Source organism: Ammospiza nelsoni, chromosome 2 (genome assembly GCF_027579445.1).
Source record: "Ammospiza nelsoni isolate bAmmNel1 chromosome 2, bAmmNel1.pri, whole genome shotgun sequence".
Taxonomy (NCBI): Eukaryota; Metazoa; Chordata; class Aves; order Passeriformes; family Passerellidae; genus Ammospiza; species Ammospiza nelsoni.
In genome coordinates this window covers 73,736,085-73,808,173 of record NC_080634.1, presented here as the reverse complement: position 1 = coordinate 73,808,173, position 72,089 = coordinate 73,736,085, and the positions used below count along the sequence as shown (strand labels likewise).

Genomic DNA, 72,089 nt, shown 5'->3' with positions numbered 1-72,089 from the left:
TTTGAAACTTCCTGTGTTAGTCCACACACAGAAAAGATATTTCAAATGTAGCTTACTAGTTAACGGTATCATAATGATTCCATTCTAACTACCTACATTTTTCTATTCCTTATTTGAAAATAAAACTAAAAGAGAAGAAAATTAAATATAATTTTCTTGTTCATATTGACACATAAAATTTTGTTTGCCATAAAGTTTCAGTTCTATAAATGGTGCTTATTTTTCTTCTATTTGCTTTGTTTACTGCAGTAACATTAAATAATATCCTCTCAGCAGCAAGTAGTAGTAGCTATGTAAACTTCCCTATTATTACCCCACACTGTCTAAAATATAATTTATTTCTTTCTTTCCTACCTACAAAATTCCTCCTAGAAAATATGGTAGATTGGTTTGTATGTTCAGTTACATAATTTTATAAACTAATATAAATATAAGATGTTGCATTGAAAACATTTTCAATAAACTACTTAGTTTTGTCTTTATTTAGCAAGAGGTCATGGATATAGAAGCTGATATTAAAATTTTATTTTACAAAAAACCCCCAGATCATGTAATCTAGCACCCATTTTATAAAATGTCCTTATCTTTTTTTTTTTTTTTTTTTTAATTTGAAGCAAAAAGGCATAATGCAAATAAACTTGCTACTAGTGGAAAAAAAATTCTGTAGCATGTAATACATTTTAAGAACTTCTCAAGAAGTTAATTCATTGTAAAGGGCAGCATATTCATACCTTGAATCAGAGTTCTTCTGTAATTCTAACTGAAGGTTATCATAAAGAAATTGAAATTTTCCCATACAGGCACATTTTGTTTATTTTCCTATAATTTCATTTCAATGCTTTTTTTTTTCTCTTTCCTCAGCACTGATAGAAGATAAGATGCAGACAACTGCTAGTCAGAGGCATAAATAAAAGTCAGGAGAGGCCAAAGATAACTTCCATAAGACTAACTTGATTTATTCCATACAGACATTTTTCCATATGTCTTATTCTATGTTTGCTCTTTTCCTGTACTTGCTTTCCATATGGCAATCCCTCCTCCCAAAACCTGTTCCCCTCTTTCAGTAACATCTGAGGTTTTTGAAGAATGAATGAAAATGTGTGTCTACTGTTAAGATATTTGTGATTACGAATTTGTGAAGACTGGAAGTGGTGATGAAACTGCCTATTTCACTGCATAAATAATAGTAAAAGAGATAAGTTTACTCTCATTCAGGTTATGCAGCATATTACAGTCTTCATTCAAAACATTCAAGACAAACATGTAGATTGAATAAAGAAAATTCATTTATGGTAGCCAATGAACCACTGATAGATGGAGACAGATATAAAACATCCAGAAATGCATACTTGAATTTATCACTAAAGAATGGTTGTCTTCTATCAGGTTGTAAAATGGTAATCATGCTTTTTTAAACATTAAGGCCTTTACTTACTGCTTCACTTTCTGAAATTCCTATTAGATTACTACTACAACTTCCTTGAATTGCATTCTCTGGTTTTGATTCAGTCTATGATTCAAAGAGTGCAAATCTTTTGTGTGGCATCTTTAATGTTATATCAATAATCTCAGACATTTTACATCATCCCATGTGCACCTACTATGTTTTTATGCACCAACTATGTTTTTGTCTTATTTTATGATTATAATGTTCATGCCATTTTTCCTTCTTCTGCTTCTAGGTCTTTTTTTCTAGCATATAATGTATTTTTTTTTTGTTTTAATTTGTCATTATTATTTCTTTATTCCACCAGATTTTTAGAGTGTTGTAGGCCAAAGTTGTGTCATCAGACTTCTGCTATACCTTACAAGCTAGCATTTATTTCTTATGAGAGAAAATAAAAGTTTATATTGAGTATCACATTATAGCAGTTTCTTATATACTGTCCATTCTAGCCTTGAACATTGCTAGGAATCAGGCATCCACACTTCTCTGGGCAACCCATTTTGAGGTGTACCTCACCACCCTCCTCTTAAAGAATTTCTTTTTCATATCTGTCTAAGCCTACCCTCTTTCAATTTTTGAGCCATCACCCCTGGTCCTGTCACTACATGTCTTTGTGAAAAGCCCCTCTCCAGCTCTCTTTGAGACACTCTTTATGTACTGGAAGGTGTTGTAAGGTCTCCCTGAAGGTCTCACTTCCCCAGGCTGAACAGCCCCATCTCTCTCAGCCTGTCTGCATAGCAGCGAGCCCATCTGGTGGAGGATGCAGCAGGACCGTCTATGAGGTCTCTTCTAATCCAAAGCATCCCACAGTTCTCTGAATATTGGCCTTGCTAACGAGTATTCTGTTCTCTGCTTTCCCTCTTGGTCTGGCAGTGTTCTCAGGTGTCATATGTGTTGTTTCTACTCAAGTGCTAATTCTGTCTCTCAAGTCTTTTTTACTGATTTCCTGTCTTTTTATGCATCTCAAGTACCTCTTTCTTTCACCAATAGTTCACTGTTTCTCAGAATGGCAGTCACAGTTCAACCACTTCGCTTCTAACCAAATAGAAACAGGTTTGAGAAAACATGCTTTAAGATATTAACACCCCCCATAAGATAAAACAAAAAAAATAACATTTTAAGGTTTTTAAGATGCCACTTTGTTTTTTGGTCTACTTGGTTCATCTCCTGCCTGAGAAAAGACAATTGATCAAATAGCCCAATTCTTCTTTTTTCTCTTTATTTCTATGGAAATGCTATCTTTTGAAAATAATCTACTTTGTGAGCAACAAAAGTTGTCAATTGAGAGTGATCCCAACAAGTTATTTCCACACTGCTAACAACTCTGACAGTAATGACTTCTTTATATTTACCAGTCACTGTGTGGCCAAAGCAACTTAAAGCTCTGAAAGACCTGGCAAAAAGAACAAAGTAAAAAAGACTGAGAAGTGATTAGAAAACAGTTAACTAAAAGCTAGTTGTGATACAAATGTGCTAACTTGGGACTGGAAAAATAATCTGGGATGTTTTTGAGGCTTAAAGGCAACAGCATTCATTCCACCCACACAGTGTGTTTATATACCTATTATATTTGATTGAAATAAAAAGCCACTTGGAGATGAAAATCCATCCCACATATTTCAGATGGAATGAGTTACCTTGAAAGAACAAATCATGCTTATCTTTTCCATTTAGTACAAGGTAACTTAGACAAATGGCTTAGATTATGTCCTTACCTCTCAATGACTAAAGTTTAGGTAAGATGAATTCTGTATGACTTCTATGATGTGAGCAACATTCCGGAGAACACTGAAGTATCCCAGGAAATTACTTTTTGCCATGAATATAAACAATTTTAAATCAAGAGCAGCAGGCACAAAGGTATATTTAATTTGTTATAAAATCTGACAATTCCCTTTCTCTGTCTGGCTTGAACAATATTTTTCCTTAAAGTTTCTATTTTTTAACAAATAGTTCACCTTAAAATTAATTATTTAATTAATTGCATTTTTTTTTAATGTTGTAATGATTGGCCTCACAGGAACTCCATTAAAATGCTGCATTGAATTCCAAGACATATGGCATTAGAAATCATTTGTTGAACACTCTTTCCAGAATTTCTTATGGTGATATTTAACTTCCAGCATCTTAAGACAAACAAAAAAACAAGCCTAATTGAAATGAATTGTGAACACAGAATAAACCAACACACACACACACACACACACACACACACATACAGAAAGAAAACATTTTTTCCTCTGGTTTGTGAGCCTGTGGTGAACTGAATGTACTTTGGGAATGCAGCTGGAACTATAATACTACTCTTTAAAGTAGCAACACTGTAACATGAAAATTATCTCTAAAAGCATACAAATGCAGCAGCTGTGACAAGGGAAGAGGCATTAAAACTAACAAGGAAAACAGGTTTAAAATACCTTGAGGTTTAATAATGTATGAATGGCCACAGCAATCACTTTCTTCTAGAAAGAAATAAACTAAAGTAATGAAGCAGCTGCACATATTACAGCTATTGTTTATAGTATCAGAAAAGATACCTTATCTTTATCTTTGGGATCAAATAGAGGTCTTTCTTATACCAGCTGACTACACCAAATTCTGGTTCTGACCTTTAATAAGTCATATCATGTATGTTGAGAAAAATCGTTATCTGAGTGACTTGTTAATTAATTAAATTTTTTTTTCCAGGTATAAAACATTCTGTGTCATATAGAATCAATCACATTGTTCTTGTTCAATAATTGCAATATAGTCTTCCTGTTACAAAATGAGTAATATTACTCAATTTCTAGCCCTCTTTAATTATTCAGACATTAATAATAAATTATGTTATACATTAATCTTGAGGTAATATGCAGGAAAAATTGACTGACACTGATATATTAGAATATCATCAATATTTTAATTTTAAATAGAATTATATTTCAAATGGCATTCATCACTTGAAACACAAGAATAATTCTGAAATTAGTTTAAATTAAATTGGATCCATGCTAATTTTCACATATAAAGTACACTTCCAAGTAATCAGCTTTGTTTTTATTCGCTACCTTCTTCTCTACATCTAAAATATTAAGAATTGCACATGTGGTGAAATTTGAAGTTAGTCTATTGGGTCACTCCAACAGGTTGAAGTTCCCCACAAGGACAAAGGCAGGCGTACCTCAAGCTACGCCTCTCTGTGTAGAGAGGGTCTCATTCACTGCGTGTTCCTGGTCAGGCAGCCTGTAGCAGACCCCCACAATGGCCTCACTTGCCCTGAGCTCCCTTTTACCCTGACCCATAAATTCTCCTCATCTATCCCCAGACAAAGCTCCATGCTGGTCATTGACATCGCTCCTTGACTCCCCTACTGTGTCCTTCCTTGAGAGCCAGCATTCTTCCATTCCCACACTCCAGTCATAGGAGTCACCCTACCATGTTTCTGTGGTGCCAGTGAGATCATAGCCCTGCAGGCACATGCATGTCTCCAATGTCTCTTATTTATTCCTGTGCTATGCACTGGGGATAGACGCATTTAATTTGGGCCCCAGATGGAGCTGATTTTCTGACCAAGAAGAAGGAATTCCTTTATGCTGCTTTCCAGGTGTTCTCCTGCTGACCTGCAATCCTTCCCCTTGCTCTGGGCTTGTGGTAGCACTGGGACATTGACACATACATGCATTTTTCTGAGGTGTTTCAGATGAACAAAAGCAAGAAAGGAACAATTCTAGCTTCACAAGATGAAAAGCTGACATTCTACAGCTTTGAACTCCAAGAACTGAAAGAAGTGAAATGGGGAAATTTTACTCAGCAGCAGAACATTCTGATGAAGACTACTATTTTAATTTATAACAGTCAAATAATTTTGATGTAAAAGTATCTTTGATGAGGAAATCAGAATATCTGTATTTAGTCTAAAAATATGTCTCTTTTCTTCTATAAGCCATATTATCAGACCTTGCTTCAGGGCTCATCAGCACATTCTTTAGGGAATAGAATTTGCTTGGCTATGTGTAAGGTGGAAAAAAAGAGCTGTGAAAGAAAGCCAAAAGCAGAGAATAAAGAAGACAGGAAAAAAGTGTTTCCTTTTATAATGTATTCACTTGTCACGATCTTCTTTATTAGAAGTTGAAGAATGACATGTAAGCATAAACACTACCTCTCCCATCTTGTCGTCTTTATTAGTTCCGTTTTTGGAGACTTCCTCTGTTGCAGTGGATTGTTGTAGGATTTTGGTCACTTTATTGAAATATAATTTGTTTTCTGTGATTTATGCTATTTTTTCTAAAGCTTTCTAAAGACAAGAAAAACAATTTTAGATGCCAGAGTTGTTTTGTCACATTTTAGCTAAGAAGAAAAAATCGGGTTTATGATAATCCTTAGTCTAAAGCTAATAAAAATTTTCCCTGAAAATGTAATCTCAAAGACATAGTGAGTTGCATTAACTGGCTAAATAAATGGTTTAAAAGTTCAGGATAAATACTTGCATGCAATTTAAAGGCCTTTTCTGTGCTTAAAAGGCTAGAGAAAAATGGGGGTTATTGTATTGTCAGAGGAGCATAATATGTTTTAAGAAATAGGACTCTAATCTAAATAACTTTGTACCTTTTTAAATAATGTAGCAGTTGTATTTCAATTATACAGTTGGGTAAAGATCCTTCAGGATCTTATTTTGTCAAAAGACATCTTTTACTACCATAAATAGATTATTGCCTCCTAATTTATAAATATTGAACTTTTCTGCCACATAAGTGACGGAAGAAATTTAGCAAAACCTTGTTGAACAGAATTGGAATAAAATAAAAATTTTCTTCTTTGGAGAAAAGGTTTTCTCTCTGTTTGAGACTGGAGACAAAATTAAAATTTGCAAAATTCATCAGCTTCTGAGACATTTTCTCTTTGGCAGAGGCCAAGTAGGCATCTCTATTTACCTGCATACTCATCCATAACTCTTATAATTTGCATTAAATTATCTTAATTCTACTGATCTAAAATTTTAAACTCTAGTAGAGATGAAAAACCTGGAACAAAGCTGCAAATACACTCTAAATGAAAGGAGGTACATTGTGGGGAAAATTGCCATGTGCTATTAAGAATACCTTTGTTACTGTTGGGGTCTCCAGATAATATTTCTACCCTTGGGTTTGGTCTTAGTTTCACCTTTGTTCCTCTTAGCTGGTTGTGAGATATTGTCCCTACATCAATTGGCCAATCTGTCTCTGCCCAAACCTCAACCGGACTGGGAAACTGAACCAGGCAAATGGAAAAAATAACCCCAAAACAAAACAAGAAAAACCCAACAACCCACCTCCATCCCCCCAAAAAGCCCAAAAAAGAAAACAAACAAAACCAACCAACCAACCAAACAAAAAAAAAACAACCAAACCCCAAACAAACAAACAACCCTCCCAAAAAGATACACCCAAAACCCCTCCACAAAAAAAAAAAAAAAAAAAAAGCCCCAAACCTTAAAAAACAATCACAGTTTCCTGCTCTAGTTTGGTATGTGTCTGCATAAACAATTTCTGCTGAAATAGTGGAAGATACTTGAGAAGAGCAAGAACAAGCAGCCAGAGAAAACGAAACACTGTGGTGTCCAAAAGCAGTGTTACCATCAAAGAATTTCAAGTGGAGTTGTGCCATCAAAACAGACATTGCTGCATTCTCTTTTACCTTTTCCTTATCTTGTTATCCCACTTTCTAATTGTGCCACAAACCCTGAGAAAATTAACAACTTAATGCTACGCTCTTGGTTAACACATTTTATGTTCCAAACCTGATAGTCTTCCTGTTTAAATGATTACATTTACAGCATAATTTAAACTTCAAACACTTCTAATCTGTAATCAGCTTGAATTGCTGCTTCTGTTTCAGATCTGGGGAAGAACTTTTGTGTTGCCAGCTGGTCTATTTCTTCCACCTATATCCATTTAATAAAATTGGAATTTATTTCTATTTATGAAAGAAAATGTCTCTTTCCAGAATTTCTGTGCTAAGAGGCAGCTGAGAAGTTTCTAAAGTGTTTCTTGTTTTGCAAATTGATCAATTCAAGAGAAAGAAAAAATCTAGATAACTTTTAGATCCTAATAACAGTGAAGTATCAAGGAAACAAAAAGTATGCAAGCTGTCATATCCTCTGCAGCCACAATTGAAACAAAGTTATCATAAAGTTGTGACTGATTTCAGTTTGAACTTCAAATATATTTTGTATGTGTACTTATATATACACATTCAAAAATATGTGTACATATAACAGTGATTTTGACTGTATTAGTTCATACACACAGTCTTTCCAAGAATACTTTTTCTTCCAAAAAAAAAAAAGTCACTGTCATGTATGGCAAGTCCATCCTGTAAGACTTCTGTTGCTAAAAAATTTATTTTAGCATGATGACTGAAAAATTAAATTGTAATGGTTAATATTTTTAGACATCATAACCTATCTGACACTAAATATACTGCTTGATGAAATTTATCTTTTCAACTTGATATCAAGTCTTGAGCCTGCCACACTAATGATTTCTGCACTTCTGGATTGCATGTGTGTGTGTATGTGTGCGTGTGTGGCCTCAACAGCTTTCAATTTTAGTTTTGTTTAGAATCATGGAAGTGTTAGAGTTGAAAAGGACCTTAAAGAACATCTAGTTGCAATTCCCTTACTGTGAACAGGGATAGATTTTTTTTTAAATCACATTGCTCAGAGCTCCATTCAACATCCAGCCTCGCCTTGAGCACTTCCAGGGATGAGGCATGCACAATTTCTCTGGACAGCCTGTTCCAGTACCTCGCCACCCTCACAGTAAAGAATTTATTCCTAATCTCTAATCTAAACCTACTCTCAGTTAGAAGCTATTCCCCTTGTTCTGTCACTACATGTCTTTGTAAATACTATTTCTTCATCTTTTTTGCAGGCTCCCTTCAGGTACTGGAAGGCCAGACTGAGGTCACCCTTAAGATGTCTCTTTTCCAGACTGAACAATCCCAATTCTCTCTGCCTCTCTTCATAGGAGAGGCGTTCTATCACTGACTCCTACAACAGAGGGGTTCAGGGTTTGATCTAAAGTTACAAATACATCTTCTATTTTCTTCTACATTGTCATTCATTAACAGTGAGGAGCAGTCACACATCTAGGAAAGTCTTGAAATGATCTTCATGGAGTCCATGGAAAATTGGTGTTATTCTGTGAATCATTGTTCTCCACAGCTATGACAAGTCTACTCCAAATAAAATAGATTGATGTTCAATAACCTTAAATTTGTCTTTAGCTCTATTTTAATTTTTTACTTTCTGGATTAATGTCTATTGCTTTCCTTTTTCTCTTTTGTGGTATTGAAACATTGAATGGGAGGAAAGTTTATCTGAAATAGTGACTAGAAAAGTTATTGTCATTCTAGCAAAGTGATTTTAGAAAAGCCCTACATAAAACTGCCTCAGGAACTTTGTTTATTAAATAGTATCTGGCAGAAAAATGCACAGTACAGTTCTCAGACTCGTTCAAGTTTCAAGTCTATTTGATAGAACAGATATGGACAAGAAGTGATAAATGCACACATTCTAATATATTTAAAGAAATATGTTTATAGATATAAGTACTCCATCAAATTTCTGGATTTTCTACTCACCACAAAACATTCTCAAGCAGATGATCTAATCTCAACAAACAGCATAATTTATCAGAGTAATACAAGACAGTAAACAAGAAGCCCTAAGAGTAACATATTATTATGTTTTCTATTTGAAAATACCTTCAAAATTAAACTGAACACTGAGAACTAGTCTAATTAAGTAAAATTCACCCAAAATTACATAATTATTTCAATGTATTGTTACCCTAAATTTTTGGTTTTTTCCAGTTTATAGTTCACATTATGTGACCACTTTTCAGAAAGTTTATAGAGAATGCCACATATTTTACATGTTACATGTTAACACAGAACATTTCCTTGAGTTAGATGTTTTCCTTACAGTCTTGAAACAACTTTTCTTGTATAAATATTTGGGCATATTTTTTGTCTTTAAATCATGTGGATAGTATAGTGTTAGTGAATACATTACAGTTTAGACTCCTAAAAATTATTACTTAAATTACATGTAGACTCTGTCATGCTTAATTAATGATAAGGATAGATGAAACAACACCCTGGGAACACTGTTTCACAATCAACAGTACATTAACTTACTGAAAAGTCATTTTCTAAATGAGGAGTTATTAAAAATTCTTCTTTACAAGTTTGTATCCATCAAAATATAAAATATTTTCCTTATATATACACTGGGTTTATCAAAAAACATTGAAAGTAAAATGTCTACCATTTGCAAAATGATTGAAAGGAAAACATTTAACAACTCTGGAAAGGAGTGTAACATTGTCAATTTTAAACCAGGGAATTCAGACATTTCAGTGCTATACTCTCAGTCACTGTAGAAAGGTCGTCCCAGATGGTGCAGTTAACACTCATGGCAAACGGGAAGGGAGGCAGAAATCAGGTCTGAAGAGAAGAGAGACAGCAGCTCATCAGTAAGTGTGAGTGGGGTAAAAAAATATATTAAAAATTATTGTGCTATTAAGTTATACAAAACAGAACAATCCCCTGGTAGACTGCTTTCTTCTTTGAGTCACAGGAGATGTGTTCATTCAAATGTGGTTTTACACAAGGGCTAGAAAGAAGAGAAATGCAGGAACATTACTACAAATTGGCAATGAGTGGATATATTGGCTGCATAGGACATCACAAGGTAATGGCCAGGGAGAAAATATAACAGCTGTGTTTTGCTTCAAATGGAGGGGGACTGAAATGTAAATATATAAATATTACTACTTTTCTGTTAAAGTCTGATGTGAATTATACAGGTGCCCTAGAGCCTTGGAACCATCTGGGCACTTGACAGGCTATGGGCAGAAACAGTACTCCTGCCAAGAAAAATAACTGAAAGCAATCTGTGTTTTACCAGCCCAAAAAACCAGCATGGCTTATTTTCCAAGTGCAGTCCTCAGTTCATTATAACATTCTGTTTCTTAACAATATTATCTGACTCCATGCAAAGCAACCAATTAAAGAAGCTAGTTAGGATCCCTGATGTGTACATCAGCTGCAGGCTGTAATTTGTCCTAGAAATCAGATAGAAATTGATGTAAACTGATATGAACACAACTGCATCTTTTCCACTGGTTATCCTTTTTGGAAACCCTCTCCCTGGTCTCAAGAGATCAGGTGTGGCATTGTCAAAATTTTTAATACACTTATTCTAAACCATTTTTATTTTCAGGAATGGAGTATGTGCCTTGAGGCTGTCAGCTTAATTCTTGCCTGGCACAAACTGCCATAGCTACACCAATGTAGAGTTTGCTTTTTATAGATAATTACATTTCTGTTATGATTCTTCTGTCATTTCATTTCTGCTATGGTGAAGATCAAGTACCTCTTTCCAAAGGACATGTCCTTCTCCATAAGCAAAGAGCTCAAGATTTTTGGACAATATAATTAATTATATTAATATTAATTACATTTAAACAATCCTGGCTGCATCTCAATTCTTATGAATATTCGGGAAAATTAGTTCCTGACTAATTTTGACTAAAAATATTTTTAAATATAAATCTTACCAATATTTCAGAAAAACATATCTATTGTTACTGGGAGGAGAGAGGCAGCCCATTGAAAAGACAATAAGCGGACATCTTTTAGAATTATAGGTAATTTTACAATTTATAGTGGAATTTTTTTTTTCCTGGAGACTATTTAAATAAGAAATCTGAAACTTGTAAATTTAGTAGTAATTATGTATATTTTTGGGGTCATCTATGACTATTTCTAACATTTCTCTGCAAGCTTTTGTCATGCTTCAATAGAAGTTTGGGTCTAAAGATGATAAAGTATCTCTGTATTATGTAATAAAGTTCCTACAGTCCTGCTAAATTAAGTCAAAATGAATTGTTCCAGTTCATTCTGTAGATCAAGCCCAAGGCTCAGTTTACTCATGTTTCTAAAAATTAGATGCCATTTATAACAATGCCATTCTTTTTATCTTGTCGAAGTTCTACTTTTTACATCCACTACACTGTGCTGGATATTTTGCTTCTAAATGTTAGCGCTCCAGTCCTTTTCCCTTTTGCACATTTCTTTCCTTTTCACTTGGAAAGAAATGCAAAACAACTAGAGAGAATGAAACAAACTTGTTCTGAGAGCTGGAGGAGCTCAGATATGCAGAAGGGAGAAAGGAAAGTTTTAGAGTCCACGTAAAGGCAGTAAATATGTAGTGAATGCCATGAGCACAGAGTGTGGAGTGTTCTAAACCTTCCTTTTCAAAGGTGCATAATGTCTTTATCTTTTCATATCTGAAAGAGAAAAGGGGAAACTGCACTGGTTTCAGTGCTGGGTGGATGCAGTACATCTCACAATTCTCTCTTTTGCAGCTCATGTTCTAGCCATGGTTAAAGGAAGCCTATTCATCTTTCCAGTAGGCATTTTTCTGTATCACCATTGTGTCTCTAGTTGACATCACTTTTCAAGACTAATCACTGCATTATCTTTCCTCCATCCTACTGGCAGTCTGTCATGCAGTGTTCCTGTAGAAATCTTTTATTAATTTCTTAAGTTTTATTTTTCCCCATTTTTCTTATTACAATGGGTCCATTTTTAATTTTTTTAAATTTCCTGTACTTTATTTATAACATATTTTATTTTAGTTATCATGTTTTCTTATTTCCTATTTTAAGACAGCATGCAGTCAGCAAGACTCCAGTTGCATTTTGGGGGTTTCTATGCATAAGCCAACACTGGATGATGTACGTTATACTAGGAGACAATAGTTTTCTCAGATTTCTGCTCATTATCATCTTCTAACCTCAGTATTTACACATTTTAATTTTTTTTATGCAAGTCACATTTGTTGTCTCTTTAATTTCTGTTTTATAAAAACCAAACCTGTTCTTGCACGTATTAGAATTTTCAGAACACTGTAGACTCATACATTCTACAAATAAGTTACTTGAATGTCCCTTCTTATTAACAGCAAAGAACATTCAGATTTGCTGCAAGTACTCTAACATATCTGAAGCAGCACAACTGATGCAAATTCTTTGATCTGCAGATGAAACTAACTTGCTGAAAACACAATTAAATTACAGTAGGCAGTTGGTCCAAGTCATAACTGGAGGTCTGAAGTTACAATCAACTCTGAGCTCTGTGCAATTGAAATATGGAATAAATCAATGTAGATAAAGAGAATATTACTAAGCAGAAACAACACTTTAAAAAAGAAGAGTTTTAAAGACTTTTAGAAAAAGTGGTGTATTATCATTCTTTTGTGATATCTGTCTGCTGGTCTCCTTACCTCAGTTTTAAAAAAATTAATTCTGGCTTAAAAATTGATGTTTGAAAGGGATGAGAAGCTTTCCAGGGGTTTACTGCTCTACTGCTCTTATCTCTACTGACAATATCTCTATTGGTGTTGCAGTACTATTGCAGGTTCCATCAAAAATCACATCTGAACTAGACATTACGTCAATATACAGGGTGACGCTTTCTCTTAAAGATTTCAGAGCTCCTTTATAAAAAGCTAGTAACTTTCTCAAGCTTAGCAGCCTGACATTCTTATCTTATATTCATTCAGAGCAAATGTCTTATATTATCTGTTCAGTAGCATCTGTCGGAACAGCCTGTTTTTCTTCATCAGCTCTAAAGGAAAGTTAAACTTCCAAGTGAGAGTCTGAACTTAGGTTATATTAACTATCCCATTTGATGAGGTCTTTCTATTGTGAGTAGGACTGAAATGTGATCAAGGATTTTGTATAGCCATGAGAGTGTTTATATTATAGATCATACAAATTTATTAAAAGGTATCTGTGAACATTACCCCACATAAATTTTACACAAAATCAAACTCTGAGCTATAATAAATCACTCTTTCAACCATTTAGCTCCATAATGTATCCTCCATGACAATGCAGTAATTTCATACCAAATCTAAATACAACACCATAATTCATTTTTAGATACCAGGATATTTAGGATAATAATCTGTAATGGGAAAAAAAATATATTTTATTAGATCAATTTACATGGGAAATATTGACAGATTTTCAGATATGCTAGATACTTTTCTTCTAAGTTTTAGCATTACTTCAAAGTCTGAAAACAATCCGGCTTTAATCAAACCAATTTCCAGAGCTGATTATGCCTCAAAAAGACTGGGCTGTGTAAAGGCTGCCCTTCGTTTAATTTACTGAGCCATTAGCTGAAGTGTCATAGATCATTTCATTGCTGTGAGAAAGAAGCAGCATGTGGCAGGAGAAAAGAAACACTAAAACAAAGCAAACTCAGAAAACCCTTATTCATCAATCCAACAATTACTCAGATTGAACAGTCAAGGAGTGACAAAAAATGACTACTCAGGTAAACCTAGATCAACATTATGTTAGCTGCTTAAACAAATGCAGGAAATCATTCAATGCTTTTAATGACTTAAACTTTTACCTGAAATTAGACAGTAGGTGGTGGGGAAGGCAAATGACAGAAGTAGTGATTTCCTATGGGAAACTCTATTGAATGCAGGAACTGCTAGGCTCTGCAGTGTGGGGGTTGGCTTTTTGCTTATTAAGGTCATGGATCTCTATGCTTTTGATGAAATTCCTCTCTGGGAAGGATTTGATGCTTTGCCTCTGTGTGTGTGTGTGTGCAGAGATGGATGGATGGTGCTTTTCAGTGGAATAAAATAAAATAAACTTTAAGATCAGGGAAACTACTAGTTAAATTTTACTTCTTACAACTTCATCTTCCTTTTTTACTTTATTTTTCCCTTTTACATCTAATACAATTTTTATAAATATGCTGTAGTGTTCTTCCATGTCTGGGTACATTATTTTATTGAAATTCACTTTGAAGATATTTTGTACTGCAGAAAGGAGAACTTCATGCTTCTCATGGACTGGTTTCCCACTGCCTGTAGATTTGGAAGGGAAAATGCTAAACTACTAATGAAAAATCTACTTCTAGAGCAGTGTTTTTCAGCTCTTGCATCAAAAACACAACAGCAATGGATCAGGAAAGTTAATTTGGTTTCAAAAATACTTAGATAGCTAATAAAAAAGGAAAACCACAACCTTTATATTTTCATTGCATTTTATTCTTCTAATTCAACTAGTCTTTGCCAGCTCCAAAAATATAAGAAAAAAATAAATAAACATTCACTATATACTCTTGCTTTTATAGTACATGCAATTGGATTGTTGTTTTCTTCAACTAATAGATCATCACCTTGGAAAGGCTGAGAATCATTCACCAAGAAAACCATCAGCGACTCTACTAAGTTGATTTGTGACAGTCTTTTACATAAAATAACTCTGCCCAACAACTGTGGAATTCTGTAACAAATTACTCAATTTTAGCAGTTAAACACAAATTGCTTGAACATCTTTTAATAAAGTTATTTCAAGTTTGGCTATGGAGGTTTAGATGATAAACAATATTAATAATTCTCTTATCTCTCTTTTAAATCTTTAAGAAAAACTGCTGACTGGGGAATGATGTCAGGTTTCGTTATATAAGATTACTTTAAGATTTTTTTGAATCATTTTAACATAGGTCAATATGACTTCTTTGTAACTGCTTGCTTAGAACGCTCCAGGGCTTGTTGGGTGCAAACCTCTAAGAAAAAAAGAGTAAGAGTTCCCTTCTTCTATCAACTACAAATAAAATTGTGATTTTCTCTTACATTCTGAAATGGAGTATTTAAAATTGGTCTGATCTTGTTTAAAAGCATGAACAACAAAAAGTATGAACAAGATTTACTTTTAGCAAGGAACACTTTCTAGCAAGCAAATTTCCCTTGCTTTCCTTCCCTTCCTTTTCTTTTTCCTCAGGTTCTTTATTATAGTCCAAAGAGAATTTTAAGAAGTGCTGAAATTATTTTTCTGTAGTTCTGCAAGGATAGAAAGGTCTACCTAAGCATGAACCATAGGCTGTAGCTGACTTCTGTTTTTCTGGAAGCCCAGGTTCAAAGTTGTTCACTGTCCTTCTTAGAGATTTTTAGTCCTTCTAAAATTTATCTTTGACATATTCATAAGCCTAAGAAAAAGCAAAACAAAACAATGTTTCTTTTATGAATGAAGCTCAAGTATGCACAAAAACAGTCTTATTGGGGGAAAAAAAGTTGTTTTTCTGATTGACTTCTACAGTAATGATACACACTCAGAAGCTAAAACTAAGGGAAGAAACCTACAAAACAAAATGGTCGAGTTTTATCAATATTACAACTTCATGCTTATATATATGTACAATGATTTCATGATTACAAAAACTTGGTGTTTTTATTGATAATGCTAGTAATTTTTTTTTTAATTACAGAGATGATATTCTATAATTGATAGCAACTTATAACACATTCTAATTTATTCATTTTCTCAGGAATGTTCTTGTAGAGTTCCTGTTTTAAAATTCATTTATGGAAGGATTAAATTTAGTAAGTAATTTCCACAAGTATATGTTAGTTTAAAGAAATGCAAAGTAGACTCAACAAGGTGATATTTTTACATAGTGATTTTCTTCTTTGGGCAAGATACAATTTTGAACAATGGTGATGCTATAGTCAGTTCTCTATTAAAGGACAACTTAAGAATGAGGAACTAGATAAAGATCTTGGATAGGAGTAGGTGTTTGGGATATTGACTGGTTGAATTTCTAAAATACAGATTTAGCTTCCAACTTTTCCTTCCGCTTTTCCCACTGATTTTTTGTGCAGCAATACCCTCCAAAAGACCCTAGAGGGAAATCTTTCCTAGCTTGGAAAGCAACAGTAAGTGCAAGATCTTGTGACTGCAAGAATATGGCCTAGTTGATATGGATTAAGTCAGCAACAGCCATTTTCATATTCAGTTCAGATTTTTAAATTTCTCCAGGTCAGGGAAAAAAACCCAAAACCAGCACTGTCCCACTAAAATTTCTCCTACCTTAACAGAGAAAAATTTGATTTGCCTTCAGAGCAGACACTATCATCTCAGTGATTTATGAATTGTGAAATGTATGGTCATCGATAGAAGTCAAGCTTGCAAATGAGCATTGACCAACAGAAATCACTTTGTTTTATGACTAGTATTTTATAGAAAGGAAACTTTTTTATGTAATTATAACTGAGGAGAATTTTAATGCTAAAAAGCAAAGCACTAATTATGTTCCTTGTTTCCTGAAAATTTCCTGTTTCTTTAAAAATTCAAAATTTTTAAATCACCTACTAAAGAGATTAATACTTACCAGACAGATATTTTATGTACAATAGTTAAAACAAGTTTAAATGTGGGAGTTGTTTGTTTCTTTGTTTGCTTTAAAGAACAAAAGTTATTTCTATTTGAGAGTTGTTGCATTCTTCCTTCCTATTATTTTCATGACAGCCTAATTTGTGGTACAATTAGTAAGAAGATTGGATTCTTCACTGCCATGATTTTTGTTGTATAATGAAAGGTAAAAAATCAACATACACAAACAATAACACAGCCTTTCCCTTTTACAGTTACTAGCTCTTGGAGAAACAAATACTGCAATTTCTTTCCTCAGCTTCATGTGAATGACTTCACTACTTCCCTAAGAGATATTTTTTCCCTACAGCTATAATAAAGCATTAATTAATTATTTTATTCTGAATACTGTGTTATTGATAGTTTGTGGAGTCTGATGGGTGAAACAGAGATTAAAAATAAAGTTGGTTGGACAGGTAACAAACTCATTAATGTCCTATAAGAACATCCAATTCCAGAAAAATTGAGGTATGCTGCTCAATTAAGGTTGGCTTTTCATCTTTTTTTTTTTTTTTTTTTTGCTTTTGATCTAAAGAAAAATGAATAAAAGAAAAATAAATTATAACTAAAAATTGCCTGGGCTCATATCTCACAAATTAAACAGGTCTGGTTAATTGTTAAAGAAAAAAAAAATCACCTCTTCAGATTATTAGGTTGCCATGTTTCCATGTTTTTGTAAAACATTTTACTAAAAAATACATATGAAGTTTCTTAAAATTATTGGGGAAAAAGTAATAAAAACAACTCGAGTAAAAATATTTGTTTGACAAAATATATTTGCTCTTCCCATCTATCTACCAGAGGCAAGCACGGTCTGGCATTTGAAAATCTTAATGTTGCCACTACTATTCCGCTGCTGGCAGCTTCATTTCTTGTGCTACACAAGTAACATATATTCCAGACCAGTGATTTCTCCTCCCACTCTTTCCTTCTAAAAACTGTTCTGCATACTAGGAAACAGATAAATAAAACACAGGATGTCATTTTAATTTTTTTATATAAAATTCTGACTTATTTCTTTAAAATTAACATATTAGAAACCACATATATTTCAACTGAGTTGAATTTAAGCAAAAGCCAAAATGTGAAAATTCAGTGACTTGGAAAACACTGCCTTTGTTTTAAAAAAGCAAGAACCTGATGTGCTTAATGTGGCATGACTTTTTTCTTAAGGGTTCAAGTATCTTTTTGTATTAACATCTTATCTCTGTAATGTATTTTTTGCATATCCCAGTTCTTATCACAGTAAATCAGATGGGCAGCATCTTGGTTAGTAAGTGATTTTTTTTTTTAATTCTATACCCTTCTATGTCTCTGGAGCCATAAGATACTTTTTGAGAAAAAAACAAGACTCATGAAACCACCCAAGAAATTTGGTGAAAAAAAAAACTAACAAAAATACTTTCTAGGCAGTCTCCTTTGATTTAGTTCTTATATTTCTAGATAAGAAGTTTTCTTCACCACCTTTCAAGGAAATGAATTGATTTAATGAGTGTCACTTTCTGTTCCTGTTTCTTATAATAGGCAAATTTCTTCCAAACTGCCTGGGAATTTAAATATAGCCAATATTACCTAAGAGTGCTATCAGTACATTTTTGTAAGCTAACTTGAGATACCTTGAAGATAAGTGATTCAGGTCTTGGTTTCTTATGAATATAGATATTGTCCTCACAACATTTCTCTAAATATTGCAATCTCTCTTCCTACAAGGCAAGATAATAAAATTTGGGCCATATAATTACTTAACTCCAAAATATAATAAATTATTTTTTTTCATAGGGCTGTTTTTTTGTGATTTTAACTTCTTTAATATAGAATTTATAAAAATGCATTGCCAGTTTACTTGCAGATACGGACAGTAAGACAGTTGAAGTAAAGCACAGATGAAAAAGCTTATAAACTTTGGTAAAATGAACTGGTGCTCCAGTTCTGGCCAGGACAGGGTTAATTTTTGCAGGAGCCAGGAGGGGTCATGGCTGGGAAAAAGAGGTTATTCTGTGCCACCCCAAGTCATTGCCTGTTGTTCAGAAGAATGGAGCCTCTACTGGGGAGAAGGGGTTTCTTCTGGTGGAGTAAAGCCAGACAGGGCAGCTGTGCATCGCCACTTGTCAGGGGTTTCCTGTGTGAACCATTGATCTCTTGCACCCTCCATTCCCAGTAAATTGTTCTCATCTCAACCTGTGATCTTTGCCTTTTGTCCCTCCAGTTGTCCTCCTCCCTCTGCAGCAAGGAGGAGGGAGACAGGGAAGTGGGGGAACGCCCAGGCGATGCATGGCTGGGAGATGCAGTGAGAGCACTAAACTGGGGAGTACCACTGCTAAAGCACCACATCTGGATACCTGTATATAAACATGGACAGGAGAGAAAAACACACATCCAAAATTATGTTATGGGCTTAAGTATGTTAGAAATTAATGTTCGGTAATTAGAATGAAACAAAGTTCCAAAAGCCATATAGCAGAATACGAATCAATGTTTACTTTTCAATAATTACTGATTTAGCTCTCAGTGAATCTCTGAACAGATTTCCAGAGCAAGATTCATCTCACCTAAGCTAAGATGCCTGCAGGGAAAATGGCAGTGTCTGAGCTTATCACTTTAAAAATCTTTTGAAATCAATGTGGAAAAAAAAAAAACCCAACAAATTAGAATAACTTTTTAGATTTGGTTCATCTGACCTGTAGGAGATGTTTGCTTTAGAATGAGATCAGCCATAGTCTAATGAAGATTTTTTCCCCCGCTATAAAGGAAAATTGAGATAATGAGCTTGCATTAGTTGTATGTAGCACAAATACCTAGTTTGGATTATATGAATCATGTCATATCATGTTACAATCACTGTAACATGGTTTTCTCACAGTTTTGTCTTCATCCCTAATGTATTAAAAGTATTTTAAAGAACCTGTTTATTCTTAATTTTATTTTTTTCCTTTTGAATTGATTATACTTAAAAGAATGTTAGAAGATATATTTGGTAGAATAAAAGTGCAAAAGACAATCCCATGCTTAGGACGCAGGCATGCCACTAGTCTTGTGAAGGCAAGGAGAATGATCCCATGTGGAAATAGTAGTGAATAATTATCAATCATGTGAAATTTATGTTTTCTGCCAGGCATCTATTGATAGCTGCAGGGAAGTGGCAAGTCCAAATAAAGAGGACACTTGAGAATGGGCCAGGGCACTCCATTTAATATCTCACTATTGTCACTTTTGCTACTTGCTGCACATTTAACCTCTCTGGTCCTAATTTCTTTTCTTGTTTTTGTTTCTTTTTTCTTTTTTTTTCACAGCTCTTCACAGTTCACAGCAGAAAAGAGCTCTGCTTTATGGTTGGGTCTTTATGTTCCACAAAAATAATAACTGTATATAATATACTGTATTAAAATTTTTCAATGAAATATCTAGTTTATGGGACTGCCCTCTAAGATGAGCCTTCTAGCAGCTGCAGCATTAGAAACATAATGCATTTCCCAGGTGCAGAAAATGTGTTGTGCTAAATGAGCCAGGGGTCTAATCAAAAGGAACTCTAGATCTATTAAAGGGAAGATCTGTTAATGATAAGTCCCTGCTGTAAATGAGGTCACTTCACAGCCTTTCTACAGTATAAAGTAGAAATCAATTTCATTTTAGGAATAATAAAGGAACCTCGTTTTATCATTAGAATGGACTCTTAGAGATTGAGATTACATTTTCTTTTAAGGTGAACTCTTACAGCAGCTGTGCATAAAAATGAAGTGCTGGAGATATTTGTATTATTTAAAATGTTTTAAAATTGTTTCCATTTACATACAAGTCATTGTTAAGAGCATATGTAAAATGAAGGTATTTCTGAACTGGAGCAGTTCGGAACAGAGAGTTTAGTTCAATTTCTCCTTTCCTCTTTGTATTCATGACTTTAAATATTGCAGAGCTGTTCTTGCTGATTCTCATTCTGCTGACTCAGCTCTTACAGAAGCATCATTGTTCTTGGAGACTGACATAGGTTACAGACTGCTTAAGAAATGTGAATTAGGTGCACTGGTGCATAGGAATGAGCAGCAGAACTTGAAAGCTTTTTTTTTTATTATTATTTTGTCCAATCAACTCTGCCTGTTTCTGTAGTGCCTATATTCAGATTAACCCCAAGTTTCAAAGGCTTTTAACAAAGCTTCAAAGCAGGCAATTTAGACATCATTATTACTTTATTTGGAAAGTAAACATCTTACTTCAGGATGCAAACATTTTTTAAAGGGGGATAGAAATCTAAATAATAAAATTACAAGAAATTGAATTTAATGGTGAAAAATTGGATACTTCTATCCTGGTAATTTTTTTTCTTTACGACTTTGACACAATGTGCTTTGCATTTCTTTTCAGATTCAGTTTGCCATATCACATAAAGTACAGTGAGATGCATATTCCACATAGGCCTGCAGATCAGTTCAAGAGGCCACTATACAGTTTCAATTGTTCATTTCCATGCAAAAAAAAAATGAAAGCGATTAAGATGAAGGAAACTGACGTGATATAGTTGTACCTCTGCAGGAAAAGTATTCTGCTGTGTATGTTAAGTGGGCCACTGCATGATATCTCTAGGAGATTAAAAATTACTTCGGAGAAAACAGACTCATGGGTTGTCCAATGCTCCCCTCCTTATGGTTGTGTATCAGCGAAAATCAGCATTCATCAGTGAAAACCAGCATTCGCAGGACCCCTCCTTAAATGTCCATGCTTCTTCTGATAAAGAAGCAAGTCATAGGAATATCCATGCTCCATCTGCATTTCAACAGGCTGAGACATGACTAACGAGTGATGGTAGACACTTTTATCCTTATGGTGCTATTCAGTGGAATTCAGCATTCAGGTGGCAAAATGCATTTTCCTGTAATGATTAACGTCTGTATGGTTCCAAATACACCAGTATTTCCAAATCACAATGTGTCTGTTGCAGATGGACTCTTAGTCAAATAACTTGGCATCTGTACCAGTACAACATTACTGTCTGAATGAGGATGTACCAACTGAGATTTTTCATCAAGTGATCAGACTGCTACAATACTGATATAACCCTTTATTATCCACTGATGATAGAGAGTGTGAGTATTAGAGGTATCTAAATGTTCTGACCAGAGAGAGATGCAATTTTCTGAATGTGTGTTTATTTATTTAAATGTGATTTCCCAAAATTCTGAGCACGTATTTGAAATTGAAATGTAAACATTTAAAATTGATCATGCCTAGATTTTGAGAAAATACTAGTATTTCAATTGGCTGTAAGGAAATTGAATTACAGCAAATCAGCTTAAGACCCTTTAAATGGTAAATGAGAATACCCATGGAAGAGTTTGATGCAGTTAAACTAGTCAGCTTTAAATTTATTTCTCTGAAAAATTCAGATTAATTCAACTGATGGTCCTCCATGTACCAAATATGTTTTTGCATGAAAGGTACAATTATAGAATGATATAAGGGTGATATAATGACCTGCAGATACCCTCTATGGAAAGCAGGTCCTTAGTCTAGGCTAACTGTAGCCTTGTCAAACTGTCTTCAGTGTTCCCAACAAGGGAAAGGTCTGAGCACCCTGTCTGATGTTTAACTGTCCTCAAGATTGTTTTTTTTTCCTTACATCTAAATGGATTTTCCCCTGAATTGACTCATGTCTGCTATCTTTCTCTGTTCACTTTGCAGCCTTTTGAAAAGAACACCTCCTTCCCCTCTACAACTCCCATTCAGGTGATGGAAAACTGTGATTAGATCCCTCCTGAACCTTTTCTTTCCACACAGTTCCTTTAATTTTTCTTCATACATCAAATTCTCCCATGCTTCTATAATCTTGGGCCTCCTCCTCTGATCCTTCTCTGTTTGATCTGTAGTTTTCTTGGGGGGGGGGGGTACCAAAACTGGGCACAATATTCTTCATTTGGCCTAATAAGTGCTGTGTGGAGTGAAACAATCATATCCCTTGTGATGCAGTTGTTGTTGCAATCACTGAATTTGTCATTGCTGCAAAGGCACGTTGCTAAGTCCCATTCAGCTCACTGTCCATCAGCAGCCCCAAATCTTTTCTATCAGAGCTGCTCCCAACCAGTCAGCCCCCAGTCAGTACTACTGACTGAATTATTCCATCATGGCTGCAGGACTTCACATTTTACTTTGTTAAACCTCATGCAATTCCCTTAAGCCTTTTTTGACTGTTGAGGACTCTGCATTTTACCTCTTCCATCCAGTGTTATCTATCTCCTGTCCCAGTGTGGTGTCAGATGAAAAGCTGATGATAGTGTAGTCAGTGCCATCACCCAGGCTGTTTTTAAAGATCCTTAGGAATCCCACTCATGACCAACTGACAGTTTGAGATATTGATAACTTTTTGAGCTCATCACTTGAGACACTTTTCCATCCATCTTCAGCCTGATTTGTCCAGGATGTCTAATCAGCTTCATCAAGTGTGTGAGAAATCATGTCAGACATCCTGCAGACGTCAAGGCAAATGGATATCCACTGCTCTTCTCCATTAACCGAGGAAGCCATTTCATCATAGATGGCAGTAAGACTGGCTTTGCACAATTTAATATATGTAAACCTGTGTTGGCTCTTCCTAATCTTCTTGTCTTTCATTAGTGTGAACAAATTTTCTTCATGGATTAGTTCTATTATATTCCTAGGAATGGCTATTTGATCAGTATTTTTGCCTAGATATTTTCCCCCCTCAGTTGTTGATAGATGTATTTGACTATTTTTTTTCATCTGTATTCTTCTTGAATTTCCATGACCTTCTAAAAATGGCAGTGGTGATTTGCACTACCATCTTCTGACGTCTTCAGATTCATTCCATCTCATCCTAAAAACCTCTTCCTGTACAATTGCTACAGATGGTCCCTAGCTCAATCCTCCCTTGCTGTCAGTGACTCACCATTTGCTTTTCCATTTCATCTTGGAATGGAGACTTGAGAGCTGACATCAACCTTAAAGATCAAGGTGAAAACATGACTGAGTACTTCTTTTCTGTGTCATTTCTAGCTAAGTTGCCGCCTCCATTCTGCAGAAATCTGTGTCTTCCTTGTGCTTCCACTCAGTACTAAACAACCTATAGAAGTCTCTCTTTCTAGTTTGAGCTCCAGCTGAAATTTTCCCTTCCTAATTTCACATCTGCAAGCTCAAATAGCACATTTTGTATTCCTCTTTAGACATGTGCCCACTTTCCCATCTATCACCTCTCTTTTATTGTATTTGAGCTCTTTGCATGCTGTTTAAGAAGTCTGGTTTATTTCTTTCTAGGCCTGCCCTTTTTTTATTTACCTTTTGTTCCCCTCACTCCAAATTAGGGGGATGCACAGATTTTAGCAGGCTGTCTCTGAAAATTTCTCAGCCCTTTTGCTTACCATGAAAGACTCTCACAGGAGTCTTAAGAGTTCCCTGAGGAAAAACACTTTTAGGAGCTGAAACCTGTACTTCTGAAATCTAAGGTGTTTATTTTGTTACTATAATTTCAAGTAAAAACTTTAAAGTGAGGAGTAGGAGGAAGATTCTCTATTGGTATTCATTTGTGTTTGTACCTTTTTGTGAGATTTAAAGTAATTTTGATATTTGTGGTATTAATTACACACAGTATGCATACTAGTCATAAGTATTTACCATTACTTCTGAACTGAAGTGCCTCAAAAGTTTATAATAAAGGGAAACTTTCTTCTCATTCTAACTGACATATTTCTTTGCTTCCTCTGCTCAATTTGTATTATTTTGGCTGGTTTTGTATTTACAATATTAAATATTTAGTAAAAATAACTAATTAAAGAAACAATAACGAACATGTTTTATAGTAAAAGCAACAAAGAAATAAAGTTCCACATGGAATTTTTGAAACATTTTTTTAATTAACAGTAAAAGCTTCAGTAGTATAATGTAAATTGGAACAATTCGTGGAGAAATTCAGCTCACAATGAGACAAGTGACTGTGAATGGCATCCATTTCATCTCCACTCATTTACAAGTCGGGTGTGTATCCAAGTCAGATGTTTATACTCTCAAAGTAATCAATGGAAAGAAAGAAGGATGGAGTCATCCCGAGAGTGAATAATTCATTTTTAAACAGATATCTATTAGAACCATGATAAATATATCTCTGGAGGTGCTGCTCTTTTTAATATCTGTGGAAGAAATTTAGGTGAATAGCAAACATGTCTAATTTGAAGATGTTTAAATGAGGTGAAAAGACTTTCATTACCTCTGTGAGCTCTTCGTGCATAGATATGTGGCATGAGAATCTTATAAACTATTTAGTAATAACCTGAACATATTGCAAACAGCAATATGATGTTGATACCTGACAGATTTTTGTGGTTTTGTTTCAGAGAAAGACTTGTGACTGTGTCCAAAGGGGTCTTAGGATGAGGGAAGAAAGATCTGACTCCATGTTACGGAAGGCTTTATTTACTATTTTATGATATGTATTACATTAAAACTATACTAAAAACAATGGAAGAAAAAGTTCTCATGAGAAGGCTATCCTAAGAATAGAAAAGAATGAATAACAAAGGTCTGTGGCTCAGACAGAGAGAGAGCCAGCTGTGCCGTGGTTGGCCACTAATTCCAAACATCCACACGAGATCAATCCCAGATCCACCTGTTGCATTCCACACCAGCAGATAACCATTGTTTACATTTTGTTTCTGAGGCCTCTCAGCTTCTCAGAAAGGAAAAATCCTAAGGAAGGATTTTTAATGAAAAGATGTCTGCGACAAAGACTGATTATTTTTTGTAGTTGTATTAGATTGAACAGCTAAATATTTTAAATTTAGATTGTTAGAATTAGTAATTAAGATATTCTATGCCTGCACACTCCTCCAGCTATTTTCAAATTCATTCCAGATTAGAAATCCTTTTTTTATATCTAAATCATGTTATTCAGACCATTTTATCTATCTTTGCTCTTGATTGCTGTAATCACTCACTTGACCTTGGAATTTTCACTATGAACAATAGGAGAAAAAAAATAAAAGGAGCTATTGCAACCATTACTTGTAATCCCTGGCCTCTTTACATTATCTATCTTCTCATTCACTACACCAGTTCTCATCCATTTTTTTGTACAAATACTTTTAGTCTTACAGTCCAGCCTCTTTAGAATTTGATCTGTTTTGCTGCTATCTTATTAAACACCCTTCCCCATAATTCACTAATTATGTTGTCGTACTCCGTACTCTTATGTACCAATTTTCCAAGTTGCTGCCCTTAAGTTAATTTCCCAATTGCATAGTGACGATTTCAGAAAAAAAAAATTAATTGCAATGCACAAAATTTAATGAAGGGGTTAATTGCTCTGGTAAAAGGGACAGATAACTTCTTTACTTCTAAAACCACCAGACCTTAGAGCTCTATCCCTTCTATAAAACTATTTATATATTGTTGTGTATGTAATTAAAACATGCAAATAAAGTCCCAAGTAGAGCACTGTGTTACTTCTCAGTGTCCGACCAAGAAGTAGACAGTTGTCAGAGAAAGTAGATATCTACAAAAACAAGTTTGAACACTTTCATCTAAAACAACAAATATATGTTACCAAAATCAAAAGGAATTTTGGCTAACATACTCCTTCCTAGCTAGGCTTAAGTGTGTTTTTGGAAAATATGTGATTTGGAACCACACAAAGAGAGAAATGAAAATAAACAAAAAAAAAAAAATTCTTAAAAGTTTCACCAAGGAAAGAAGCAACATCCATGGCATTCACATGATATATATTAAAAAAAACAAGTATCTACTCTTGTGTTCCCTATTAACTATTGAAGGCAGAACACAAGTATTCTGCTGTATATTTGGAACTGGACAGTCAACACAATGACCTGAAATAATTTTTAAAAGACTTTTTTCAAAAGACTTTTTCAAATGATAGGAAAAGGATTTTCAAAAGTATCCTCAAACCGCGAAAATACACAATGTCAGAAAAGGTGTGAATCCATCAGTAAAGAGAAAAAAAATTGTTAATGCTCAAATTTCAAGGTTTTTCTTCTAAGAATCAGCTCAAGAAATATAACTAATAAAGCAGATTAATACTAACTTATATGGACTATTTCAGAAAGCCACACTTCCTAATCCAAAATGCAGATCATTGTAACTTTAAATTTAATCTTCTTTAAAAAAGTCAATAGAGACAGACTCTGTAAGAATCTATTTTCAGACAATTATGACACCTTCTCATTCCCTATGAGTGATTGTGTCAGCATAAACTTATAGTTGGATTTAATGAATTCCATATAATGCATCACATTTTTTAACAGAAACACAGTTATTGTGCATGAAATACATTAATATCATTAAAAATAACTCAGGTAATTTGTTAAGTCATATAAAATACAGTAACAATGGGGAAAAAAAACCCCTTATTTCTCTTTCAAATCAAGCAAGAGAGAGGTTTTCATGTAACATTTGTTGGATTACTGAAATCTTTTGTATACAGATTCTATACAGATCTGCTACCATGACAAAAGACACCAGTTTTGTAGGGGTGTTAATTTTTGTTAACTTTCTTTACACCAGTTCATGTAAGTAATCTTTAGTGCTTTCCACTTGAGACACCCCTGGGTATGACACATTGAGATACAACCTTGGGAGATCTGGAAACATGGTGCTATAGAATGCAGAGAGCCCCTGATGCAGGGAATGATTGGCATCTGACTCCATTGATTCAGAATGCTGAACAATTGCTTTATTAAAACTATCCTATATTACATGAATACTATATTATAACTATACTGAAGAGTTACTATACTAAAGAGTTACTAAAAGATGCTAAACTAAAGAAAAACCCATGACTTCTCCAGACAGTCAGGCACAGCTTTGAGTGATTGGTTAATTAATATAAACAACCATCACTAGAGCCCAATTACCAAATCCCTTCAGGTTAACAATCTTCCTAACACATTCCACATATGCAAAACATCAGGAGCAGCAAGTAGAGATAAGAATTGTTTTCTGTTCTTTGAGGTTTCTCGCTGCATTTCCCAGGACAAGTCCTTGCTAAATTGTGCTTGCTTCTCTCTGTGAAGAGAGATGTGGCCACATGGAGCAAAATTTCATGTTTTATCCTGGTACAAGATGCTTCTGTTCTGTCTACATTTTGACAGGAATAAAAAGGTTCTGTACTTTTTTACTATCTGACCTTTTCTATAAAGTTTTGGCTGGAATCTTAACTGTCACAAACATACCTTCTCCAAATGATCTTAATTTGAGCTGTTTCAGCTGATGTTTTAATCACTGGTGTATCCATTGATTTCCATTTACCATGTTAGATGTGAATTGTTCTGTCGTGCACTTTAATTTCTTTATCATATGGCTGCAGCTCTGGAGGCTGTGTCACACAAAGCACCAAGAGATAATGGGCCATATAGCAAGGCCCCTAAAGCCAGATTTAAATGAACTAGCTTGCTCTTCTTAAGCTGTTGCATTTCTAAGTATGAAATTTAAAAAGCATTTTGCAGTCAATATTCATGCTCTATACAACTCTATTTTTCCACCCAACAATAATTTGAAAGAAAAAAGAATTGTCGAAGTATTGTTCAGACAACAAATCCTGATGGTTTCTGCTTTGGAAAAAGCATTTTTTGATTTCTATTTCAGTTTTTGCCTGTATTGGTTGGTTTCCAAGACAATATTACTCTATTTTCAAACTCTGTTCACATAAATGTTCAGACAACAATAGAGTTTTGACACGTGAGTGATGTTGAGAAGTATTTGATCTCACATGTCAGCATCATTGCTCTCATAATTCTCGTTACCCTGTTCCTTATAACTGCATAGCTGTCTTAAAATTAGTACATGTCACGTCTCACAGCAAAAGTTATTGCTTTTGAATTCTATTTCTTTCATCAGGATTTTCATAACATGCTCATTTATAACAGCAGACAGCATCCATTCCATTCCCTCTGCTGGTTTTTAACTCCATGAGGGCAGTAGCTGTGGTCATTCTTGTACATAACTGTGGAGAGCAAAGCCAAGCAAGAGCACATGCTTTCAAGCCCTATGACTGGGAGTATCACAATATGCAAAGACTCCTAAGGTATTAATCTTGGGACCACTGGTTACATATTTTTCCTTCTCATGGGTTTAAATACTCATTCAGCTATCAATTTCATACGATTTTGACATGAAAATATTGCATCATTTATAAATGAGAACTTGATCTCTTGTCTTCATCAACTTTATTTTTATTCTCCCCTCATTATTAGTAGTTTGGCAATCAATTAATTTTCACAAACATGTTGGATAGTCATTCAAAGATCTTTCTACACTGAATATTATCACACAAAGTGAATCAATGTTGTCTTGCTTGTACAGAAGTGATTAGTGAATTATTTATTAAAAGTCACAAATAAATTCTGCATTCAGTTTTTGCTTACCCGAAGAAACACTTAATGTACAATAACATCCTGTTTTACCAGGAAAGATACAATTTCATGTTATACAGGGTAATATCACTGCATTTTTTGTACTTTAGTACAAAGAAGAGAATTATATTTTCTTTGTATTGTAAAATAGCTCAAATGCCTACATGCAAGGCAGCATCAAATGGAAAATAAATTTATATATATATATATTTAAGATTTTATTAAAAAATAAGTGTTACTTACTAAAAACAAAAGAAAACAAAACCAAAACAAAGCCTTCTCTAAATGAAGCTCTGATTATAACAAAATCTGCCATCACATCTGTGGATAAATTCATTCACAAGGATGAAAATATTTTATCCAGACTATCTATTTCAAATGAGTCTCTCTGTATGAGATATAAAAACATAGCTTATCCAGAGAAGTCATGAACAGTTTCTGTAGGCTAAATCAACTGCTCATGAATATTTTACCTTATTTGAAGTAGCATTGCTAGTGTTACATTTGCATTAGATTAATGAAGATGGTCATTTCTCAATGAAATGTGTAACAAAGTGAAAGAAGAGAAATAGGAGGATGTCAAGTAATCCATGTTAAGAATATCCTAAGGAGCTGATACCTTATTGAATAAATAACATTGAATTACTTTCTGCTACTTTCTCATCTTAGAACAGTTTCAGTATTTGACCTTGTCTCTTCTTGAAAGATGGTCTCAATATACCTGCCTCTAGCATTCAGAATGTTTACATGTCTTCTTAATGCCCATGGATGTTCCCTTTCTTCCGTTCAGTTTTTACCCCAATTCCAGCCAGCAGCCTCCTGCTTTTAATTGATTTCCTTACACTTAGTACTGGCTTCTCTCTAAATAGTCATTCTGAAAAGGCTCTGTGGGATTTAATGAACGAGCTATTATGCAATATAGACCAACACCAGCAAATACACTGTATAAAGAAATACCCTGTACAATACAGTACTTATAAAATGTAAGAGACTCCTTGTTACCCTGCAGCCTTCATGTATCCCTCTACAGCATGAGGGACATCCTTCAAAATCTGTGGCAGACAGCTCTGCATCTCAAACCCTTGTAGTGATAGTTCACTTTCTAGCTGGTCAAGACACTCAGTCACATTTTAAATAGATCTGTGAGTCTGCTGGGACAACAAGGACACTTGTTAATTTTCCCACAGCCCCAGTTTCTGGCAGTGTCATTAAATAAATATCCTGGGTAAAGAATTCCTTGGAGTCATCCAGCTACCCAAAGTCACATCACAGCAGATTAGGGTAAAACTGAAAGGTAAATTGAAGCTCTTATTTATATCCTCTAAAATGGTAATATGTCTAATAACAGTTGTATAAGAAGTAGGCAAAAAAATAAAAGCTTTTTCATTCAGTTTATATGGTGACTACCAGAAAAGTCTGCCATTCTCTCATGTTTTGGCTTTCCTATCCCAAAAGAAAAATTTTCAGGTTTTGGCTATACCTTCTCCCAGTGCTTGGGAGAATACTAGCCTTTACAGACAGCACCTCTTCTGAGATATTTGAGACTATCAAGGATAGTTTCCAAACAGCTGCTGGTGAGCAGTAACTATATGAATAGAAAAATAGTCTTCTTGGGTTTCTTTTATAAAAAGATGAGGAACTGTACAGAGACACATCAGCATTTAGGAGGACCACAGGGATGGATAAAAGCAGTGAAAGGCAAATCACCAAGTAACTTTTACCAGTAAAGAATGAGGTTAGCATTTCTGGTACACTTCATGGTTTTTTAACATTAAATTAACTTTTTGAAAGAGGCACTGCTCAATTTTTTATTTATTTTTTACAATAAATAGATATAAAAGTAATAATTGATCCCAAACAAAATTTGTGGTTTGAGAGGACATTAAAGTTCACAAATGGGAAAGAAAGAAGTCAGAATCCTAAGCAAGTAAAAAAGAGCTCAGTTACACAATATGTGAGCATTCTGTGAGCTGCTGGAATTTCTTATCTCTCACTGAACATGCAGATTCATATGAGGATTGAACAAAAAGGCACAAAAGAAGAACAAGGAAGAAAAACATTTTATTCAAAGTAAAGTAGAAATTCAATTTTCAACTTTTCCCCTATCATTTTATTGGTTTCATCTTCCACAGGAGAAGGAGGTATGCACACACCCTATTAAACTATTCACATTTACAACTTTAAATTAAAAATTAAGGAATCATAATTGTGCTACAGTAATCCACTTTAAGACATGATTGACACTTAAAAGCTGTGTCCTGATTAGTTATTTTGGTGCTTTGGATTATATTATAGCTATTCAACAACCTTCAGCAATGTGTCTTTGTAACATAATCACTAATAACTTCATGACAATCCTAAAGCTATGATGAATAAAGTAAATGGGTGCAGTAAGTAATAATTGCTTCATCTGTTAGTGTCCTTCCCATCTTACAATTTAGCTTTTAGATAAGTCCTTTTGAGCTTCAATTTCATTTTTCACTTTTCTTCTCCATTCCTTGAACATTTCACTTCCCAGAATCCATGGCTGGTAAAAATTAAGTTCCGTATCAATCAACAGGGTCTGACTATAAAAAATTCCTTTTTTTTTGCCTCACATAGGCTAAATTAAAAACATTAAAAAAAAATCACTAAAGAACTGAATGCTTGAGGCTGGAAAGAACCTTTGCAGTTCATCTTGTCCAAACCCCCTACTCAAGCAAGGCCACACAGAGCCGGGGGCCTCAGACTACATCCAGGAAGCTTTTGAAAATCTCCAAGGATGGAGAGTGTGCAACCTCCCTGAGAAATCTGTACCAGTCCCCATTGTGAAACTCACACCAAGTCATGAGAAACTCTGATACACAGCTCAAGGATGTTACAGGGACAAAGAACCTCCCACCAGCATAGTTGCATTCAGAAGGCTTACATATTTAAAGGCACTATAGATATGAAAAATAATATGGAACCCATTTCCTGTAGATGATGTGGAGTGTATTAAACTAGGCTCCTGCCCTTTGAGAAGGTCACAGGATTTGTGACCTGTGTTCCTTGTAGGAACATGAGAGATAGAACTTCTTTTTATAATGGAAGAAGCAGTGATTTTTAATGACAAATTATTATACAGGTTATAAATTCTGTATATTTACAGGTAGCAATATAAACTTTCTTTAGAATTATAGGGTACTTTTACTACAAAAAAACCCAGTTCTGATTATATGGGGGTTCACTGGATGAGTAAGTGTAAATTAAGGGAAAATGATTGCAGAAAAAAAAAAATATTTAATTATAAAATGCAGATGCCTTCCTTGCTGACAATTTCGGAAGACAAGGAAATTTACCCTTGTATTTTCCAGTGGAAAAGTGGGAGACACACTCTTTAAACATACAAAACATCACACCAAAAATAAATATTTTTTAAATTTTGTTTTTTGTTTGGTTTGGGATTTTTGTTTTTGTTTGTTTAAAAAAAGAGTATGTGTGTGAGTAGAGAGAGGTAGAAGGCACTCAGAGCTAAACAAGTTGTTTTGAACCCCAAGTCTCCAAACCTAACACTGGCAGTACAGGTCAGGGAAATCATGTAGAACAAAGAGCAGTGTGTGGAAGTAAAATTTTAAGCCTCATACTTATTTGGATATCCTTTATGTGCAACTTTTGTTTCTTAAGTTTGTAACTCAGTGGGGTTAATTTACTCCTCCTCTAGATATTTATTATGCAGTTTATATATGAGCTAATGTTTCTGACATCACTTTATAATCAGTAGAGTGAAAAAACATGCAGAAAAATGTAACTCATTCTACTGTAACAGTCTAAATTATGTCAGAGGAATCGTTCACTAGAAATGTCTGTTTCTCTGGAGAATAGCAACTAGTGTAATTTTAGACATCTACACCGCTGTCATGGCCCCAGCCAGCAATTCATCCCCATACACCTGCTTGCTTACTCTCCCTGCAGGGAGATGGTGAAGAGAAAGAGAGGGGTAAAAGCGAGAAAATTCATGGGTTGAGATAAAGGCAGTTCAGTAGGTAAAGCAAAAGTTGCACGTTCAAGCAAAGAAAAACCAATAATTTATTCACAGCTTCCCACAGGCAGGCACGTGTTCAGTCATCTCTAGGAAAGCAGGGCTCCATCACACACAATGAGTACTTGAGAAGACAAATGCCATAATTTCAAACAAACTCCTTTGCTTTCTCCTTCTCCCAGCTTTATCTGAGCATGGCATCACACTGTATGGAAAACCCATTTGGTCAGCTGGGGTTGGCTGCCCTGTGTCCCTTCCCAACCCGTTTTGTACACCCAGCCTGCTCTCTCATTGGGTGGGGCACGAAGCAGAACACCCCTTGGCTCTGGGTAAGAACTGCTCAGCTATAACAAAAATACCTCTATATTATCAACAAGCTTTCACTGGAAAACCAAAATAACTCCACAGTAGCTACTATAAAGAAAATTTACTCTCAACTAAATCCAGGACAACCGCTGATATAAACGTTTATGAGAGATGGATGCCACACCACATAAAGTTTGTTTTCTGTGTAACTATTACATGTGTGTGGTGCAAGTAGTCAATAAAAAGAAGGATGTCCTGAGAGACCTGATCTCATTTACGTAATTCAAAGAGCTGGAGTAAACTTCCTGCCTGCCTGTGGTGTGCAGTCATGTGTTAAATCTCTCAAAATCACACTCCATCTAAACCATGGCTTTTTTGCAAAGGTTTGAATACAGCAGAGATACCACAGACACACTTTTGACAAATGCAGCTATAATATTTCATTTTTAATATGGCTAGAGTTCTTAACTGGTGATGTAAAATGACAGGATCGCTATTAGTCAAGTCCTATAATGTTAGGAAAGATGTTAGTCCTATAAGGAAAGATGGACTGTAATCACAGACCTTTTTATTATGTATAGATTTAAAAAAATAAATCTGACAGGAGGTACTGGTTAGTCTTTGGTTTTTAGGGTTAAAGCTTACAAGTTTATTGTCATAATGTGATGTAGCAATGGCTGAAGCAGAAATTGCCTCAGTAATTTATCATGGAAGTAAAAAGCTTGGTAGATGAAACTTACCAAAAGTTCTCAATTATTTAATTCTTCTCTTCCTTTAATGATGCTAAATAGCCAGCTGTTCCTAACTGAAGAAGAATAGAGTGAATACAGAAAATTTCTGAAAAAATAGGTTTTCCTTCTCAAGTAATGCTTTAGACATTCTTTAAATTGCTTACTAGTCTGACAGCAAGAAAGAGCTGATCAACTTTAATTAACTTCTGTTTTGTCTAGTCAATGTAGAGTTATAATATCATGTTAATATTTTATTGCATATATTGAAACATAATATTTGTCTGTGATTCTTATGTCTAATTCTTGAAACTGTCTTGCTTTTTTGTTAATTATTCCAGTACATTCAGCCCTGAAGGCATACATCATTGACAAACATTTTTTTAAAAACTTTGTTGTTGTTAAATTACAAGCAAGCAAATATTAATCTGAAACCCAGCTCAAGCAAGCATCTAAGGCTTCAGACCATAGCAGCTGCAAGAAGACAGCAGAAGCCAGAATCAAAAAATTATACAACATTCTGCTTGCACTTCTCTTTCTCATGGCTCTAAGTGACAATTCTGCATCATTCAGCTGGGTGGGAGGGAGAGCAGATTTGGGATGAAGAGCTTTGTTCAGATCAGGAAATCTGTTATGGTAACTACTGTAAAATCATCACAGCAAAAAGAGTCATTAGAAATCAAATTTGTTTTGTATAAAGGCCCTGTAAAGCATACATGATGGCCGGGGTTTTGCTGTGGTTGTTTGTTGAGTTTGGTTGGGGATTTTTTAGTATTAGATGTCATTTTCAGAGCAAAGAAAAATAAAATAATGCATCTTGCCTCTATTGAAAGCATGAAATAAAATCTCTAACATAATCTAAGCCAAAGTGTGTGGTTGTACTCCACAACTTTAGCAGTATTTCACATAAAGACACAGAAAAAGTCTTGCCAATGTGTTTAGTAATTCTTTGCATTTTTGGCTTGAATTATCTTAAAGGAACTTCTCAAAAAGTAAATAATCAATGGATTCCAAATATTCATAAATTTCTTTAAAGTGCTACCAGTTTAGTCTCTGGAAAGGATTTTTCATCTTTGGACATTTTGATCACTTTGTCTATATGCCTCTTGCAACAGATTCATCTATATGGATTAATTCTTTTAGATGAGTGTCATAATATAACTGCAGGCAGCAGCCACATGCATTTTGACATTTTATAGAAATATTATTAACTGCTCTTTCATTTACCATGTCCTCATTTTCAGGGCATGGTTCCTACTCTTCTCCAGTAGAGTGAAACATACTAAATTGTTTCACTCGGGGGAAAGAAAACCAAAAGAAAACAAATCTTTTCCTGCCCAAACATCATAGCACAATATTAGTAATATAAATGAAATCATTAAACAAAAAAAGCACTGAGAAAAGACATTATTTTCTAAAGTTTAAGCCTATTAGGGAATTCTGTAGTCTTGAAGACTGTCATATGCAGCATGAAAATTAGAAATACAACCAAGTCAAAGTGAGAGTTCTTGCATTTTGTCAGGCTTAGGGTATATGGGGAACATTCTTTTGCTGGTTAATTGTTAGATGTGCCTCTCCATTTTAATGTACTTATATATATTTGGTTTTGACAAATAGCCAGGTGAGAATAAAACAGGAGCCAATTGTTAGATGTTTTGACATAAGGAGATATGAAAAATATTTCTCCAAAATGTACATTCTTTTTTTGCATTACCATCATCTTTCTCAGTCTTCCAAAGTTACTGTTCTATTTTGTGTGAAGGTGAATGTTTCACATCAAACGGATGAAATATGGTTTCATCTGGGGGAGCTCATTCCAGAAAGAAGAAATTGAGGAAATAAAATCAGTTAAATGGCAATAATTTTGCAGTCAAATCATCAATCAATAATGAGTTATTCACCTATTCCTATCTGTTTGTTCATGTCTTGCTGCTCTACTGCTGGAAGCAGGAATGCTTACCTGCAGTTGCTGCTACAACTGCTACCCTAGTACAAAGTGTTCCTTATTTTACTTTAAAACTGTATTGCCAACCTGATTTTCAAGCACTGGGAGATGTAAACAGATTTTTTTTTTTCCAGCTCTAATTTCAAACTACTGCCCATCAAAGACGGAAGCATAAAACAGAATAGGAATGAATGCATTTTCTTATTGTTGATTCTATCTTCAAGGGTTAAGAGACCAAACTGTTGTTTATGTATGCACTTCATCCTGCTCTTGAAAATTAATGATTCTTCTGTGAGAATTTTCAAGTAAAGAAATAGTAAAGAAATATAGTGGATCACTTCTGGCCTATGAAAACATGAAGTGGTTTTGTGCAGCAAAATGAATAAAGTCTCAGATTTATAAATTGTGCCACAGACGCTACTCCTTCAGAAAGACAATACCAAAATGGTGCATTAAAAAAGAAGCATAAGAGACTTTTTAAAGATATATTTGTGAATGTAAAAAGTTGTGTATGAGAAAAAGCTCAGAAAGTGCTTGAAGAAAAATGGATTTGGGGTTACAGAGGCCATTAGAGTGGCAATATGGTTTGGGAGTGGGGGGGGCACAAAATACAAGTTTAAAACAAAAATTTAAGTCAAAAAAACAAGCTATAAGGAGGAGCAAAAGTTATGAATAGAATACATAAGAACTTTTGTGCAAGGAGAGGGGTAACAAGAAACCCTTGTCTGAAACATCACTACATCAACTCAGTTAAAGAACGATAAAAACATTGGAAATGGTTACCCAGGAAGGTTGTGAGGAATTTCCACCCTGGTGATGTTCAAATCCAAGCCAGTGAAGACCGAAGAACCCACTCCAACTTTGAAGCCAGACTGCTTTGAGAATGAGGTTGGACCAGATGACCTACAGGAGCTGTTTCAGACCTAAATTATTCTATTATACTGTGATGCAGTCTGTCACAGATCATTCTGAAAAACTTTGCAGACTTAAAGTTTTAAGAAATTAACATAGTGTTCCTTGAAATAAATTCTTAAGACTGTTTAGGTGCATAGTGAACACATGACACTTGAATAAGGGTTTCAGTTCTGTAAAAACTTTTACAGAATTCTATGCTCTTTCTATGCTCGGAAATCTATGCTCCTCCAAACCCATACAGAAAGAAAAAGCCAAAGAAACACTTCTTTTAGTATACCAAAGTCTCACGCGGCAGAACTTGTTTTTCACAATACTGTAATGTTGTATTAAAATGTAATCCTTAATTCCTTCTTTCAACAAAATCTCTAAATACAATCATCTCATGGTATCAGAGAATTCTTTTATTTTACAATCCATGCTTAAGTGAGTGCTGTCCTAGAGAAGTTTGGATCCTAATATGACTAAATGTCTCACTTGTTCAGTTGTCATCAGTCATGATTACTGTTCTGTTAGTTTGGCAACAGGAGATAAATTACTAAAATGTCTGTGTTAGGAAATCTGAAATTAAATGGTAGCCCTCTATGAGCAGACAGCAAGGCATTTAGCATAAGAGTTCCAAAATAATTATAAGTTACTGTTATACCTACTTAAAAGTTTAAATATATGTGTGCGTACATGCATAATGAAGCAGAACGCATCACAGTAAAAACTGCTTGAAGACCTGCCTAAGGCCTGGGGAACTTGAAAGCTTTATATCCCTGCATTTTTGGAAATAAGAGCTGAAAAATCTTAATTCACATTCCCTCTAATAGACATGCCTAGAAATTCAAAATTTAATATACTATAAGGCTTTTGTTTAACTTAAATGATAACTTGGAAATCGCATTCACCATAGTAAGTTTATGTCTTTCACCATAGTAGATTTTAATTAATTGTTATTTATTTCTCTTCATGAGTTTTGGACATCTGCAACTAATACACTTATAAATTTTTTCCAACTAAGTTAAAATTATATGCCTGGAAAACACGGTGGACAAATGATTCTACAAAACTACATATTTATTGTCACAGAATGTTTTACAAAAAATCCTTTCCTCAGGATTTTTTCTCCTGAGAAGCCTCAGTAACAAAATGTAAACAATAATTATCCGCTGCTGTGGAATGCAACAGGCGCATCTTGGATTGGTCCGTGTTGGTTGTTTCTAATTAATGGCCAATCACAGTCCAGCTGTATCAGTCTGTGTGGTCAGTGACAAGATTTTGTTATTCATTCCATTCATTTCCTTTGCTTGCAAGCCTTTTGATGAAATCCTACCTCCTATTCTTTTAGTATAGTTTTAATATATCATTCTCTTAATATAATAGGTATCATAAAATAGTAATTTAGCCTTCCTCATCTCTTCTGTCTTCCTGGGACCCCTGTGAACATCACCAAAACTTATGGCAATTCCACTTCTCGGCAATGATACTTAACATGGAATGATATGAGCTTCAGTCAAAAAGTTGGTAAATTTAAAGCAAGTACTAGCAGATCCACATGTATTTAATGAATGATTCAGACAAGCATGAAAAGTGTAATTCAGTATAGGACTAACATGCTAAATGTTTTTGTCCTTACTTAGAAGATTGATAATATAATAGTTTTTTCTCTGTGGTTGTAGCCTAAAAATACCAAGAAGCTAATTGCAAGAAAACAGATATTCTTTCCCTCATTATTGACTACTTTGTGATACAATATTTCATATTATAAGCCATCAGAGGGTAATGGGGTATCCTTTTTTTGAAGAAGAAAGATTAAGTTTTGCTACTTGCAAATTTGCTTAAAGAGAAAAAACTAATTGTAAGAAATTATTGCGATGAATAAATTGTGCATTATATGTTCCAATCACAGCAGAAAATACAGTATTAGGAAAAAAATACTCATTGGTAGTCACAATATGTTCTGAGTTATATATTGTGTAGAAATTGGTCTGTCTCTAGCTTGTTATTAAAAGCAAAAAAAAAAAAGAGGAAGTAAGTAAAAAACATTTTTCAAGTGCTGGCAGCTGCAAAAAGCATTTATTATCTCAAAGACTTTTAGGCTGAAGGAAAATTTCAGCCTTTCAGGGTGTTGCATTGTCAGTCTGCTTTATGTAATGATAATCTGAAAAGATTAAAACCTGAAAGGGATGCATGTTAACTTTTATATCTAAGACCTTTATTAATTTACCCTTAATCTTTCCAGATGAAAATGAAGAGTAGAATAGCATAGAAGAGATATTTACCCTTAAATAGTAACTACCTACTGTTATTGAAGTCTCAGTGACTGAAATCGAAGGGATTTTTTTTGTATTTGGATAATTTTTGATGTTTACAATATGCGAGGAGTAGATATTACCCTTTGTTTTATGCGTACTATCCCTGTCTATGGCAGCCTCATCCAGTGCTCTGTTGTGATTCCAGATACAAGTTGGTCTAGGCCAGAGCACCATCTTTTTCAGCATTAAGTACAAATGCCGTTTCACCAAATTTGCTGTACTCAGTTTAGACTGTAGGAGACAATCCCTGTTATTCCATTCAGCTTCTCTTTTTTTGCAAGGCAAGATACTTTAGACTTACTGTTCAATAACAGCAGTCCCTAGCCAGATATGTCTTTTAAGTTCACATTCTAGTTTCTGTTCAGTTTCCTGTTCAGGTGCTCAATTTGTGTCACTAGCAAGAACATCATCATCTCCTGACACTGATGGCTCAGTTTGAATCTTTCCAGAGTATGAAAATTTTAATTTAAACATTTGATTCCATTGGTCCCTAAACTATTACTCTAGCGAAAATTACTCATGTTTCTGGATCTCATTATGAAGAAATCTGCTTATATACCTCGTGGTCTTCCTCAGTAGTTCATTGTGTGCAAAATCATTAAACAGGTTCATAGAATGAGTAGTAGTGTACACAGATATTTTTTGCTTTTCTTTCCACATGGACATGAAGACAATGAGTATGGTAGGGCTGGGACATTCATAGCTACCACAGTTCCCAGTTGTCTGTTTCTGCAGGAAGGATGAGGCATTGGAACTGTGGAAGAGTAGATAAGACATCCAATTTAACTCAGGAGACAAAAATTGCTCTTTAATTTTTTTTTTTTTTTCAAAGTGGAGCTGTCTGCTTTAAAAATATGTGAATGGAGATGATTGGTGAAGGATGTCACCATTAAACTGTAACAAAAGACTGCAAAAGCAATTATCCACAAAACAAACTGAACTACCGTCCAAAGCAAAGAACTGAGATGAGTGATAGTGGTGTCTTCAAAACTAGAATGGAGGAGCTGAGGCAAATTTGCATCAGGCAGCATAGCAATTATTTTGAATGTGGCAAGGATAAGTTAGAAACATATTGCTGAGAAAGATGCACATTGCTAAGGGAAAAGGCTGTAGTTGAGATCATCTCAATAGTGTTTCAGGCAGACTGATATTTAAAGTCTGGGGAGGTACTTCAAGCCAAGTACTTCAAATACTGTGCAGTCAGTTTATTTCACCAGCAAAGGCAGATGCACTCTGATAGAAAGTTTCAAGCCTGGCAAATTTGCTTGAATATGTCCTGCAGCTGTTGGAGGTTTTAAAGGGATGAACAGGCTGTAGTCATCTAAAAGGCAGCTAATTTTGACCCAAAGGTACTATGACAGCTTAATGTGTCAGCCATGTCAATGTATTTGCTTTGAATTCTCAAAATTTGAATGGATTCAAAATGAAGATAAACTCTGGTATCTTCTTGGTTGTAAAAGCCACCAAAAAAGAAAAAAAAAAAAAAAACAACCCCACGAGGACACCGTTATCTAATTATGATTTCAAGTTACATTTCAAACATAACTTAATTTTTGTTCAGGAATGCTCATAATTCCTCATAGCTGATGTTTACTAAAAAGGTCAGACCACTATTCTGAGTTAAAAGACCCTGCAGCATCAGCAGGTAACGCAGAAAGCTCTGAGCCAAGACTCAGCTAAGGCAGCAAATGGTACAGGAGAACACGCCAAGGAATATGAACTTCCTAACAAAGTGCAGCCGTCTTGTAAGTGATTCTGAATGTGTTAAAGTTGGCAATTTACATACATACTACTACCCAAACTTATTTTTACCCTTATGCCTTTTGTTCAGATCAAATGCCTTGTTCTGAATGCAGTGAAGGTCTGCTGCACAAGCAATGACAGTCATTTTGACAAACACAAGAAAAATTTGTGCAGAACGGTTTCAAAAAGAATCTGTTAAAAGGGCAAGATGGTATTAACTAACTGTGTAAGGAAAGAAAGGGCAAAAGAAATTAAAGAATTAATGAATCTTAAATTAAGGACCAAAAAGGAACTTTATCAAATTTGAGGGAAGCTAATAATACATGAAAAGTGCTCAAATACAAGTCAATTCAAGCTATATGGAAAAAGAAACCAAAAAATTTGAATGACTAGAAGAAGAATTTCAGACAGCTTTAACTGGGAAAATCTGGTAGCTACAGAAATAAAAGGAAAAAAAAATCAGCTACTTTTTAGGGTCTTATACATGATTCGAATACATGGGGGAACATAGGGGAAGAAGCAGAGATGAAAAAAACAGTGCTGTTAAACTGACTTATGACCAAGCTACATCTGGTGATACACATTTGTTGCATGGCCCTCATACTGGTCATCTGACATTTAAAAATAGCTTTTCTTATTCTCATAGCCACTTACCAGTTATCTTCTCTTCCTGTGGGCTAGAAAATAGGGAAACAATTATGAGTACATTATTCTGGTATGCATCTATATTGTAAAGAATCTAACCCTGATTTTGTGTTGTCATCTTATTGCAAAAGTTCCATACCTTCTCAGTGATTTCTCATGGGCAGCTCCATTATCAATATTGGTCCTCCTACAACAAAAAAAACTCCAGCTACCTTCTTAGCCAGCTACCCCACTCTTTTGTAGCACTCATCCTCATTGGACACAGCTGTGGCCTGTTAAGGGCAGGGCTGTTCCTAATCTTTGGTGATTAGTGCAGCTGCAACTCCTCAGGGGTGAGATTGCTTTCTGTACTATCTCTATTCTCTTACATTCTATCCCCTCACAATTTTGACCATGTCCATATCTACACTGTTTTCTTTTTGGTTTTGTTTTAATATTTCTATACATAAATGAGTTCATATTCGGTTGTTATTGTTTTATTAACTTTTTTCAATAATGAATCCAACAATTCTCTTCTAAGTCATTGAAGTATTTATACCATTTGTATTTTAAGGAGATGATGTCCAGGACATGTCTTATTATAGAAGAGAAAATACTGAGGAAAAATAAAAGGATTTTCAGTTTACCAGTGGGAATTTGAGGCACAAAAATATTAAGGAAAACATTCAGAGATCTAATATATAAATTTATACACACATTAAATTTTTTAGAAAATTCTCCATAGAGGTCTTTGATTAGATGGGAACAGTATGTCAAACTGTGAGCTTTTTCCTTCCTTTAGCTTAGTCTATTACATATCTTTTATTTCAGTTTTTCTCTTAGACAAACAAAAGTCTAATATTTAGTACCCAATAGAGCATTATGATGATACTCTGAAATATTTAAAATTCATGAATATTTTTAACTTAGAATGAGATGTTTTATGATCATAATTATACATTAGCAGAAATGAGAAGAAAGAACATTTTTTAACAGTTAATTATATCAGTATAAAAATATTTTTTGGATTATTCCTTTAATCATAAATTTCTCTTCTCTTTTTTCTTATAAACTCATTTCATCTTGATTCTGATCACATTACATTTTAGTATTGCTGTTCATAGACCTGAGTTTTCAAAACTGGCCTCTGAAAAATAAAGATTTAATTTCATCAAGTTCTAATTCTCTACTTTCAGCAATTTTCAGTTAAAAATAATTATTCTTCATTATTTTCTCTTTTTTAACAGCTTACAAATTGCTTCCTTGAGGCATGTTGATCATGCTTCCAATGATCAGATTCTTCAAGTTCTTGTACTGATCTTTCACAAGTGAATTAATCTTATTTTCAGGTACTATCGCTCTTTTTAAGATCAGAGAGGTTCCCAAGTTTTTAGAATGCTCATTTAAATCTTATATGTCTTTTTAACTGTTCATTTATTGGTGATATTTGTGGATCATTTAATTCTTTGACATAAAATTCAAGTGTTTTGTAAAGATTTCAGTGGACCTTTCATACATTAATAGGAAGAAAATAGAAAGAAGAATAAAGCACTCTAAAAAACCTCCCAAGCAAGACAAATTGGCAAAAGGGACAAAGAAAACACAAAAAAAAAGATTTATTGCGCCAGATTCTCAAAATGATCAAAGTATACAAAAGCAGGAAGCCCTCCACAAGGAAAAAGTAAATAATATTAAAAAAAAAAAAAAAATTGGAGTAGCTTACAATCGTATTTAGGTCCTCAGGAAGCAGGAAGTATTATTGCTCCATTTTATTTTTTGCAATGTAGCCTTCTAAATAATGTAAAAGACTCAGAGTAACCCTACCTGTGAATTGCAAATGAGAGCTCAATTTCAACACACACATTACAAATATGACAAAATACAGTCTAGGCTTGATTTGTTATCCATGCTGAAAAACAAATTTTCATTTCGAAACACGTTACTGGGCTGTCACGGCTTTAGGATGCAAGACTGGTTAAAGGATGAGGAACTTTGGGAGCTCTGGAAGTCGTCTTTGTACAATGAAAAAACTGGTGAAACCACTGCAAAAGGGATTTCTGCCAGAAAGGTCAAACACTAATAGGGGGGCTAAAACAGTTGTTTGGAAATACTTTTCAGAAACTGTCACCTCGCAGAGCAAAGGATGAAATTCTGTATGTCTTTTTCTGAAAGATATTATTTAAATACAATGTATTTTGGCAGTGATGGAAAAGTCAAACTTCCAGTGGACTATTAGTCTTTCGCAATTCTCTAAAATGATAGAGCTCTCTGCTCTGGCTTGCTGTGGAGTGAAATGGCAGCACATTTATAGTGCAAAGAGAGCATTCTGTACCAGCAGGAAAGGATCTGAAGGACATGTTAATAAATCTGATTTATTTTACCAAATAATGCATTTGCATAACTGTACACTTGCATAATAATATGAAGGAGAAAGGAAAACACAAAAGAAAAGCTCTGTTTAATGAAAGAATTGTAAGAAGACAACAGTCCAAGACACTAATCAAATTATATCTTTGCATTAAATGATTTAAATGAAAGTTGACATGAGCATCTACTAGGACTTCATCACAGGGTTGGTTTTTTTTTTAAGTTTGTTTTGGTTTGTTGGAGTTTTTTAATTTTTGTGGAGGTTGATAAAACCTGCCAGTGGATGTATTTCTGTTTCTCAGCAGCAGAGTTTTGAGATTTTTTTTTTTCCTATGAATTACTCTACCTTGAAATAAAACATCTGGTCTCATAGGAATTTCAACATGCTTTAGTTTTTCAATCAGTACAAAACACATTCAACACTGTAGCACTGCTGGGCTTTTGTGTGTCAGCCTCTTAAAAGAATTGACTGTGTCTCCATAAGGCCTAAAATGCAGAGAACTCATCTGGGAGGCAAATGTGGTTCTACTTCACCTTTATCTCCCACAGCTGTGAAAGCTGTCAGCTTCTAAAACTGATGAATGGAGAATTCAGAATATTCTCAGAGTAGTTCAACTGTCTCACACCAGTGTTTCTTTTGCTTGTTCTTGCCTTTCCTCTGGATTTTCTTTTTTCAGGAAAATAGCAAGATCAATCATCTCCTTATGTATAATAATTGGATATATCCCTATGTTTACTACAATGACTGTTGAATGGTTCTAAAGCTTTATCTTTAAATACTCAGTTTATGTAAGTAACTGAGTTCTGAAATATCTTAATGTTCTAGTAGCCAGTAATCACGAAAAAGCCTTTAAAGACTGGAATAGCTTCAAACGCCATTTGCTCTGCTGCCAAAAATCACATTTTTAAATGTCTACACTTAGCCTTTATTTCACACACAGCTATCACTGGAGCTGTGCAAGATGTTACTTTTTATTTAGCTGAAAACTGGTATTTCAAATTTTGTTCTTGTTCCAAATCAAATAACTATTTTTCAGATGATTTCCCAGAAAAGAGGGGTCTTTTTAAATATCAACAAATTTCAAGTTTTTTGTTCTTGAAAGCCAAAATGTTTTCTTCTATTGCTTGCATAATTTGACAATTTCATGGCATAATATTTAATCAAATTATAGGTTCCTATTATGAAATATTAATATTTTCTATCTATATATGCCATATAATTCATTGAAGCATAGAATATTCTGAACTGGCAGGCACCCACAAGGATCATTGAGTCAACTTCTGACTCCACACAGGGCAACCTAAGGGTCAGACCCATATATTTAAGAGTGTTGTCCAAGTGCATCTTGAGCATCAGAAGCCTGCAGCCATGACCAGCTCCTCGGGGAGCTTTTTCCAATTCTTGAACACCAGATCTGAACTTTTTCTCACATAGCTCTAAGACATTTCTTTGCATCCTCTCCTGGACCCCAGAAAGTGGAGATAGGCACTTCTGTCACAGATAACTCTTATGAAAAATCCTTTCTTTAGGATTTTTCCTCCTGAGAAGCTGAGGCGCCTCAAGAACAAAATGTAAACATTGATTATCTGCAGGTGTAGAATGCAACAGGTGGATCTGTGATTGGTCTCATAGAGTTGTTTCTAGTTAATGGCCAATCACAGTCAGCTAACTTAAACTCTCTGTCCGAGACAGAAGCTTTTGTTATCATTCTTTCCTGTCCTAGTCTTAGCTAGATTTCTGATGAAACCTTTTCTTCTATTCTTTTAGTATAGTTTTAATGTAATATATATCATAAAATAATAAAACAAGCCTTCTGAAACATGGAGTCAGATCCTAGCCTCTTCCCTCATCCAAGAACCCTTGTGAACACTGTCACACGCTTCCATCTCCGCTTGCATGTGGAGATCTCCACCCCTCCTTATGATGATGTTGAAGACAGCAATTTTTCCTGTCAGTCTCCTCTTCTCTAGGACAGCATCCTCAGCCACTCCTCATACATCATTCCCTCTAGCCCCTCACCATGTGTGCTGCCCTCCAGCCAGACTAGCAACTTGATTCCTTTCTGACATTGTGGATCTCAAAACTGCACACAGGTTCAGGACACACGAGTGCTGAGTACAGTGGAACAATCACTTACCAGTCAGACAAGTGTTTAATGCACCTCAGGATATAGTAATCCTCATGTTTGAGTTCTACCGTTTAATTTTGTTAATTTTCACTAAAACTTTGAATAATTTACACAAAAGATAGGGTTAATCTCAGCTACATTTAGTTGCCTAAAAATTGAGAAATTAATCTGAGTCAACTAGATTTTATAGTCAGTAGACAGAAACAAGAATCTCTAAATCTAAGTTCTTTTTAAATAGTTGTCACCATGGTATTATGTACCAGTGTTAACTCTCACTGCCAACAGAACAAGGCCTACAGTTTACATGTTTTACTGTTCTTGCTAAGACACTGCTGCTCCTCCTGCAGTTATGTAAATATTGATATACTCTCACAGTTCACCAAGTTAAAGCTCACAAGAACTAAATATAATGGTATTTCTGTCATAAATAGATGAAAAAATAGTTCTACTTGTTTGGTGTAAAGGCAACAGAAGAAGAAAGGTAAAGTTTGCACACATTTTGTGTATAACTTCATTGATTTATAAACTATAAAAATTGTACCAAATAGATGCAAAAAAAATGCATGTGAATAGTTTTAATTTTTTTCCACAGATGCTGCAATATGAAAAATATTTACATAATTGCCCATATACAAATGGTTTTGGTATGTTAAATTTTTCCATTCATACTTGTTTAAAGTATAGTTTGGATCCAGATTTTTATAGTTCACAAGAAATTATCTTATAATTCACAAATGTGGCATAAAAGTGCTAAAACAAAATAGAAAAGAATTTGCATTTTAACTTAGAAACTCAAGGAATTTAAAAATCTGGTAGGAAAAGCTGCTTAAAAAAAGAGCATTTTAGATTGTCTCAATTACAAAGAATGAAACCTTCCAAAAACTGTGACCCTGACTCTTTAAATGCCTTAAAATAACACATAACACATGGCTTGTCATATAAGTTCCAAAACTTTAATTAGCCTTTAACATATTGTTTTCTTTTAAAATGTCCCTCTTAATTATTCATTTCAGTGAAGCAGACTAATTATGCTTCTTGGATAAAAGCACATTGGCTCATTAATCTTTCTTTTTCACTAGCATATAAACAGCAGCTATGATGAACAAGATAGCAGTTTTTTAATTACAATTTTCTGCCTATAGAAGATAGAAAAAAGTTTGGGATCCTGAGGAAATGCCAATGTTATTTAAAGATTATAGTTATGATTGTAACATTCTTATAAAATATACAGAAACAATGAAACCAGACACCATATGCAATTATTTATTATTTCTGAATTTTATTGTCAATTAATTTCTGCTGTTAGTATTTTTCATGCTGCTGTCTATTACCATAAGCCATATTTGCTTAGGTTTTAGCAAAGCATTGATAATAGATGCAACTGTCCATTATTAATTAAGAAACCCTTAAGACATATTAAAAAAACACTTTTTACTATTTCTTTATTTTAAAAATTAATGAGAAAAAAAGAATTAGTCATTCAGAAGACTGTATGTTTAAAAGTTACTTATTCTCTCTTAATTATGCTTAAAACCACAACAGTCTTACTACCATTGCATTCTGTCTTGTGGTTCTTATTCCTGTAAAACTTTGCTGTGACACATTATTACACTGGTCATCAAATCTGGTTCATTGTTCTGTTTTTTATTATGAGGTTAGAGACCACAAAAACTACTTCTGATCTGGCAAATTTAGTCAAACTCTTTAAGCCTTGTCTAGTTAATGTGTATCAATTCATTGCTTTAGCTCCTTATTTTATCCTTTTTTTTATGTGATGTTACTTCAAACAGTTTCAATTTGCAAAATGATTTTATTTTTCCAGGGATACATGTGATATACTAATACAGACAGGTGTGCTTATTTAAAATTAGTTAATTGAATGATAGAGGGGTTTGGGTTGGAAGAGACCTTAAAATTATCAAGTTGCAAACCTTATGCCATGGGCAGGGTTGCTACCCACTAGACCATGTTTCTCAAAGCCCCATCCAATCTGTCCTTCAATACTTCCAGCGATAAGGCATCTACAGCTTTTCTGAGCTGTTCTGTTCCAGTGTCTCACCATCATCACAGTAAAGAATCTATTCCTACTTTCTAATCTAAACCTACTTTCTTCCAATTGAAAGCCTTTCCATTTTGTCATGCCACTACATGGCCTAGTAAAAAGTCTCTCTCTGTGTTTCTTGTAGCTCCCTTTAGGTGCTGGAAGGCGGTTACAAGGTCTTCTCTTCTTTAGATGGGATGATTTCAGCTCTCTCAGCCTGTCTTCATTGGAAGGGTGCTCCAGCCCTCTGATCATCTTTGTGATCCTTCTCTGGAATTTGGTCCAGCAGGTCCACGGGGGTCTCCAGAGCTGGATGCAGTGCTCTAGATGGGGTCTCACCAGAGTGGAGCAGACTCACCTCTCTCGACCTGCTGATCACATCTCTTTTGGTGCAGCCCAGGATACAATTTCCTTTCAAGGCTGAAAGCATGCATTGCTGACTTAGCCAAGCTTCACATCCACCAGCATTCCCAAGATCTTCTCCTTAGAGCAGGTCTCAATCTATTGTCCATCCAGTAAGCATTTGAGATTCAGTTTGCCATGATCCGTATGCAGGGCTTTGCATTTGGCCCTGTTGAGCTTCATAAAATGAACTTCATCTGCACAGCCCCACTCTCAAGCCTGTCAATGTCCCTCTAAATGACATTCCTTACCTCCACCATACTGATCACATCATGCAGCTTGGTGTCTGCAAACTTGGTGGTGGTGCACTCATTCCCACTGTTCATGTTGCCAAGAAAGATGTTTGAGAGTGCCTGGTCCCAATACTGACCCCACTCCTGACTGGTGTGCACATTCCCGCTTGAGCTTTCACTGTCCACCTCCAAGAAGATGTCACTAACACTGCTTATACATCATCCTTCTGTACCCAAATAATTTTAAAGACAAACTTGTTGCAGTTTCTCAGTGTATTCCTTGCAAATGGAAATCCAAAACTGGACACAGTACTTGAGAAGCAATTTCACACACAATACAAAGAGAAAGAAATGGCATTTTTGACCAGCTGCCTTCTTGCTTGCTAATGCAGCACAGTATATCACTGACCTTCCTTGCCATGAGGATTACTCTGCTGGTTCATATTTAATTTGCCACAGGGATACCTAGTTTACCATTGCCTGGAAATCTGCTCTCTAGCCATTTGACAATATTGTGACTGTATGGGAGTATGGGATTATTCCATTCCAAAGACATAACTTTGCAAATTTTGTCAAACTTCAGGAGATTTGGCTGCAAATATATTATGGCTGGCTGTGAGAATATTGCTAAAAATCAAAGTAATTTACATACATGGCTCTCCCCCCACCCACACAGCCAGACATAGCACCAGTGAAGACCATCAGGCTGCTAAAGAAGCTTTGGTAAATACATGCTGCCTGTTCCCAATCTCCTTCTTCATGTAGGTGTAAATGACTTACAGCAGGATTTGATTAAAAATCTTCCAGAGTAATGAGGTAAAGCTGATTATAATTTCATTTCCCAGAAATTTCTTCCTTTTTTTTTCTTGAAAATAGATGTGAAATTTCCATTTTTCCATTTTGAGAGCAGCTTCAAAATGTTGTCAGCTGCTGCAGATTAGCCCTAGTAGGCAGCTAAGCCCCACACAGCTGTTTCTTCATTCCCCCACAGCGGGATGGGGGAGAGAATCAAAAGGATAAAAATGCAAAACCCCAGAGTTGAGATAAAGACAATTCAATACGTAAAACAAAACAAGAGATTAATTCACAGCTTCCCACGGGCAGGCAGGTGTTCAGTGATGTCTAGCAAAGCAGGGCTCCATCACATATACGTTACTTGGGAAACAAATGCCATGACATCAAATGTCATCCCCTTCCTTCTTCTTCCTCCGGTATTTATTGCTGAGCATGATGCCATATGGTATGGAATATCGTTCTGTCAGCTGGCTTCAGCTGTCCTGGCTCTGTCCCCTTGTGCCACCCCAGCGTGCTCTCCTTGCTGCCCTCCCCTAAGATCCTTGCCCATAAATTCTCTAACAAACATCATCCACTCAGTAGCAAAACTGTGGATTTGTGCTGCTCTTTTGCATACAGCACCATCTTCCCACACGATTTTTTTTTGCCAGTTTTATCCAGAACTTCCATCATATTTCTCAGGTCATATTCATTCATGTACTGTCACTTGAGATGGCTACAGCTGTGACAATTGCTGCAGGGAAGTGTGAGAGCCTCCCTTAACACACTCTCCCCAGTTGTTTCAGCGCTGCACCCCATCGTCTATTTTTCTACAGTTTGGTCTTCATCCACCCAATAGCCTTCTATAAATTCTTCCTTTAAATACTTTTTTAAATGAAATTAAATGAAATGTATTTAGTATGTACTTTTCCCTCAAAATATATATATTTTAAAATTTTTCAATTAGTATAAACTGGCACTGATGTCTATGGTACTATGACAATTCATACTATCCACGTGCTAGTACCTGTATTTATTTAAGCTTTTAAACATAATTTGAATCTAGACAAGAAAATATGTATCTCCTTGGATTTATCAAGTGTTGGATGTTTGAGGCTCTTAAAGATAAGTTGTTTAATGGATTCAGGAGCATTACTTTGTGTAAAATTTAAAAATTTTGGTTACAAATAACTCCTCATCCTTGTCTTGTTGTATTTACATATAAATACATTCAAAAATCTTCCCCTGTAAATGCGTTATCTTCAGGTAAATCAGTTAAACTATGTTGTAAACTATTGGTCATACAGAGATTTGATTTTGTGAGTAGCACTTTGGATGCCATCATTGGCTGCCAAATGAAACCTATGAATGATTCTTGCACAACTCTTATGCATTCAGCAATCCTTGTTTTGAGAAGAGTTTTTGAAACCTGTTAGAAAAGCCTTCCATTTTTTTCAATTTTACTGGGTAGATCAAACAGCCTTGTTTTTCAGAATCTTCAGCTTCTTTAGCTTCTTTCCTTTTACATAACTTTCTTCACTATACAAATCTGTCTGTACAGTGACATCAAAATTGTGAGCTCAAACTATTGAATTTTAAACATTTTTTATATTATGACAGATTGATTATATTAAATATCAGAACAATGAGAATGTTCTTCTCATCCAGCTTTATAATCTTTTGTTGTACAAATAAGTATGATTGAGCTATTCATTTGGATACACTTTGTCATTAACCAAGACAAAAAGAATACTTTTGAACAGTTCATGCGACCTATATAAGGTACCTATTTTAGGAAGAAACAAACAATTTGTTAAAGATAATATATACTATAAAGGGAATTGAAGGATGAAAAAAAATCTTGACTAGATGCAGATATTTATAGTGCAGATGACTAGTCTGACCAAGTCGCTTGAGGCTTTCTTTCTGATTAATGAAGATAGAGGCAATGGTATGCTAGAAGAAGTTTAAAGACAGGAAAAAAAGATCCCTCTGGGGTCAAACAAACATAGAGGACACTATCATCAATTCCACAGCCAGTGCAGATACAATGTCTGAAAGAATCAGCTTGGTTCTTGGCCTCTGGGGCACTTACTGGGAAATAAAGCCATATCAGGTGGTCGCGTTATGTAGGCTCATGTATGTTATGATTAGAACTGACCTTCCACTAGAATCCTTGCAAAGAAGCATAGAGATCTTTGCCAATGTTTGCTTGAGTTTCTCTTGCCTTAACTGCCATGGGCTGAGAAAGCTCCTTGGGACATCTCACACTGTTCTGTCTCTTTGTGTTCAGGCAGCTGGATTAAACTGTGGGAATGAGATTTAATTCAAGAGAAAATATTTGATGTTAGGTGAGTACACATAGTCTAGATGATTAAATTTTCTTTAGTTATTTTTTTTTTAATTAAGAGTGATCTAATGAACAAAGTCAATGAAACTTCTAAAGGTGTAATGTAGTAACCTTAACGTAGATGTCAGGAGCCATTTAATACAATGCAGCCATCCTGACTTGCAGATTCTTCTCAGAGAGGATATAGATTTACTATAAATATATAGTAAATATATAAATATATAGCATAAATTCTAAGCTCACGTATATTTCTCATATACCAGAAGACCTTCAAAATCCGTGTTTGGTGAGGTCCTAATCTCTACTGACAATACTGCAAATTTAGATACTTAGCTTAGAGTTTTTGTTCTCTGTTTAGTGTGGTTTAATTGTAGACTGAAACTAGAACTAAACTTCTATGAAATCTGCACACCTCTAAGCTACAGTACTTCTGTACTGACACAGTCATCATGTCACAGGAGAAGCACTTCCATTCTGTCTCTAGGGGTCTACAGAATGTATTGTATACTTACAGTAGGACTGTCTTTGACTGGGTCTATATTACTTAGAATCTGCATGGTTAGGGCACAGAAATTATTCAATGAGGTCATCAGGCTCTTGCATTTCAGAAAGCAAATATTTCCTTTTATTTGCAGGTAATTTATCATGAGAAACAAAATGCATACAAAAAAAAAAGCTCCAGGTCAAGTCATGGGCAATTCTGGCATGGCTGTTGGTACCTTATTTATTGAATGTGTCGGGAAGTGATTTGCAGCTTTATCTGGAATTCTTTAATCAAATAGTAAAGACTATTTTTTGCTGTTCTAGCATTCACCTAGTAAGACAAGTCAGGGTAACAGTGTGCTAAGCTTAGCTGAGCAAGTCTAGTAAGCTTACCAAGGCAAATAGTGACAGACTGATGGTTACCATATGCAATATAAGTGCATTGTAAAGATCAGTACATGCAGTAAATTAGAATATTTTTGTTTAACATATATTTATTTTATGCTAACCTGAATTCTAGGAATAGTGTAACAATATATAGAGTTATTGATTGTTCTTAACTTCTTGTAAGGTTAAGAGTTTTTTATGCAGAAACACAGAGCCATGTCCCTTCAGGATCTCCTGAGTAAGCCTGTAAACAGTTTTTCCATACGCTTATTACACCTAAACTAAAACAAGCAAACAAAAAATCTCAAAATCATTAAATTCAAAAAACCCGACCAAACTCATTATTATCAATAGAATTTTCATGCAACTTTTAAGTAAAGGCTGAGGAAGGAAAAATAAGCATGAAAGAACCATTAGAGACCTAAACCGAGCAACCAGTGATGCCTGAAACAAAATCTTAAATGGGTAAACTATTTGAATTATGTAGAGACTTATTTAATGTAAATAAAAAATTAGATTCCTTCTAGTCAAAGACTGATAAGAATTTCCAGAAAATGAGTTTATTTTTTTCTTAAAATAGTGATGGAAAGTAAAGGTAGACATCTAGGAAACTTCTTTAATTCAGGAAAGACAAAGATCAGAAAATCTAAAATTATGTATTTTCCAATAAAGTCTTATTTTAGTTAGAGGAAAACATCATTTTGGATGAATCTCTCCCTCTGTTACTTATCTAGAGAACCTGACTACTAGAAGCTTAGGACTTGATGTTTTGCTTTTCAGTTGTTAGACAACTGTTGTGCTATCATTGGAAAGGTAGCACTTATCCTAGACATAGTAAACTAGTTATAATAGAGAAAAGAAAATGAACAATTCAGGAATTGTTTCACAACCAGGCCATAAGTAAAATAACAATTACTTAGCACGCTGTTAAGAAAAAATTAATAGGGAAAAATTTATTTGTAAGCAAATTCTTTGTGTGCAGAAACCTCAAATTCTATTTATTTCTAATCAGCTGTTTTGAAAGTGCTTGCTCTGTAGATTTATAATACACTCTCTAAGAAATAAAACACAAAATGGAGACACATCTATGCTTGTTTGAACAAAGCACTAGTAAAAATTTTAACTATGTTTTGGGACACAGTTTGAGTGTTCTGGCTCTCTTGTTCATAGTATTGCTCAACAATCAGGGTAATCAGTTCCTAGACTCAGAGAAATAATTTTATCAACTAGATTTTACTTTCTGTTTTACGTGAAATATTCTAAGTTCTTCCAGGATAATCTAAGAAAAAAATTATTCCTGTCAATTAAGCAACAATAGAAGTAAATGGAAAAAAAATCCAAAGAAATATGACTGAAAAAAAAATCAACACAACATAGTGAAAAATACTAACAGTGTTAAACAACTGCATTATTGAATGAATACATTCATATATTATTTTAGAAATGTATTTAGATTTTTTTAAGGAAAAAAACCTCAATTGAAATTATCTCAACTGTATTTTTACAATTAAAAATTTTCCTGTGAGATTTTTCCAGGGGAGCAGTGGTTCACCATGTTTCATACCTGGGAAACAGTTTGCCAGGTGAGTTGTTTGTTCAGCTGCTCCAAGAACCATCATCTTCTCATAGAGAACCTCCTTTTTGATAGAAGAACTGTATTTTTATAAACAAATATAAATCATTAGCACTTTGAGTTGTAAATTATGAATTTAAAACTTAGCAACACCTTTGGAAAGTAAGGCAATATTATAGACTACTAGTTCTATAATTTCTGTGGAAAAAAAGAATTTTTATTATCTAACAGCTCTGTCTTAATTTTCTTATTATTAACATTTGAACACTCATTTGTGGATTGACATCATCTCTACATCAGTCCTTATGCAGTGTAGTTCGTCTATATATTGACACTAGAATCCATGCACAGACTATGGAATTTCATGGAAGTGGCTAGCTCTTCTCAGGGGCTATAGCTGAAACACTGCATATTTAATAATCTCTTTTAAACTCCTTTAATTTTGTATTTAGTCCAAAAACAATCCAGGATATAAAACAGGGTTCTGACCCTGTTTTTCACCTCTGCAGTGCTATGACCAACGAGGACATCTGACAATGAATATGTTCAATTAAATCTGCACAAAAATTTAGACCATTTAGTGCAAAAGTCTTTAATACGTCCTGTTTTTGAAGATGCTTGAGTTTTGTATATTTTTGTACCACAAAATGGAGCACTGACTAGAGATATCCTGAGAGCTAGAATTAGTTGGTAGGTTTGCATGAGTTACCACAGAACTATTTAAGGATACTAACTCATGGCATATAAACAATATAGTCAGGTCAGCAGGGCTGTGTTTAGCCCAGAGCTGATACATTTCTGAATTCATAACTAGCTCCTTTGTAACTAGCTGAGACATTTCTGCACAATACACAGTGCTAGACTGGACATACCTGTAGGCTGTTGAAGCCATGGTACATCACATTTACTGGGTAACTGGCCTGATTTACAGAGTGATTGAACCTCCTCAAAAAACCCTGGAGATTTCAAATGAAAATATAGAAATTTCAAGCATAAATGCAGTTAATTAATAATACTAATTTCCCTATATTATTAATCAAATAACTCTGGAACAAATTCTGGTGGGTGTGAGGATGTTGCTTGTTTTCTTTTGATTACAAATACGATATTGTTTATACAGTATAAACCAGTTAATTCTATTTATTATTTAATATCAATATCAATATTTGGCAACATAAGAAATGGTAAAATATGGATAAAATTAACTACAAAATTACCTTGTGTCTAAACTTCAGATGCTTAGATGGACTTTTTGCTTCTGGTTGTGTTGTTTTGTTTTTGTCTTTTTTTAAATTCAAGTGCTGTTTTCATCATATGAAAATTAATTAATGTGGTTGTCTTTGAGTCCTCCAGAGACACATCTGTGAAACTAAGTTTAAGTACCTAAGTTAGACAGACTGGCTCTGTTCCATCCTTTCTGGGAAGAAGCAACAGACTATTCCTGTGATTTATATTCTAGACATATGAGGAATGGGCTTTTATCATACAGAAATATTTTTTTAGCCATTTAGTTTCTTTTCATTTAGTAATTGTAACAATTGGGACTTAAACAAGTACTTAATCTGTCACTTTCATGCTTTGGCAAATAGTTTACATTCAGAATTGGAAAGACCATATAGATGCAAGGAGAACTTTTTCAGAGACTTCAATCCAAGGAGATGGATTGAAGTCTCTGAAAATGAGACTTTTGAACAGAACTGGCCAGCTTTGAACAGAACTGGCCCTTATTTAATCATTTTTCAGACAATGCTTTCGCTCTCTCATCAAGATGTAATGCAACAGAGCTTTACCCTGAAAAAAGGAAATGAGAGAAAGAACAAATCAATTAATTGAAGTTATTTTCATTCATTACTAAAACCACCCCTACCAAAAACTATTAATCACAGAAGCCTCTTAAAGCATCATCCTTAGCTCTTCCAGGGTTTACCAAGGTCTTGCTCCGTTGCAGATCAGTTTACACATGGACTGATATTTATAGGTTCTTCTAATTTCAAAATTTTATATTACATTTTTTTCCTTTTTTTTCTAAATAAATCTTCCTAATTATATCTACTGTAATGTCAAGCCCATTTTGAATTTTCCCTATGCTTTCTTTGAAACAGAATACACAGACATCTATTCACAACTGATTTTCAAAGTTTTATCAGTTTTTAATACCTCTTTGGAAACCTTTATCCACTTTATTCAGGATCATGACTTTGCCAAACAACTGGGAATAACAAAACAGATATTCGAAAATGGTGATATATGCAAATATATGTCTATTGGGTGCCCACATCAAGATAAACACATACATAAATCTATTAGTAGCAGAAACTATTTTCATCCCAAACATTTAGGTTGATTTCTTTTTTTTTTAAAGACAAATCACTCCTTCCTCATTCTCATACAATATGTAAAGGATGAATTTATAGCACTTAGGCAAAATTTTTAAAAGTAAGGTATGGCTTTTAATATCCACATAAGAAATGTGACTTCTTTTTTTAACATGTATTTAAGAGTACCTGAAAAATTTATAAAAGGTTCTCTTTTTTTCTTCAATAACTGGATTTATTCACCTGTTAAATGAGTGATATTTTAGACTAATTTCATTGAAAAATATAAAAGCTGAGAAACAGTATATCCTCAAATTATCTTCCTTTTGACTTTTATAACCTAGCTTTTTAGCAGTCTGGTGAAATTAACTTTTATTTCCCACTTAATAATACTCCATAACTGGCTCAAACACTTAGGCCCACTGCCTGCTGCTGAAACCAATCCTGCTTACCATCCACTCAACTCTGTCTATTTTCATTTGACCACAAATGAATTTTGTAATTTATTTTATCCATATGGAAGCTAATTCCATTTTTTGCAAGATTTTCCTTTACTTGGTTGAGAAAGGTAATTTGACACCTTGAAGAAGCATAGGAGCAGATACTGTAAAAGAAGGGTTCAGGCAGGATTTAGAAGAAAGGAGAGAAGATTCACACTGTGTTTTCAGCCTAGTGCAATCACAGATCAGCCTGAAGTTAAATGAGGAGCTACATTTCATATCTAACAGAGACACCATAGTAAATATCCACTATAAAAATAGGCTGTTGATTTACAGTTCTGTCATGGTTGTTAGGGTGTCCATTTTTTTTAAGTACAAATAAGTAACATGTTGACACAATAAGATGGCAATATTTTTCAGTCCGTACTTTACATAGTTCCATTAATACCTTTAAATTGATTTAATATTCAATATATGCCACAAGATGCTTTTCCAGAATCATTATGTAAAATGTTGCATATCTGTTAGGTGCTACTAAGGGAAGAAAATCTGGATGTTCTGTAGGCAGAAAATACAAGCATAATAAAAATAGTAACTATGAGCCTTTCAACTTGAGATTTGTACATTATTTTCTAGTTTTGCTTTGCACACAAATAGAAGCATACGTTCTTATTCTCAATGCACAAAGATCCATATTTCCCATGACACTGTTATGTCATCTTGTATTGGGTTGGCATGGTAAGGTTTTGAAGAAGATAAGTGTGGGGGGCAAGGTGTTTTTAAGATTTGATTTTATATCTCATTATTCTATGCTGATTTGATTGGTAACAAATTAGACTAATTTCCCTAAGTCAAGTTTGCTTTACTCATGCTGGTAACTGATAGAATGATCTCTCTCTGTCCTCATCTCAACCCACAAGCTCATCATTATATTGTTTCTCCCTTATCCCACTGAGGAGAGGGAGTGACAGTGCAGCTTTGGTGGGCACCTGGCATCCAACCAGGTACAACCTACCACAACTGTGTTTCCTTATCAAACATAAAAACTATTCCTTTACTAAGGTTATTTCATATCTTCAGATAATTTCTGTTTTGTTCTTTAATCATGATATAGTGTCCATGTGTATAAATACTTTGTCAAGCCTGAAAGGCATATTCAACCTAAATCCACATCGTTTCAGTTGCATGTTTGAGAGACAGCAAGGGAAACACTAAAACAATGATCTGAACTTTTTTCACTGCATATGAACATTTCTTCTTGCCATTTCCAGCATGGTTGCTTCAACGCCATACGGCAGTTCCTCCCACTCAGCAGATGTCGCTCCCCATACTACCCTCTCACAGTTTCCTCTTTATTCCCGCAGACAGTTGCTGAGGAATAAGCACCATCCTGCAGTGACATGCTCAGGTTGAAACCCATACAACTGGAAAAGCCTTATTAGTTTAGACTTAATGTGCAATTATCTTCCTGCTTTGGAGAGAGCCAGACTGCAGACACACACACCCACAGACCGCACTGATAATACTTGAAGTCAGACAGTACTTACAGGTGTTAGCTGACATAAATATACTTTGCAAATTGTTTCTGTGGTGAGATCCCAAATCCCAAATTTTCACAGTCAAGAAGTCTTTTAATTGGATAAACTTGTGAATATAGACCTGGTATAGGAAACCAATTCATTTTTGCCTTTTCCTGATCAGTTTCTGCACATCAAAATATATTGCTGTATATCAAATAATTATTGTAATTCAATATAAGAACACGTGAATCTTGTATATTTTGTTATTAATATTTTTGCTGTTACTGATAATTTTCTTATATCATTACTGTTTCCAGTAAATTTTTCTTATCTCAACCCATGATTTACCTTTTGTGCCTCCAGTTGTTCTCTCCAACCCACCTTAGGGGAGGGGGAAGGAGAGCAGGGAGCAATCACTGTATGGTTTTAGTGGGAGCACTAAATTGGAGAATACCCTTCCTAAACCACAGTGGAGAAAAAGGAAGCATTCAGCTGTACAGATATTTATCATTTGTTGGAAGTTATAGCTCATGGACAGCTTTTGATGGCTCAGAAGGGAATTTAGATAGTCCACAGAATAATCTGAACCAGGGTCAGAAACAAACAAACAAAAGTACTGAATGAAGAATTGCTTGATTCTGGTCATATCTGAAACCTGAACATAGAACCTGAACTTATTTCTGAAGCTTTTTTTATAGACTCTATCCATGTGCAGTAGAAAGTCTGTTTTTCTCCCCACAGTTCACAAAACAGTTGTTCAAGCTAAGCTTAAAATTTGTACAAATGACAACTTGAAAACAATGGGAAAATACAGCATTACTCGAACTGTTGTCTTGAGATGCCTTTCTCAAAGATATCAATATTTCATGCTTTCTGATTGGAATCAACTTCAATTAAAAAATTGATGGAACCACTTCTTAAGTTTTTGGTACATATTAGACAGGAAGGAAACAATCTTAAAATTATGAGTCCATGTGGTAAGTGTGAATTTGAGACTTACATTTTATGGATACCTTAAGGTCAATTTAAAATCAAAAACACTTAGACTTTCTAATATAAGAGATCTTATAGTGCATATTGAAGTCTGCTTTAACATCCAAAGATGTAAGGCACAGTCACTCATTTTGTTTAAAGCTAGCTATTTTGTATTAGCTGGTTTCTCACATTCATCTTTAAGATCAAAACAATTTGTTACATAATTTTAAAAAAATTATATATTCTAGCATGTAGTCGGTGTTTTTGATGGATTCCTTTGATTAACATATAAGGCATGTATATGCCATATATGTTAATCAAAGGAATTAACACATATGGCATGTACTTTAGGACATAAAATTTTCTAAGTAATGAATATAATCTATTGAGAACAAGAAAGCACATATCCTAATCTAATTTATTGTTTCTTTTTAAAGAATTTTCTTTAATCTTATAATCAGTTTTTTAATATTTCTGATACATTTTTATTGTCTAAAGTTTATTCTATCAGTAAATAATGCTTATCTTCAAGCACAAAGATAAATGAAATTTCTGTTGTCTGTGAATTTGGTTTACAAGGCTATTTAGCTATTCTCCTGGTTATGAACACCAAAGAGGACTGCAGGGTCCTTCAGCCAGATTGTGTGTTCAGTCTTGTATTAATATATGTATGTAGGGTCCAGGAATCGGTAAACACTCTTGAGTGTGTTTTCTGTTTCTAAACAAAAAATCTATAGACTTTCTCCTGAACAGGCATTTAAATTATTAGAGAATGTAGACTAGGTTCATAAAATGAAGAGAACAGGAACTAAAATGAGATAATTTAAAATAATATAAATGGTAACTTTACTTTTTTTTTTGTCTTTGCATGTGTTTATTTTGATTTATAAAACCAAGATATGTTAGAAATATTGCTTAGCTCAAAAATAAAACTCTTTGAAATCTGATTAAAAGCTCAGGCAGACCCAAGCAGATATGTTTGGCTTATTCACAGAAGACCATTTTTCAATTTTTGAAATGGACTCTTACAGTTTCTGATATGTTGGTGAATAGTATGGACGGAAAAGGACTGCAAACCTGGATGATTCGGAGTTACTACCACAGGATGAGGTTAAGATCACTAGAGTAATTTACAAAGTGTTTAAAAGGTTCAAGGCCATAAACCAATACCTAAATGGCAGTGTGCTAAGCTATAGGTTGGACTTGATGTTCTCAATGGTCTTTCCCAAACTAGTTGATTCTGAGAGTCTGTGTTTTATCCTTCTCACAGTGCTTGTGATCAGATAGCTCAGCCAATATCTGAAGCAGTATGTCAGTGTGGATGTACTAGAGTTTTCCTTAGTTCTCTGGAAAGGTCACATTTCTCTGGTGATTCATGGAAAGCCCAGGGACCTTGTAGTGGTCCCTACGTTCACAAGCATTAAGGTATGAGAGAACAAAAACTATTCAGACAATCCTAATTTTTCTGATCTCCAAAGAAAAAGCAAATCAGATTGCAAGTGTATATTCTTCATGGTTTTCAGACTTGCTTCTGAGGGTGTAGTTGTCAAAAATTGTTTTAAGCACTTCTGGAAAATAGCTGGCCTATTGCCTTATACTTGTTTATTTGTTTGGTTTTTTGTTCTGTTTTCTTGTGATTTTGGGAAATTTTATAATACCAAAAGAGACAAATTCTCACAGGATTCACTTTCTCAGCTGATGGCAAAAGCAGTTAAAAAATGCAGGGCTTTGTTACAAAATAAGTGTACAGTGTAGGAAACTAGGGGGAGGAAGGGTATGCATTACAAGTAATATTAGGGAATAAAGTCCCAAAGAGTCTTAGATTGAGGAGGAGTGTGCAGCTGTGCCTGGTTTGAATTAAAGTATTCTTATTTCAGAAGGAAATGGCACTGCGGACATCATCTGTGAAGCAGACTTGATATGTAAAGTTATCATGAATCTAGACAAAAAATCTATAAAATTCCTCTTTCACTGTATCCTTTCAGAGTATGTTGAAAGCTTGAAAGCTCAGTCAGTATCTTGGATTGAAAACAGTAATAGGCAAAGTTCACAGTTAATATGTAATTGTTCATTATAAATCTATGAGTGCTCATTTTTTAAAGTTTCAAGAAATGGGCCTTCTTTAGTCATGATTTAGTTTTTTCATAAAGTCAAAAAACTGATTACACTATTCTAATGCATTTGTGCTGCTAAAAGCTCTTTGGATTTGTTTAGTTGGTTTTGGTTTAATGGGATTTTCATTCAATTAAAATAAAAAAGACAAAGGATTTGTGTTAAAGCTCACTTATATCTGAACAATTAACTACCTGTCAACTGGATTGCTGTGTTGTTTACAAAGTAAAAATTGTAACTAGATGGAGCAAAAATTTCAGTGGACAGAAAGTCAAATTGTGAGATAAATGGCCAGTCGTGGAAGCCTTATTTTTTTGTATTTTAGAGAACAGACATGAAAAATCATTGTTCTTTTTTCAGTGATGATGGGAAAACAATTATCTCAGTCTTCCTATTTGTAATGAAACAATAATAATTCTGTGTCTTTCTAAGATTAAGTACAAATTTTTGATCCTAAATTATTTGATCCTTCATACTCCAGAGTATTTAGAAAATTTAGGTATAATGATTTAATTATTTTAGAAATTCCTGTGTCCAACTCAATTCTGGTCTTGTCAGGTTTTCAAGAATTGTGGATTTAGAGAAGCAAAACACATTTGTAGGCGGTTCCATACTATGGAAGTAAAACTGTGATTATTACTTCATTCAAGTCTAACTAAATTTTGACTGTGTTACTTATAAAAAAGAGAATGCATCCTCTTTACAGTTGGAACATTTGCATATTGAATGGGAACTATGTTTTTCTGGATATTTACATATGTAACAAATAATATAGTTAATTTAAAACAGAATCATCACAAATTGTGTAACTGTACAAAACTTATTTTCCTGTGGTTTATTTGCCTTTGTTTTTTATTTTTCTTTCATGAGTGAATAGTTTAAACAATTGAACATTTTAGACAGTTGAAAACGCAATGTTGAAACTCTTTGAAATGCTTAAGTCACATTCAGCAAATATATCTGTAGTTCAGACAGAAATAGTAACTATTTATTCTTTTATATTCATGGTCTGATGTAGTCTAAAAGAATATTTAGAACAATTCTAAAGCAATACTACTTATTTTTGACATGGTTGAACTTTGGTTGTCATTTTTCTTCATATCTGAGTATCTTGCAGTTCTACATTTTCATATTTGTGAGTGAGTGAAAGCAGGTTTCCAAAGTCCTCATTTCAGAGTACATGTCTTCTTGAGTCTTCTGAGTCTTTATATATATTTTAGCATTAACTATCAGACCATATTTCCATCTGTCACAGTTCCCACAGAACTATGGCTTAATGTTGAAGTATTTGGTTCTCCAGATTAATCCCTTCTCACAGTTCAGGTTTAGGTCATTAACAAGATGTCAAGACAGGTAGATTTCAATTAAGACACTGGGAAAATTCATTCTGACTTATCCATATCTTGGTCTTATCTTTCTTGTTCCCATTTTTTTCAGCAATTCCCTGTTTAAATAGGTCCCTGTTACTCTTCCTAAACTCTCTTCAATGTTCCCATGCCAGCAGACCTGATAACTCAAAAGATTATCAAAACATAAAATATAGAGTATCCTGATTTAGAAATATATTCACAAGGATCATCAAAGTCCAATTTCTAGCCCTGCACAGGTGTCATGGTTTATGAATGGTATTCCCCAATCTAATTTTCCTGTTGAAACTCATGTGCCACTCGCTGGCTTCCCCCTATTCCTCCCCTGAAGGAAATTGGAGACACAAAAGGTAAGATCACAGGCTGAGAAAAGAACAATTTACTGGAAACAACAAAGATATTAGAAAATTAATAGTAATAGTAGCACTATAAATAACAAATTGTACCAGATTCACATGTGATTTCTTAGAACCCAGTGCTCCCTCTGCCACATTTACTGTCAGACTCAGTGGCATGAGTTCCCTGCAGAGCCTGTTCCAGTGCCCAGCTACCCTCTGGTTAGTGAACTTTTTCTGAATATCAAACCTAAATGTCCTCTGACACAGCTTCATGCCTTTACCTTGGGTCCTATCACTGGTCATTAGAGAGAAGAGATCAGTATCTTCCCCTCATGCAGAAACTGTAGACAATAAAGAGGGGCTTTGGTCACTTAGTCTGTCAGCCTGGAGAAGAGTGGCCTCCCTTCTTTTCCAGGCTAAACAAAGTGACCAAAGCCCCTCCTCATATGCTAGGCCTCTCACCATCTTTGTGGCCCTCCTTTGGACACTCTCTAATAGTTGTATATCTTTCTTATACTGTGGCACCTAAAACCACACAAGGACTTGAGGTGAGGCCACACTAGCACAGACTGAATCAGGAAAATCACCTCTCTTGGCCAGCCAGTGATGCATGCCAGGACACAGCTGAACCTTCTGCGCTCATGTCACACTGTTGACTTAGTAGAATGGGACTTAATGTTAGAAGAACCAAGGCTTGAATAGTGGAGACTAGTAAGTTTGTAAGAGTAGTGGTAAATGGAGGTTGAAATACCCCTGAAGCAAGTGGAACCCAGCTCCTGACAAATTATGTTTTTGAGACCTTTTTTCCTCTTTTTATTCTTGCAGAATTGTCTTCTGTCATTTAAGACAGAACAGAAAGCCTTTAGATACGCTTCTAGAAAGCCAAATTATTTCATTACCTTAACATGATGAGTTTTATGTAAAATAAAGTAACAGATGGTAAGGTGTAGGTCTAGAGACAAAGGACTTTTCCAATTACTTATGAAGAGGCAAAAAATGAGCAAATCTGCATAATTTTTTATATAATAAAAAAGTAGAAAGCAATTTCCAGACTGATTGGAATAGGATGCCATTAAAATTGCTTCTTAAGGGAATATTTTAAGTGCCTGTTTTTCAGAATGAAGTGCCTGTAATTCATGGGCATAGATAACAGCTGTACTGGCCTCTGTGTGTAAATGCAGTCATATTTCCATGATTTCAAAATTTTCATAAGTTATATGATTTATGTAAGAATTTATGGTTGCTCAAAGGCATCAGAAATGCAGTTTAAGTGCTACTACTCATAAGACTTGCCAAAGGATTAACATCAGCAGATTTATTTTCTAAATTTTATTGTCATTGTATATCATACTTCTTCTAATATCATGTCTCTGTACTACAATAATTTCATCCTAAAGTAACTCAAGTATAAAATCCAACTGAAGAAATTATTATAAAAACGACAAAATAAAGAGATGTATTTGTAAAAATATTTCTATAATTAGAATTTTATTCATAGAGAAAAAATAGAGTTAATTTATAAGAACAATTCACCTCTTTGTACAAATCCTGACAAAAAAAGCATCACATATTCTGTTATGAATTAACCTGAATCTATTTATATTTAGTATGATTTTCCTGTTTTCAGTGTATTTGTATGTAGCGTATGTTGTTTAACAAACTATTTGAAAATATTTTTTGCTTGATTTCTTATAAAATGAATTTTAAAAAAACCTTTTTGGCTATCACTGGTGCCCAGCTCATTGTAATTGAAACTAAACCATCTTTGAAATATTTCAAGCAACAGTCAAATTTAACATGCACATGGATTTATGAATGATTTCCATAATATTCAAAGTGGTGAGGCAAAGTTTTCCTTGCAAAAGTAATTTTCTCAGACTCTGCTATGCTTAATAGACTATTACTCTAACATGCTGTATTTATTTTTGCATTTTCTATACTGGAAACATCTTTTCAGAGTGAACATTCCTTTAACAGTCTGCGGACCTTACAGTACAGATCACTTCTGTCACTGAATAAGTTAAAAGTGTCGAGTGTAAAATATTAAGTAATCTAATGTAGTTTTAACATTTATAACTATATAGAAAAACATACTTATAAAGGTTCTGATAAACTTTTGCAAATGGAGTGACATTCTTCACTAGTAAGAGAGAAGTAGCAATATACTTTAATAAAGTAGTGAGTTAATTAAGAAAAATTCAATCATAAATGCAACAGTGTTTTAACAAGATCGGATGGGAAGGTACATTTGGTCATTTACTGCATAGAGGATAGCGTCACATAAAGATGTCAGGGACAACCTTCTGTTGAGGCAGGAGGTTCAGAAAGAACCCACCTACACATTCTCAGAGAGGAGTTAAGGTGCACGTTAGTCTGAGACTTGGTCAACAGTTTATGGCTAAAGAATTCTATAGGCACAATGAATCCTATATATCACTTAGCTAATATTTCAAATTTTAGCATGCTATTAATCACTTTCCAAGGATCGGTTATAGCAGGGAATTTCTCAGCCTCTAGGAGTGACCTTGAGAGGCACCCCTACTCGAGGTGAAGTCCTAGCGTGAGGCCCTGCTACGCAGGAGAGTTCAGCAGGCCAAAGTAGCATGACTGACTTATTTGTGAGCTACAAACACATCTGAGTCAATGCTCCAGACACCCCCTGTGTACCATGTTGCCATCTGTTCCCCAAAGTCCACAGCAAGCTGGAAATGGCCATCAAAACACCACTGGTGGCTATGGATTAAGCAAGAAGCAAGGGGAGAGAGGCACACTGTCACACTCCATGCCGTGACTACAGCCAATTTATCTTACCTCCAGAGGCTGGTGGTATGGCCAGTCTCTGAATGTGAGTATGCATAAGTTATGTGTATTTTGAACAGACATGGTCATAAACTCAGGCACAGATATTTCACCTAATAGAAAGAGCCTCACATACTGGATGCGCAGCTTTTACCTATTCATTAATTTTAGTCTGAGAATCTCTCTTAGTTCTCAAAAAATCTCTCAACATTTACCTGCCAATCTACTTCTACCAGAACCAGCCAGGTTCCTTCACTCAATGCTTGTCAACACTTTTCAAAATGTCTCTTCTAATTTCAGTCACAGAACAAAGCGAGATTTTCTAAAAATATTTTCCTTTGTCTGTTCAACAGCTGCTTAATTTAAAGTAGTGCAACTGTAGATATACAACTATCTTGACCTAATAAAGGACTATGAAAAAATTACCACAGTACTCTTTGAACAAATAGTCTTGCAGAACCCAAATGTTTCTAGGCTTCAAAAGAATACAGTGATTTTTTTGTACATCTTTATTTTAATGTGTCTTTAATGTGTCCTGGGAGTTTACATGCAATATGTTGATGAAAAGTGATAGCTTATCTTTCAGGAATTTCAAAGCTGGAGAAAAGTATGTGGTACATTCAGAATCTTCCTCTTCTGTCAAACTTGTATAGTGTCCTTTACTCAGAGCTAATTGTGAAATTGGAAGCCATAATGATTGTTTACTTTTTCTGAGCACCCAAAATTACTTGGAAATGTTAATACCCTATCTGTCTTTTGAAGTCTTTCTACAGCTGTCCTGGAAACATTAGTAAAGTTTGGGATCTATTTGAAATAAGCTAAAGGATAAAAACCTAATTAATGCCAATCAACATTATTTTCTCAACAGTACATCTTCTAAAAGAGGTTGTTTTGGGAAAGAAATGTAAGGGGAACATTTATGTACTTAAAAAAATTTCAAAGGGGTAATTTTAAGGCATCCTAATTCAAACCAACAAAAAATACTAGTTCCTGCTATGGGAGTGATAAATATTTAATGTACTATTTATAGTAAAGAAAAAATTATCTGTACTACTGCAGGCAAATGGATCTGATCATCCTAATATACAAAGTGTAGGACAATTAAGAATATAAGAAAAATTGAAAATATGAAAAGGATTTCAAAGAAAATTTAGGGGTTCTATGATCACTTGATGACATATATATTTATATATATGAATATCACAGGTATTTCATTTAGGGTGCATGTTCTTGAATTTATCAGAGGAATGAAATGCAAAGCATGCATCTGCCTGGACTTCAACCAAGCACTTGATATAGCACCATGTGTAAATACAGGTCAAATTAGAAAAGATAAAAATTACTAGAACTGCAAAATTATTTAGATAAAAAGATAAAAGATAAAAATTACTAGAACTGCATAAACTGCTAGGTTCTAGTCAAAGGAGAGAAGACAGCAGATATTATTGATACTAAATACATTATGAAAGATAAATGAAATAATGCTTCTCAGGGGTTAGGTCAGTAATACTCTTAAGTGAATTTAAAAATATTATGTATGAATCAGGAATACCTCAAGGACTTTTACCAATGGTGAAAATGTAAAAATCGTTGTAATCCTAGAGAAAATGAAGGCTCATTCCACACAAGTACTGCTAAAATAAGTACAAGCAATCAGAATAGAGTCATTGAAGAAAATAGCAACAAAGCAGGAAACAATTTCTTCTAACAGTGTTTGCTCTTCTGTTCCATAAAATAAAATCTGTTACTTTGACTTTCAATGCCAATTTTGGCTAAGATATTCTTCTTTGTGTTGCAGAAAGTTACTTGTACAGATGTGTACATTTCACTGAGTGGTGAGTAACTGATGAATCAGTTCTAGCTGACAGAATGATAGCTTCACAACTTTAATGATTTTTTTTAAATTGTTCATACTCACGGGAGCAAAATTGGGTGAATTTTGGTATCACAGAGGTAGACATATAACTTTTGACAGTACAAAATTTTATGTTTTGTAACTGGAAACTAGTAAGAAAAATCAGTGAGGAAAACCTAAGGGCAGAAGTTCAGGCTCATTGAAGGAGCTGTATCATATTCAATCCTTTGAGGTACCAATATGTCACAGCTGTGAATAATGCAAATGGTGTCCCAGGATTTGTCAGCTGAGTTAGGACAATATTAGCTCCATTATACAAAATTCTGGGGAGATAGTCTGTGAAATACATGCTCTGGTCATTCATATTGAAAGGAGATGAATTTAAACTGACAGATGGAGAGAGCTTCTGTGATAATGCAGAAAATTGGAAGTCTATTATAGGAGAAGAGATTGGAAGCACTGGGCTTTCTTAGTCTGGTGACACAAAGGCAAAAAGGGGATAAGGTTGCTGCCTATAAATTTATCAAAGGTTACAGACTATGTAAGGTAAAGGAACAAATGGATACAATAAATATGTTTTGCTTGAAACTGAAGAATACCTAGTAATTCTATGGCATGTATGGAAGCATAGCATTTGCAATGTATTATGGGAGAAAAACCAAAGATTAACAAAACAAAGATTACTTTAAATACATTTTCATTTTTTTTAAAGGATTAACAACTCTGATTCCTGCAATAAAAGAAGCCACTACTATATAAATGTATTGCATGAACAATAGGTCACATGTATTGAAAGACATTTACAGATATGAAATATATACATTGACTATAGGCCTGCATGACTTTAAATACCTGGTCAAACATCTGGAAATATGAATCTGAATAAAATCAACCAACTGATTTGTTATGGAGGCAGTTGCAGGCCTGGGAATAACAGATTCTACTATCTGTACAGGGTGGAAAGAACTCTCCTTTTTTTTGCAATTCCTTAAAAAGAGATTTTCAGTTTGCCTCTAGGTCAGCATGAACTTGCACATTAATCCGTAGCTAAAACAATTAATCTAATTCTCAGCTGTCGTAATTTGATAAAATGAATCCCACTCATACACTGTAACAGGCCTGAGTAGGCTGTCGCTAGCAGAGTCTCTCAGATTACCTAGAGAAAACTGCAGCCTAACACAAGAAAGTGGAAGGGATAGACACCAAGGCTGTCTCGAAGAAGTAACTTGACTTCAAAATAAATGAGATTTATTAGATAAAAAAGTAAGGAGTGTGTGAAGAAGAAAATAAAATTCTCTATAGCAGTGTGAAAATAAAGTGTTGGTAATAGTAGGAAAATTATGGTAAAATAATTCCAGGGGCATATTTTGGCAAAGAAGAAAACAACACAAATCCTCTACACCCACAGCCAATGACAATCAAATATAATGTAGAAACACTTGAGAAAAGTTCTGGTTGAACAAATGCATTGTGATAGACTGCTAGAATTTAGGGAGAATATATCCATGTCCAGAATCTGTTTTGGTTTTTTTTTTTTTAATATGTATAATCTGCTACTAGTCTGTAGCTATCTGCGTTCTGTGACAACTCTTCACGATTCATACAAAATTCATATTGCCTCTTTCTTCTGCTCTTTACCATCTTCTGCTCAATACCATTGTTATTGAAGGCTTAGTTCTTGAGATCCTTGGGGTTATTCTGGGTGCATTTTTAATGCAGCTATTGTTCTGGCATGAATAGAAGCTAAGGAAAGCATAGGTGGTAAAAATAAAATCTGAATATTTGCAAGCAGAAAAATAGAGGTCTTAGTAAAAGACAAATGCTGCTGGTGTAAGAGAGGCATCTCAAAAAATGTGATTCCAGTGCCTTAGCCCAAGAATTTTGTTTAATTTTAGTGACATCCTTGGACATATCTTCCAGTTCAGTGTGGATGTCTCAGATGTCTTAGGTGCCTGTGGTGGATGCACGCAATCCCTTGACCAAACCAGCAGTAGTTCAACACAGGCCTCAAAGGAGGTAAAGGCATGATCTGCAGGCAGTGCAAGATCTCCAGTCCCCATTCTGTTCTCTGAAAACCCACAAAGGAGCAGAGTGGCGCAGTGAGCATTGATGCACAAGTGCTTGAGGAAGAAGCAGCAGAGGCATGTTTTGAACCAACCGCAACCCTCATTCCCTGTCCTTGCAGTGCTGTGGGGAAGGAGGTAGGGAAATGGGCAGAAAAGTGGAGACTGAGAAGAAAGGACAGGGGTGGACAAGGTGTTGTAAGATTTGGGTTTATTTCTCATATCCTACTCTGATTTTATTGATAATAAATTAACCTAATTTCCCCAGGTTGAGCACATTTTGCCCATGACATTAACTGGTGAGTGGTCAGTCCCTGTCTTTATCTTGACCCATTAGGTTTTCATTACAATTCCTTTCCCCTGTCCTGTAGACGAGGAGACTGACAGAGTGACTTTGGTGGACACCTGGCTTCCAGCTGGAGTCAACCCATCACAAAGCAGAAGTCCTAGTAGACCAGTGTGCATAAAGATAATACTCTACCTGCTTCTCCGTAGCTTCACAACCCTGGCAGATGGCACAATTGCCTGAATTGTTTTCAGGGTTTTTCCTGACTTGTGCTGCTAGATAAAAAGCTGTAGATACAAATTATTTATATCTGCCTAAAATTAATCAATTACTACTTTTTTCCTAGTCAATTAAAGCAAAGTTTAAAATAAAATTATACCCAAAACATTACATATGCTTCAATTCCTAAATGCAGATTCATATAAAAAAATAGATAATAGTTCTTTTAATTCCAAAATGACAAATATATTTCTCATCAGGAAATAAGAATCAAAGTGCTATAATGGACTGCCCAAAATAATTTCTGAAAGCATTATGCACTTTCTGATGTGTGTACATTCATGTGATTTCTGAGAAAGTGCAATTATATCTAAAAAATGAGTGATACAATGTAAAAAATACGAAAAACTATGAAGCAATTTTTAAAACAAAAATTAATTAAAAAAATCTTCCAGGTTTTAAAAATTTTAGAGCAGCAGTAAGATTTTATAAAACAAAAGACTCCCTTCTCTTATGTCTCTAGAGAGATCATCATCACAGGATAAATTTATTATATATTTGCATACATCAATATCTTCAATATCTTGTTACATGTCAGCTTGCTGTAAAAACAGACCTAATATGACAAAGTGAAGTGTTTGATATAAAAGCCTAACAGCAGACAACTGTATTAAAGCAGGTTCATCTAACACTGGTTAGGTCTCTGAGACCTTCAAAGCGAAATGAAATCACCCAAGAGCTACAGAAGACCTGCACTGGCCACAGGTGAGCAGAATATTCATCAGCATCTCAAACAGTATTAGATCCTCATGTGTAGGCAACAGAATCGGGCCCCTGGTATGAAACCTGGGATTAACGAACTGTTCTCTAGACATCACTGACTGTCCTGATTAGATTTACATTGACAATAATCTAAATTCAGACACCTGGTTCATGTAAAGACACTTAGGTATAGATATAAAAAGACATTTGAGAATATATAGATAAATGCAGTTACTACTGAGCTGAAACCAACATCTAAAGCTCATTAGAATTCAAACAGAAATGCAAAAAACAGCTGTATTAATATTTTAAATGTTTTTATTCATATTTTCTAATCAATTTTGCATACACATTTAATTTTTATACACTGAAGATAATTTACAAGGTATGACTGGTGTAATATATTTTAATATTTTTCTGTTTATCCAGTCTATACTTGTAATACTTCATGACCTGTTTCCCATTAACATTTCCTGTAAAGAAGGCATTCAGCTGCCATTACTGCCTTTGAGAACCATTTCTGAATGTTTTTCTGCAAGGAGAGAAATTGCAGTTAGCTTGGTTTCTAAAAAAACCTGACAGCTATAAAATTATTTTTTTTTCATGAAAACTAGGTTTATAAGAATCATGCAGCCTAAATCTGGGGTATACAATAATTTGACC

At 34.6% G+C, this 72,089-nt stretch overlaps 1 long non-coding RNA gene across 1 annotated transcript; it reads right to left on the bottom strand.

The window, feature by feature from the left end:
- Positions 1–39,042: 39,042 nt before the first annotated feature.
- On the bottom strand, positions 39,043–41,860 carry LOC132070288 (uncharacterized). The gene is made up of 3 exons (XR_009417938.1): positions 41,797–41,860; positions 41,667–41,689; positions 39,043–40,023 (listed from the first exon to the last, which is right to left on the bottom strand). It is a non-coding gene; the product is annotated as an uncharacterized LOC132070288 (long non-coding RNA).
- Positions 41,861–72,089: the final 30,229 nt, after the last annotated feature.